General features: G+C 42.8%; 1 protein-coding gene across 2 annotated transcripts; it reads right to left on the reverse strand.

The window, feature by feature from the left end:
- Positions 1–21,963: 21,963 nt before the first annotated feature.
- Positions 21,964–50,276, reverse strand: LOC133062290 (T-cell-specific guanine nucleotide triphosphate-binding protein 2-like). 2 transcript variants are annotated; one of them, XM_061151122.1, is made up of 3 exons: positions 50,092–50,274; positions 36,694–36,944; positions 21,964–23,552 (listed from the first exon to the last, which is right to left on the reverse strand). In XM_061151122.1, the coding sequence occupies exon 3, from the start codon at positions 23,532–23,534 to the stop codon at positions 22,290–22,292; it is 1,245 nt and encodes a 414-aa protein (XP_061007105.1). In that variant the 5' UTR covers positions 23,535–23,552; positions 36,694–36,944; positions 50,092–50,274; the 3' UTR covers positions 21,964–22,289. The 2 variants fall into 2 exon arrangements, with proteins under 2 accessions (XP_061007105.1, XP_061007106.1); XM_061151123.1 differs by lacking the exon at positions 36,694–36,944 and having other exon boundaries at positions 50,092–50,276.
- Between the last annotated feature and the right edge of the window lie 21,813 nt (positions 50,277–72,089).

Consider the following 72,089-nt stretch of genomic DNA (forward strand, 5'->3'; position numbering starts at 1 on the left):
TTGTGGCTCAATCCTGTGCAGACATCCAATGAAAGCTCCAAAAGCTGGAAGGCTTTGCTGGGATGAATGCAACATGGCTCCTCAAGGTAGTAAATAAAGTCTTTGTGAACCGAGACCATGAAGCTCAACAAGAAGCGGATAGAAATGAAACAGAGAGCAGCCCTGCTAGTAGCGGCATTGAGGAGCTCAGATCCAGTGAAACAGATTGTTCCCTCATGGAAAAAGGAAACTGAGAAGAGACCACCACTATGCTGTGACCAGTGAGCCTATTGCAAAGAGGCCAGACACTGGAAGAATGAGTGCCCCCATCGCAGAGGGACATCTGAAGGGTCAAAGAAGTTCAGTCAACCCAACAAAGGAAGGTATCAGCCTGAGCCGGCCATCTAAAACCTTATTGGGAAAAAGAAAAAAAACCTTATTGGCCTGGTTGGAGCAGAATCAGACTAGCGAGGACTGGGCTCCCTGATCCTGGGCCCCCGGGAGCCCATGGTCACGATGAAAGTAGGGGGCCAAGAATCAATCACTTTTATGGTGGATACCAGAGCTGAACACTCCATGGTAACCACAGAGTGGTTACCTGTGGCTCCCTTCACAGGCTGAACAGCAGCTATTGTTGGGGCCACAGGGGATATGGCAGCCCGCTCATTTTGCAAGGCCCATTTGTGTCAGCTAGGGGGCCATCTGGTGACTCATAAATTTTTGTACTTACTGGCATGCCCCATTTCCCTGCTGGATAGAGATTTACTGACAAAGCTGGGGGCGCAGATCACCTTTGCCCCCAGAAAGCCTGTGAGCCTCACCCTGTGGAGCCAATCGGCTCTGATGATGGCTGTGCCTGTGCCCAGAGAAGATGAACGGCGCCTCTATTCCTCAGGGAAGGAACAAATAAATCCCCCCAGCCTGCTAAAAGAATTCCTTGCTGTCTGGGTAGAGAAGGGGCCCTCAGGTTTGGCCAAAAACCATGCCCCCTTCGTAATGGACCTGAGGCGAGGAGCCACTCCTGTCAGACAGAGACAATACCTGGTACCATGGGAGGCACGCCTGGGAATTTGGGACCACATCCAACACCTTCGAGATGCTGAGATCCCAAATGAGTGTCAGTCTCCCTGGAACTCTGCTCTTACCAGTCAAGAAGTCTGGAGGGAACGACTACCGCCCCATCCAGGACCTCTGTGCTGTCAACAGTGCAGTGATCACCATCCTTCCAGTGGTCCCAAATCCCTACACTCTCCTGAGTCTCTTACCTGCTCAGGCAAGCTGGTTCACCTGCTTCAATATAAAGGACGCATTATTCTGTCTCCAGCTGTCATCTGCCAGCCAGCCCTTGTTTGTCTTTGAATGGGAAGACCCACATATGGGGAGAAAGACACAGCTGACTTGGACTGACTGCCACAAGGCTTCAAAATCTCACCTACCCTGTTTGGTGAAGCCCTGGCTGCGGACCTGGCTGCCTTTCACAGAGAAACTTTGAGCTGCACCCTACTCCAGTACGTGGATGATCTGTTGCTAGCCTGTCCCACCCAAGGGGACTGCTGGAGAGGCGCTAAAGCCCCGTTGGCTCTACTCTCCATCACAGGTTACAAGGCATCATGGAAAAAGGCTCAGATCTGCAGACAGGAGGCCAAGTACCTCGGGTTTGTCATCTTGAAAGGGCATCGGGCGCTCCGACATCAGAGGAAGCAAGCCATCTGTTCAATACCTCAGCCAAACACCAAGAAAGAAGTCCACAAGTTCCTCGGGGCTGCCAGATTCTGACAGATCTGGATACTGGGTTTCTCTGAACCTGCCAAGCCTTTGTATAAAGCCACAGCAGGGTCTGGTAAGGACCCCCCTGGAGTGGGGACCTGAACAGGAAAAGGCCTTCAAGGAGATAAAGAGACTCTTGACCAGTGCTCCAGCATTAGAGCTGCCAGATGTGACTCGGGACTTGAACCTGTTTGTGCATGGGAACAATCACATGCACTGGGGGTCCTCACACAGAGAGCTGGGCCATGGTAGCACCTGGTTGCATACCTGTGCAAACAACTAGATCCAGTGGCTGCAGGATGGCCACCCTGTCTCTGGGCATTAGCTGCCACCGTGGTCCTGGTCAGAGAAGCAGAGAAGTTCACTCTAAGACAAAACAGAAATGTAAGGTTTCCCCATGCTGTTACTGCCCTAATGAACAGCCAGGGGCATAAATGGCTGACCAATTCCAGGATGACTGACTATCAAGGACTGCTTTGTGAAAACCCATGGGTCTGACTAGAGACTGTGTGGGCACTGAACCCTGCCACCTTCTTACCTACGCGAGCAGGAACCCTGGATCATAACTGTTAGGAGGTCATAGATGAAATTTACTCGAGCAGGCCAGACCTGATGGACATTCCCCTGCAGAACCCAGAACTGGGGCTGTTCACTGATGGAAGAAGTTTCATTCAGGACCGACAGCACAAAGCAGGCTATGCCATAGCAACAACTGACAAGATAGTGAAGGCTGAGGCCTTGTCACGAGGGTGGTCAGCACAATGCGCTGAGATATGGGCACTTGTCCACAGTGATGGGAAAGGAGTCAACATCTATACTGACTCAAGGTATGCCTTTGCTACTTTACATGTTCATCCGCGCCATTTATAAAGAAAGGGGACTATTGACAGCAGGGGGAAAGGAGATCAAAAACAGAAATCCTTCAGCTATTAGAGGCAGTTTGGAAGACGTCCCAAGTGGCAGTCATCCATTGTAAAGGCCATTAGCGACAAACTGATCCAGTCAGCAAAGGAAATCGGTTGGCTGACCAGGCAGCCAAGGAGGCGGTGACCCAACTGAGCCCCACAGTGGGCCCTGGGTCAAGCTTTTTAAGGTCTTTTTGGCGCCAGAATTGCCTCTGTCCCCGAGACATACCAAGGGAGAAGATCAATGGGCTCTAAATGAGGGAGGAATAAAAAGAAAAGGAGGGCTGGTGGAAGCTCCCTGACCAAAGACTCTTTGTCCCCAGCAATATAGCAGTCCAGCTGGTAAACCAGCATCATGAGACAACTCATTTAGGAAAAACTGCGCTGGAGAGTTTACTGAGGCACTGCTATTTCTCTCCTAAGCTCCCAACCCTGTGTGCCCAGATCAGCGCTAGATGTGACTTGTGTGTGGAACAACACCAGCCAAGGACCAAGACCCAACCCAGGGGTGCAGACTGCTGGGACACAGTCCTTTGAAGATCTAGAAGTGGACTTTACCAAAGTCAAGCCCTATATGGGCTGTAAGTATGTACTGTGGTAGTCTGCATCTACTCTCGATGGGCTAAAGCCTACCCCCCACACACTGAAAGGGCATGAGAAGTGGCCAAGGCCCTACTAAAGACATAGTCCCGAGATATGGGCTGCCTCTCTCCATAGGGCCTGACAACAGGCCAGCCTTGGTGTCTGAGATAATCCAAACTTTATCCAGGACACTGGGGATCAAATGGAAGCTTCACACTGCTTACAGGCCACAGAGCTCAGGGAAAGTTGAGCGCATGAGTTGGACCCTCAAGACTACATTAGTTAAGCTCTGTCAGGAGAGCCATTTATCTTGAGTCAACATGTTACCCCTAGCCTTGCTCTGAGCCCAATTCACCCGATGTCCTCAGGCTATTCTCCCTTGGAGATCTTATATGGGAGAACACCCCCAGTGATAGACCCCCAACAATTAGCTGACCTGGAAATGTCCTGACACTCCAGGCCCTGGGAAAACTCTTTCACCATATTGCCTGAGAAACCTTAGAAAGGACACCCATTTCTTTGGGCAATTGGGTTCATCCCTATCAGCCAGGAGATGAGGTATGGGTTAAAGAATGGAAAAAGGAGCCACTTTAGCAAGTTTGTACAGGCCCTCACACAGTCGTCCTGGAAACCCCTACTGCTGTTAAAGTTACAGGTGTCATCCCTTGAATCCACCACACCAGAGTCAAGAAGGCAGTGGCTTCCTGTGATGAGGACATCTGGAAAGCAGTTTAGGACCCCAGAAACCTCCTCAGGGACCGGTTCCAAAGACAATGGCCTTCACCCAAGAAGGATGCTGAGCTCTGCTCTCATCACCTTGAAAGCTGACTAGTCAATGCACAGCAGAAGCTTGAGGATTCTTCAGCCTTGCTCCAGCCACACTCTGGCAGCTGTCTGGTCGAGGAACAGTGGAAGCTTGAGGATCTGGCTATCGAAATATCGATGGATTTTCATTGTCAACCCTGGCCTCTATCCCTAATCAGTATTATTGCTATGTTCTTCCCTACAGGACTAGCTTCAGCCACACTCCTGGACTGGAATTTGGGTCAGAAGCTGCTGTTAGCTGCCTGTTAATCTCTCTGTAGTGGGAAGCCTCATTCTTTTTTTTCTTTTTTAAATATTTATTTATTTTATTTATTTATTTGGCTGTTCCCAGCCTTAGCTGCAGCATGTGGGATCAAGTTCCCTGACCAGGGATCGAACCCTGGCCCCCTGCATTGGGAGCACAGAGTCTTAGCCGCTAGACCACCAGGGAAGTCCCGGAAGCCTCATTCTTATCAGATGTCTCTTACGATCGATTCTCCCTGCTAACTAAACCACTCATGGTATAGCTGGCCACTCCCCCTTCACGATAGGCCCAGTTGCTATAGCCATGGCAACCCAAAGATGGGGAGAAAACTTTTGCTAGTGTTCAGTTATCTGTTGTGTGCGAGCTGCTTTGCAGCCTTTTGGTGTCCCTTGCTGCAACAGATGGTGCCGTTGCGTATCCACCATGCACCTGTCAACATCACAGTCAACCCTTGGAAAATCGCTTACTTAACCATCAGCTAGAACAATGTATAGAGAGCCAATCCTATAGGCCGATCACCTACTGCCTTCATAACCACGCAATGTATATCGAGGGGCCTGGGTGCCAAAAGTGTTTTCCAGTTATGCTCTCCGCTGCCGCTACCTCTCCCCAACCAGAGGATCTCCGGGTGATATCCCGACACCATGGCATTGCCATCATGCCCCTATGCCTCTGTCTACCCCCAAATACCACGCAGATGTTACAACCCACAACAGGTTTCTGTCTGCCAAATAAACGGAAAAACCTACTGGACAGGGACAATAATACAGACAATTGAGGTCATGGAACAACTTTGCCCTAAAAAATCAGGCTCTGCCTGTTGGCAGTATGACCCAGGTTACAGAGTTAACTTCCCCTTAGACCCTCATAGATTCTCAATGCAACTCATTGCTTTCTTAATGACACCAGTCCTCAGCTGGCCAGGGATTTCTGGCTTTGCTTATCCTTGGGAGCTCCACGGCACTTAGCTACACAAGTGCCGCTGAATAATGCAATAGCCATGGGGACTTCTATAGATTCACCTCTGCAAGGACCAGTCTTAAGGGCAGTTGAGTTAACTCAAAAGGCTCTGAAATGCTTTAGAGATAATGAGGAACTGAACCTGTAGGCAATTTAGCCAGGGACCAATGTAATCAAACTTTAAAAAGTGAGTGGCCCACTCATCCTCCTACAAACACAATATGATGCTGCCTCCATCAAGGCCTTTTCTTTGTTTGTGGGACAGATGCTTACTTATGTCTACCAATCAATGGATGGGTATCTGCACCTTACCTTTCCTCACTCCCCAGATAAATATTGCCCCTAACAACCAGGCTCTCACCATACCTCTGGCAGCACACTTGCAGTCAAGAAGAGTCATCCAGTTCATAGCCCTACTAGTTGGTCTGGGAATTATGGCTGGAATAGGTATGGAAATAGGAGGAATTGCTTCGTCAACCACCTTTTACCGTACACTGTCCAAGGACTTCACAGACGACATTGAGAAAGTAGTTAAATCTTTAGTGGTCTTACAGGACCAACTAGATTCCCTGGCTGAGGTGGTTTTACAGAATAGGAGAGAGCTAGACACTCCAGTGTTCTTGCCTGGGGAATCCCAGGGATGGGGGAGCCCAGTGGGCTGCTGTCTATGGGGTCGCACAGAGTCAGACACGACTGAAGTGACTTAGCAGCAACAGCAGCAAGTATTAAGGGAATATGTACAGGCAACACAAATTTTGGCAGAGACTGGCTGCTAGCCATGAGGAGCAGATATTACCATAATGATTTTGGTGCTTTTCTAGATATGAGGAAATACAGTGATTGTGCTCATAAAATCTCTTGGAAATTTCCTGGTCAAGAAACTAAGATCCCAGAAGATACATAGCATGGCCAAAAAAAAAAAACCACAAGAAAGAAAAATATCTTCTCCTGAACACATACAACTATTTAAAGACCTGTTCTGCCAGTTTTTCCCAGATCCCAGAGTGCCTCATTGCTGATCTCCACCCTGAACTCCTTTCAGGGTGTGCTGAAGGTCAGCAGCTGCAGTGGCTACTGACTTACTCCTTCTAGAGATGGGAAGTGCCAATATTTAGTTGCCACTCTATACTGGAAGGAGAAGATGCAAGAGTCTGGCCTTATTGAAGTCATTCCTTTGATATAAACCTTAATTATCTAGGACCAGTATCCTGTTTTTCTCCATCCTGAATTCCTCTCAAGATGCAGTTGCAGTGGCTTAAGGCCCCAACATCCTTCATTTACTGAAATGTCAGGTAACATTCTTTATCCACACTGTCATGTGAGAAAAAAAGGACATTGATCAAGAGCAGGTCTCCTGTGTTCTGTGGATCCAGTAGATTGAGGAACCCTCTGAGATGTGTGAAATGTTGAGTGTGTGCTTTTTTGGGTGGGTGGCAGTGGTGGGTGGGGGATGTTGCTTAAAGATTTAATAAAATTCTTTAAAGAGTCTCTTTGACAAAGAAAAGAAAAGTGACAACTGACTTAGAAGGGCACTCTCCCAAATCCTTTCAAAGGAAGGAGAGAAGAAAAAAGAGGACAGAAGTGGGAGAAGAAGGTGGGTAAGGACAGAGAGACAAAGACTGAGCAGAGAGATAGGGAGTTATGTGGAAGGCAGTTTCTGAGACAGAGCCCCTCTAGAAGGGCAGAGGTTAAAAACCTGCTCTTAATATCAAGCCCCTTGCGCTCTGCCTGTGTTTTCAGTCCAAACCCAAGTGGAGACCTCTGTGAACTCAGTGAATAAAAATCAGCCCCAGAGCCAAACGTCCTGGAGTGTGAAGTCAAGTGGGTCTTAGGAAGCATGACTGCAAATAAAGCTAGTAGAGGTGATGGAATTCCAGCTAAGCTATTTCAAATACTAAAAGATGATGCTGTTAAAGTGCTGCACTCAATATACCAGCAAATTTGGAAAACTCAGCAGTGGCCATAGGACTGGAAAAGATCAATGTTCATTCCAATCCCAAAGAAGGGCAGTGACAGAGAATGTTCAAACTACTGTATAATTACATTCATTTCACATGCTAGCAAGGTTATGCTCAAAATCCTTTAAGCTAGGCTTCAGCAGTACATGAACTGAGAACTTCCTGGTTCCAAGTTTGGACTTGGAAAAGACAGAGGAACTAGAGATCAAATTGCCAACATCAGTTGGATCACAGAGAAAGCAAGGGAATTCCAGGAAAACATCAACTTCTGCTTCCTTGACAAAGGCCAAAGCCTTTGACTGTGTGGATCACAACAAACTGTGGAAAATTCTTAAAGAAATGGGAATATCAGACCACCTTACCAGTCTCCTGAGAAACCTGTATGCAGGTCAAGAAGCAGCAGTTAGTACTAGACATGGAACAACTGACTGTTTCAAAATTGGGAAATGAGTACAACAAGGGTGAATATTGTCACCCTGCTTATTTAACTTATATGCAGATTCCATCATGTGAAACGCTATGCTGGGTGAATGCCAGACTGGGTGAATCCCAAGCTGGATCAAGGTTGCTGAGAGAAATACCAACAATCTTAGCTATGCAGATGATACAACTTTAATGGCAGAAAATGAAGAGGAATTAAAGAGCCTCTTGATGAGGGTGAAAGAGGAGAGTGAAAAAGCTGGCTTAAAATTCAACATTCAAACACCTAAGATCATGACATCTGGTTCCATCTCTTTATGCAAATAGAAGGGGAAAAAGTGGAAACAGTGACAGGTTTTTTTTTCCCTTGGGCCCCAAAATAACTGCGGACAGTGATGGCAGCCATGAAATTCAAAGACACTTACTCCTTGAAAGGAAGCTATGACAAAGGTAGACAGCATATTAAAAAGCAGAGACATTACTTTGCAGATAAAGGGCCATATAGTCAAAGCTGTGGTTTCCCCAGAAGTCACATATGGATGTGAGAGTTGGACCATAAAGAAGGCCGAGGATGGAAGAAATGATGCTTTCCAGTTGTGGTGCTGGAGAAGACTCTTGAGAGTCCCTTGGACTTCAAGGAGATCAAACCAGTCAATCCTAAAGGAAATCAACCCTGAATATTCAGTGAAAAGACTGATGCTGAAGCTGAAGTGCCAGTACTTTGGCCACCAGAGTTGAAGAGCCCACTCATTGGAAAAGACCCTGATACTGGGAAAGATTGAAAGTAAAAGGAGAAGAGGGTGGCAGAGGATGAGAAGGTTAGATAGCATCGCTAACTCAATGTACAGGAATTTGAACAAACTCTGAGAGATACGGACAGGGAAGTCTGGCGTGCTGCAGTCCATGAGGTCGCAAAGAGGTGGACATGACTGAGTGACTGAACAGCAACACGACCAGTTGGTGTGCCAAGTAAGTAAGCGAGAAATGAACAATCACATGTTTTGAGTCATTATACATTTTGGCTCTGATACAGTAGTCTGACACCCCAACTGTCGTAGAACTTCTTTTTCTGACATGCTCTTAGTTCTGGCATAGTTGTATTTATCCTGTAGGTGAGAAGAAAATGTCTATAATATGGGAAGTGGGATTGGAATGGAGAAGTGGTGGGCAGGTATTCACCCATACAGGGAAACATGGAGGAGCATGGATTCTCCCCAATTCATCTTGACCTCTTCACTCCCTCATTTTTTCCCTCTGACCACAGGTCTGATAACTCTTGGTTTGAGAAGGACAGTAGCGCAGTGCCAGGAACAACCTAGATAGGAGGGCTGAAGGTGGTGCTGGAGAGGGAACGGACAGTGAGCCTAGTGGCCCTAGGTGTTTGCTGACCCTGTATTACAATCCCTGGTCTTCCCCTCTTCTTCTCTTGGCCTTCCTCTCAGTCTCCAGCCCAGGCTGCAGAGAGATTTCCATAGTCCTGGTGTGTCACCTGGAAGCTATCTCTCTGTTCCTCCTCAGGGATGGCTTCCACTCATGTTCACTTCTGTAAGTGAGCCTAAGGTCTGGAGGTTTCTCTTAGGCCACATTTCAGTGTGTTCTGCATCTCAGGTCAGTGCTTTTTTATCCAGTAGCCATCCAAGTATTCATTTCTTGAGGGAAATTTGGACAAGGAATGCCACTTGCCATTTCAGTAAACAAGGAGTGTGGCAGCTACCAAGTCATCAACCTCCACAGTCAATCTGGATGATGCAGCCTTATGGGAACTAAAGATGGAGATAAACAGAATACTGGGCCTAGTTGCCTAAAGGTGCACATAAAAGAAATAATTCAGTAAGCCCAGACTCTTGCATCTTCCTATACTTAAAAAGGTGCTAAATTTATTCCTTGCAATGTCTAGTTTTCTTTAAATACCAGTAATCTTTTGATATTCATACTCAGTTTAAAAATATTTTTTTTCCCCCAAAACTCCTATATCTCCTGGCTCCTCCATTATCTCTTCAGAACAGTCCCTCAGAAGAATTTGAGAGGCTGTATCCCAGGCTGAAATCCTCAGTAATGCTCCCAATAAAACACAATTCTCAGGTTTTTGGTTCTGCATTTCTTTTAGTTGACAGAAGTAGCTAAGAGCTCAGCACTTGAAAATACATCTTTGGCACCACAGTGTATGTGTGTGTGTGTGTGTGTGTGTGTGTGTGTGTGTGTGTGTGTGTGTGTGTGTGTGGCTGTGGTCACCTGTTGTGATAAGGAACTGGATCTGGAGCCATGGAAATGGGGTTAGAGTGAGGTAGAGACTGAAGGGGCTGGAGCCCTATCCCTACTTCCATGAGGTGGAAAACGGGGGGCTTGGTTAGGAGAAACCTTTTTCAGAGATAGACACTATTTTCTGATTTTTGGCCTCTATTAAGCTGGGGCCATACACACCAGATTAAAGGTGCAGTGGGGAGTCAGAGTTGGCTACTTAAATATACTTGTGCATTTGTAAAGTGGTATAGGTCCAACATCATTCATTACAGCTTCACCATAGATGGAAATATACCCAAAGTTCATCCACAGGGACTGGCTAGGTATGTGATGGTACATTTGTATACATAAAATATTATGCAGCATGAAAGAATGAGAATGATCACTATGTATTGCTATGGAAAGATCTCAACCAAAGATTATTTAATGAAAATGAGAGTCTATTCAACTACTTCTTTCAGAGGAAGATAAGAATCCATATCATTTCCTTGTATATGCATAAGGAAACTGTAGAAAATATTTCTACAAGAATTTAAGCTTACAAAGAAGACTTCTGTAAAATAAAAATAAACAAAAACTTTAAAAGAAAACATAAAAGCCTGATGTAAAGAATACATTCACAGGTCAGAATTTCACTATTGTAACTGTTAGTTCTTCTCATTCATTGAATTCAATTCAATCTCAGTGAAAATCCCAGAAGGGAGAATGAGTGGATGGATGGATGAATTTCTTTATTTATTGTTGAAAATTTAAAAGAAGAGGTGAAATTTCATATAGCTTAGAAACTGCCATTTTAAACAACCAGTTAGCTAGCATTCAGTACACTCATATATTGTGCAATCTCTATGTAATTCCAAATATTTTCACTCCCAGTGAAAAATTTTAAAAATGTCCAAGGCATCTTCAGAACATACGAAAGAAATCCTGTTTCACCCTTGATAGTATACTTGTTTCAATGCTATTCTCTCAGAACCAGCTGGTTGGATGCATGAGACACGTGCTCAGGGCTGGTGCACTGGGAAGACCCAGAGGGATGGGATGGGGAGGGAGGTAGGAGGGGGATTGGGATGGGGAACACATGTAAATCCATGGCTGATTCATGTCAATGTATGGCAAAAATCACTACCATATTGTAAAGTAATTAGCCTCCAACTAAGAAAAATAAATGGAAAAAAAAAAAAAAAAAGAAATCCTGTACTTATTAAGAAGCATTCCTAATACCCAACCCCCTGATGCTGATAAACACCTATATTATTGTCCTATGACTGCTGTGATCAGCTTGTGACCACAACCTGGTCTACTTAAAAAAATAAGTTGATCCTACCACAGTACTAAAGGCCAGGAATCTGAATTCAGTGTGTTGGCAGAGCCATGATCCTTCCAAGGCTCTGGATGAGGATTCCTTTGTTGACAGAAATGCACAACCTAAAAGTTGAGAGTTTTATTCAGTGAACAAAAGTGAGGACTTATCATCCCCTTGATATGCCTCTCAGCTATCCGAGGCCAGTAATCCAGTAACCTGTGTTTTCTCCTCAGGATGCATCATTGGGGGTTGGCTGCAGTGTGATGGCTTGATGCTTGCCACATCCTTTGTTTAGTGATATGGCAGGCAATATTTTTTTATTGATATTTTCTTGCCCTTTCCAGATGCTGGTAAGCACAGAGATTCCTTGATTAGTGACAGCCTCACTCCCATCTCTGCATACCTTCTTCCTCACATGGTTTCCATTTCTTTGTGTCTCTTCTTTTCTTCCTAAAGACACCAGTCATTGGATTAGAGCATACCCAAATTCAGTACATCTGTAAAGACCATAGGTTTTGCAGATGGTAAAGAATCCATCTGGTAATAAAGAATCCATTTTGCTGGTTCAGATGGTAAAGAATCTGCCTGCAATGCGGGAGACCTGGGTTTGATTCTTGGGTTGAGAACCTGGAGAAGGGAATGGCTACCCACTCCAGTATTCTGGCCTGGAGCTCATGGGGTCACAAAGAGTCAGACATGACTGAGTGACTTTCACTTCACATAGGCACAGTTGATTAAGTCATTGATCATTGATGAGGAGCTTGGTAGGCTACAGTCCACGGGGTCTCAAAGAGCTGGACATGACTAAGTGACTAAGCACAGCACAGCACAGCAAAGACTGTATCTCCAAATAAGGTCATATTCATGGGTGCAGTTCAGTTCAGTTCACTTGCTCAGTTGTGTCCGACTCTTTGTGACCCCATGGACTGCAACAGGCCAGTTGTTCATCACCAACTCCTGGAGCTTACTCAAACTCATGTCCATCGAGTCAGTGATGCCATCCAACCATCTCATCCTCTGTCATCCCCTTCTCCTCCCACCTTCAATCTTTCCCAGCATCAGGGTCTTTTCCAATGAATCAGTTCTTCGCTTCAGGTGGCCAAAGTATTGGAGTTTCAGCTTCAGCATCAGTCCTTCCAATGAATATTCAGGACTGATTTCCTTTAGGATTGACTGATTGTATCTCCTTGCAGTCCAAGGGACTTTCAAGAGTCTTCTCCAACACCACAGTTAAAAAGCATTAAATTTCCAGAAAGACATCTACTTCTGCTTTATTGACTATGCCAAAGCCTTTGACTGTGTGGATCACAACAAACTATGGAAAATTCTTAAAGAGATGGGAATACCAGACCACCTGACCTGCCTCCTGAGAAATCTGTATGTAGGTCAAGAAGCAACAGTTAGAACTGGACATGGAACAACAGATTGGTTCCAAACCAGGATAGGAGTACGTCAAGGCTGTATATTGTCACCCTGCTTATTTAACATATATGCAGAGTACATCATACAAAATGCTGAGCTGGATGAAGCACAAACTGGAATAAAGATTGCTGGGAGAAATATCAATAACCTCAGATATGCAGATGACACCACCCTTATGGCAGAAAGTGAAGAAGAACTAAAGAGTGTCTTGATGAAGGTGAAAGAGGAAAGTGAAAAAGTTGGCTTAAAGCTCAGCATTCAGAAAACTAAGATCATGGCATCTGGTCCCATCACTTCATGGCAAATAGATGGGGAAATAATGGAAACAGTGAGCGACTTTATTTTTTTGGGCTCCAAAATCACTGCAGATGGTGACTGCAGCCATGAAATTAAAAGACGCTTGCTCCTTGGAAGAAAAGCTATGACCAACCTAGATGGCATACTAAAAAGCAGAGACATTACTTTGCCGACAAAAGTCCGTCTAGTCAAAAGTCTATCTAGTCTATTCATGGGTACTAGAGGTTAGAACATTAGTATATCTTTTGGGGGACATAATTCAACCCATAACGCCACCGATCTACATTCTGTCTCTATAGATTTACCTGTTCTGGATATGAGATTTGGCTTTTTAGTATAGATTGACTGATTCTAAAATTCGTATGGATGTGGAAAGAGCCCAGAATAGGCAGGACTATTCTTGGGTTTCCAAGCCTGGATTTTGTCTACCTTCTAGGAACCAAGAACCCATCCGCTATTGCCAGCTCCCTGTGAGTGAGGAAGAGGGTCTAGGAGAGAAGTGTAAAGAAGTCAAAGTCTAGAGAACATCTCCCAGGGCCAGAAGGGCTGACACTGCCTCCCTCACTGTAGGGAGTATACCTGGCAGACAGGATGGAAACAGATTATGGGAAGAACTGCAGAAATGTGGCTGAAAGCAGATTCTAGGGCTATGGAATTGGAAGATACCCAGCAGTCTGCTGTTATTTGCTGTGCTATTTGTCATCCTGGGATCCCTGTTTCCAGAACCAGGAGGACCTTATGATATGGCAAGATGATTCTGCCAGGTCTGCCTCTTCCCTCTCCCTCCTGCTCCTCCTTTGACAAAGGAATCCTCTGAATTGCTGTTGAATTGCTTCAACATCAGTTCTTCCAGTGATATTCAGGGCTGATTTCCTTCAGGATTGACTGCTTTGATCTCCTCATTGTCCAAGGGACTCTCAAGAGTCTTCAAAGAAGTAGAAGCATAAATACCTTAAACATAGTGAAAGTACTTTTAAAAAGCTCAGCTATGCATGGGCAAACACCTGTAATAGTTCCTTCATTTTCCCTTGGCATCACAATGTAAAAGTTGTGTCCTAGGCTAGTTTCCAAAGGAAACAGAGCTTAAGGCAAATGTGCTGACACTTTAACAGAGCCCTTCAAGGAGGGGTCCACGTATTTATATTCTATCAACAGACAATCAGAAACACTCCTTGAGTGTACCACCACTACAAGGGTGGTCTCAAATTTGGGCTTATATGGGAATCCCATAGAGGGCCAGAGCTTCTAAACACTGGCTGCTGGGCCTCTGCCTGCATCTTGATTCAGGAGGTCTACAGTGGGTCTAGAATCTGCCTTTCTAACAAGTCCTCAGGGGATGCTGATAATGCTGGTTTGGGACTATGCCCTGAGAGCCCCTGAAGCTCCTAGAGTTCCTGCAGAGCAGCCGTCACTGCTCTGCAAAGCTTCAGGGCCTTCCAGCTGTGAGGCCCTAGCACCGTGATAAAGTCTTATCTGTGATTCCCTCCTTCCAAGGACATGGATAAATGCAGTGTTTCCTTTCTCCTGTTAGTAATTTTACTTTAGAAACTAAGATGTGGAGAGTCCAAGTCAAAATACTATCCAGTGGTTGGGCCTGGGGGCAACTGGTCATCTCAGCACAGAGCTGTGTATGAAGAAGTGAATAGATTCCTAGTAGGTCTGATGCTTCCTAGCAGCGGAGAAGTAGAGGGGGAGTTTGACGTGGTGGCTGGGTATAACCCACACATCTCACAGCCTCTGTCTCTTCTTGTCCTGCTGATTCCCAGCCACTGAGGGACCTGGGTGAGTTGGTGATTATGGGGAAATGAGAAGTGAGCCTCCCTGAAGCCCCTTATTCTGGGTCCTGAGCTGCAGGCACCAGTGAAGCCATTGCTGGTCTGTGTGATCCTTCTTCCCTTGTCCTGTGGTCTCCATGTTCTTCATGTTCCCAACCTTCCAGTTAACCATATCAGACTTTTGCAGGGGGTTCTCATTGCTCCATAAAGGATGTTGACCATCCAAGGGTGCAGAGGCCACAGGCATCTGTGCCTGGGTGGGGACCAGAACTGTAGTTCCTGTTTCCTGGTCACATCCCTGGCCCTTTCTTTCCCTCCACAGGACCGCCTCCATTAACACCCACTACCCCACCCCCTACCCTGCCACCCCAACCCCCATGGATAGAACTAATATTCCAGAAGATTACATGTTAACCCTGGGGAAGTTCCAGTGGGGAAAGCTGTGAGTAAGAGATAAAGGAGGAATCAGGGAAGGGAAGAGCTGAGGATATGGGAATGTGAGATCAGAGGAATATCTTATAGCCCAAATCTGCCTTTGCCTTGGGAGGGGTCTAGTGTAATGGAGAGGGTGGTCAGTGGGAATGTCCCCTCTGAGAATACCAAAGCCAAGTCTCTTGGTTTCATTTCTGGTTGGCATTGCAGTTGAGAGTCCCACTGGTCACCTCACAGTGAAAGTCCTCAAAGGGCACAGTGGGGTTTTAGATGCAGCTACCACTGAACTTCACCAGAGAAACCTCCCTTTTTTCAACTTTTAAGCTGATTAAAAAAAAAATTTAATTGGAGGCTAATTACTTTACAATACTGTAGTGGTTTTTGCCACACATTGACATGAATTAGCCATGGGTGTATATGTGTTCCCCATCCTGAATGCCCCTCGCACCTCCCTCCCCATCCCATCCCTCAGGGCCATCCCAGTGCACCAGCCTGGAGTGCCCTGTCCCATGCATCAAACCTGGACTGAGGATCTGTTTCACACATGGTCATATACATGTTTCAATGCTATTCTCTCAAATCATCCCAACCTCACCTTCTCCCACAGAGTCCAAAAGTCTGTTCTTTACATCTGTGTCTCTTTTGCTGTCTTCCACATAGGGTCATCATTACCATCTTTCTAAATTCCATAGGGGCTTCCTGGTGGCTCAGATGGTAAAGCGTCTGCCCCCAGTGCAGGAGACCGGGGTTCGATCCCCAGGTTGGGGAGATCCCCTGGAGAAGGAAATGGCAACCCACTCCAGTACTCTTTCCTGGAAAATCCCATGGATGGAGGAGCCTGGTGGACTGCAGTCCATGGGGTCGCAGACAGTCAGACATGACTGAGTGACTTCACTTTCACTTCCAAATTCCATATATATGCCTTAATATACTGTATTGGTTGGACAAGGCTGTGGTCCATGTGATTAGATTGGTTAGTTTTCTGTGATTGTGGTTTTCAGACTGCCCTCTGATGGAGAAGGATAAGAGGCTTATGGAAGCTTCCTGATGGGATAGACTGGCTAAGGGGGAATCTGGGTCTTGTTCTGATGGGTGGGGCCATGCTCAGGAAATCTTTAATCCAATTTTCTGTTGATGGGTGGAGCTGTGTTCCCTCCCTGCTATTTACCTGGGGCCAAACTATAGTGGAGGTTAATGAAGGTAATGGGGACCTCCCTCAAAAGATCCCACGCATGTACTGCTACACTCAGTGCCCCCAACCCTGCAGCAGGCCACCACCAACCAGCGCCTCTGCCAGAGACTCCTGGACACCCAAAGGCAAGTCCAGGACAAACACTTGTGGGGTCACTGCTCCTTTCTCCTGTGTCCTGGCGCACAAGGTTCTGCTGTGCCTCTAAGAGTCTATTTCCCAGTCTGGTGTAAGTTCTGGCAGCTCTACAGTGGGGTTAATGGTGACCTCCTCCAAGAGGGCTTATGCCATACCCAAGTCTGATGCACCCAGAGCCCCTGTCCCTGCGGCAGACTACTGTGACCTGTGCCTCCACAGGAGATGCTCAAAACCAGTTCTGTCTCAGTCTCTGTGGGGTCCCTGGGTCCTGGTGTGCACAAGGTTTGTTTGAGCCCTCTGAGCGACTCTGGCAGGAATGGAGTTTGATTCTAAATGCAAATTCGCCCCTCCTACCATCTTGCTGGGGCTTCTCCTTTGCCCTTGGACGTGGGCTATCTCCTCACAGCTGCTCCAGCACCTACCGTTTTACTGGGGTTTCTCCGACCTTGGGCGTGGGTTATGGTTTTTCCAGGGGTCATGTATGGATGTGAGAGTCAGACTATAAAGAAAATTGAGTGCCAAAGAATTGATGCTTTTGAACTGTGGTGTTGGGGAGAAGACTCTTGAGAGTCCCTTGTACTGCAAGGGGATCCAAACAGTCCATCCTAAAGGAAATCAGTCCTGAATACCACAGTATACTTTCAGGTATAATTTCAGATACCTGAAAGTCAAGAGTAACAGGAAAATTTGGCCTTGGAGTACAGAATGAAGCAGGGCAAAAGCTAACAGAGTTTTGCCAAGAGAACACACTGGTCATAGCAAACACCCTCTTCCAACAACACAAGAGAAGACTCTACACATGGAAATCACCAGATGGCTAACACAGAAATCAGATTGATTATATTTTTTGCAGCCAAAGATGGAGAAGCTCTATAAAGTCAGCAAAAACAAGACTGGGAGCTGACTGTGGCTCAGATCATGAACTCCTTATTGCCATTCAGACTTAAATTGAAGAAAATAGGAAAAACAACTAGACCATTCAGATATGACCTAAATCAAATCCCTAACAATTATACAGAAGTGAGAAATAGATTTAAGGGACTAGATCTGATAGACAGAGTGCCTGATGAAGTATGGACAGAGGTTCATGACATTGTATAGGAGACAGGGATCAAGACCATCCCCAAGAGAAAGAAATGCAAAAAAGCAAAATGGCTGTATGAGGAGGCCTTACAAATAGCTGTGAAAAGAAGAGAAGCAAAAAGCAAAGGAGAAAAGGAAAGATATATCCATTTGAATGCAGAGTTCCAAGGAGTAGCAAGAAGAGATAAGAAAGCCTTCCTCAGCGATCAGTGCAAAGAAATAGAGGAAAACAATAGACTGGGAAAGACTAGAGGTCTCTTCAAGAAAATTAGAGATACCAAGGGAACATTTCATGCAAAGATGGGCTCAATAAAGGATAGAAATCGTAATGGACCTAACAGAAGCAGAAGATATTAAGAAGAGGTGGCAAGAATACACAGAAGAACTGTACAAAAAAGATCTTCCCAACCCAGATAATCACGATGGCATGATCACTCACCTAGAGCCAGACATCCTGGAATGGGAGGTCAAGTGGGCCTTAGGAAGCATCACTATGAACAAAGCTAGTGGAGGTGATGGAATTCCAGTTGAGCTATTTCAAATCCTAAAAGATGATGCTGTGAAAGTGCTACACTCAATATGCCAGCAAATTTGGAAAACTCAACAGTGGTCACAGGACTGGAAAAGGTCAGTTTTCATTCCAAACCCAAAGAGAGGATATGCCAAAGAATGCTCAAACTACCGCACAATTGCATTCTTCTCACACGCTAGTAAAGTAATGCTCAAAATTCTCCAAGCCAGGCTTCAACAATATGTGAACCATGAACTTCCAGATGTTCACGCTGGTTTTAGAAAAGGCAGAGGAACCAGAGATCAGATTGCCAACATCTTCTGGATCATTGAAAAAGCAAGAGAGTTCCAGAAAATCATCTATTTCTGCTTTATTGTCTATGCCAAAGCCTTGACTGTGTGGATTCAACAACAAACTGTGGAAAATTCTTCAAGAGATGGGAAAGCAGACCATCTGACCTGTCTCTTGAGAAACCTGCATGCAGGTCAGGAAGCAACAGTTAGAACAGTTAGAACATGGAGCAACAGACTGGTTCCAAATAGGAAAAGGAGTACATCAAGGCTGTATATTGTCATCATGCTTATTTAACTTATATGCAGAGTACATCACGAGAAATGCTAGGCTGATGGAGCACAAGCTGGAATCAAGATTGCCGGGAGAAATATCAATAACCTCGATATGCAGATGACACCACCCTTATGGTAGAAAGTGAAGAAGAACTAAAGAACATCTCGATGAAAGTGAAAGAGGAGTGTGAAAAAGCTGGCTTAAAGCTCAGCATTCAGAAAACTAAGATCATGGCATCTTGTCCCATCAGTTCAGTTCAGTTCAGTCACTCAGTTGTGTCTGACTCTTTGAGACCCAATGAACTGCAGCACACCAGGCCTCCCTGTCCATCACCAAGTCCTGGAGTTTACACAAGCTCATGTCCATTGAGTCGGTGATGCCATCCAACCATCTCATCCTCTGTCATCCCCTTCTCCTCCTGCCTTCAATCTTGCCCAACATCAGGGTCTTTTCAAATGAGTCAGCTCTTCGCATTAAGTGGCCAAAGTATTGGAGTTTCAGCTTCAACATCAGTCCTTCCAATGAACACCCAGGACTGATTTCCTTTAGGAAGGACTGGTTGGATCTCCTAGCGGTCCAAGGGACTCTCAAGAGTCTTCTCCAACACCACAGTTCAAAAGCATTAGTTTTTCTGTGTTCAGCTTTCTTTATAGTCCACTCTGTTGTGCTTCTTCCAGCCTGGCATTTCTCATGATGTACTCTGTATATAATTTCACAACCTGAGCATTAGCATATTTCCTCAACTGGGAACACTCTTCCAACTTATAGGTGCATGTTGTTTTTGTGCTCAAGGTCCAAGGAGCAGCATCTTTCACAAAACCTTTTTCAAAAATGCCCCAGTGGAGAGAACCATTTTGTCATCTATTTTTCAGTCACCAAGTTTGTGTCTGACTCTTCGCGACCTCATGGACTGTAGCACACCAGGCTTCCCCTTCATGGATCACTGCCTTGTTGTGGTGAAGGGGCTTGAATAACTTGATGAAGTGATCAGCCATGCCATGTAGGGCCACCCAAAATGGATGGGTCATAGTGGAGAGTTCTGGCAAAATGTGATCCACTCTAGGAGGGAATGGCAAACCACTTCAGTATACTCACCATGAGGACCCCATGAACTGTATAAAAAGGCAAAAAATATTTGTCATCTACTAGTCAGTGATTTGGGCTTCCCTGATAGCTCAGTTGGTAAAGAATCCACCCACAGTGCGGGAGACCCCGGTTCAATTCCTGGGTCAGGAAGATCCCTTGGAGAAGGGATAGGCTACCCACTCCAGTGTTCTTGGGCTTCCCTTGTGGCTCAGTGGCTCAGCTGGTAAAGAATTCATCTGCAATGCGGGAGAATTGGGTTTGATCCTTGGGTTGGAAAGATTACCCTGAAGAAGGGAAAGGCTACGCACTCCAGTATTCTGGCCTGGAGAATTCCATGGACAGTCCGTGGGGTCACAAGGAGTCAGACGTGACTGAGCCACTTTCACCTTCTTTCTTTCAGTCAGTGATTTGGGACAGAAGACAAGACGGGAACTGTTTTACCACTGACCCAGATTTTAAGATGACTGAAAGAATTTCTTAGCCAGTAACACTGAGCTGCAGGAATTAGAAGAAGAAGGCCTCTTTCCTTTCTCACTAATACCAGCCCTCTGGCTGTCATGAAAGGAGTTTTGTACTCACAGAGTAAGACGTATGGGGACCAAGGAAGTGTATGGTACACTGATGTGATATGTCGGGCTATGAGCTGAAGGCTACCAAATGAGACAGGTTCACCCAAAGCCTAAAATGTGGTCAGCTATCATATAATCTCCTGGAGGAGCTACAGAAGCCTCCTCTGACAGAGTCTGGAGGGACCTCAGATGCTGCCCTTATAAAAGCCTGATGCTTGCACATTGATAGGTGGACTCACAGGTCTCAGTTTGGAGACATCTCAAAGTTCTGTCCCCTCCCACCAGACTCTGAGACTTTCCTTCTTCTTCTCAGCCACCTCCCAAGTCCCCACTTTGCTCTACCTGTGAAATCATTCCGTCCCTTCTGAATGCCGGGTTAGGTACATGAAACTTCCCTTTCACCCTTGGCCATGTTGATTAAACCAAAGCACTGGAACTGCCTCTCTACTTTCCTCCTCCCAAGTTCTTTCTTCCCAGATGGAGAGATTCATTAACCCTGCCTGTCTTATCTGGGAAGAGGGAACTTTGAAAATAAAAATCATAGATGTAAATATTTGATAACTCTTGTTTTGTAGCAAGGGTGTTTCCACAGAGACCCACAAAAGATACATTTGATTTGTCCTTTGCAATATTGTTGGAAGGCCCCCAAAATGGAGTAAAAAGGTCCAGGGACCTTGGAAAGTCATGACTTCTGGAGGAGAAGATTGTATGAGTCCCTGTGTTGGCCACATCTGATTGACAAGATGAGGTAGAGGTAGAAGGAGGATTTCCTCAGTATCCATGCTCTTTATAAGGACAGATGAGGTCTAGGGGCAAGTTGACAAACAGACTGTATTCTGAGAGTGTAAATACTGTGCAGGGATTTACATTAAGAATTGAGGAACAAAAGAATTTTTAAAATCAATTCATCCATAACAGATGGTCACAAGCTCCTTCCCTTTTAACATTTTACATACCTATTAAATATGAGGCAGCACCCACAGTGATCTCCTTCATCCCCCACTGACTGCATCCTCTCCTGAGCAGTGGGGGAGCATGGAGGAGTAAAGTGATAGTGGGATACTCATGCCCTCTTCCACATCTCAGTGCCCTCCACCCTCTGAGAGGACCTCCAGAATATGGGAATTTGAGGGATGACTCCCACCATGTACATATCTTACTCAGTACAGGGTCTATCCTATACCAGTGATGGAAAAAGGAAGAAAAGTCACATATATGATTACAATTACTATAACATCAGGAATGAGAATCCCTAAGACTGAGACAGGTGATGTTGATGTGTGCTAGGTCGTATTTCAGAAGTTTGATATAAAATTTGGTGAGTGAAAAATGCACTCATTTTCTCTCTTCTGCCAGTTCACTTATTCTTTGCTTTCCTTCCTAATTCATTTTTACTCTTTCATATCTCTTGTCCCTCATATTGTCTTGTTAGCCCAGTGTTGAAAAAGTTCTGGAAATATAAACCCTGAGTTGGTTTCCTTCCCCCTAATCCTCAGGAATATCTGAAAATATGACATTCTATACCCTTTCTCTAATTCTCTCTCAACTATTTCTCCTATGTAGTTCTCTAAATTCTTCACTTGACCATGTTCCCAAATGTGTGTATTTTCCCTCATTTTCATGAGAAGGACAATGAGATGATAATGTCCTAATGATGATAATGATAACAGGGGATCATAATTCATAAAAATCCAATGGATAACAGTCATCCTCATTGTTGCTGAAATTTTATTATCTGAATAAATCATGCAGAAGAAAACTACCTCATAACACTGGAAGATTAATGAAAGGTACATGGTACACTTCTATCATGATTCAAGGAAAACAGCTCAGAGAGTACAGTAAACAGGCTATGGTCAAATTCCCTTGTAGAGCAGTAAAGTATCAATGTGGAGCAATGGCCTTACTCTAACAGAGAGAAAATATTTTCAGATTGGGAAGCATTGGCCTTGGTGGTATGCAGAAGATCCTGGCCCACTCAGAGAACACAGCGTGTGAGGTTCACTTGTTATTCACATTGGCAAGTCCACCCATCTCTACTTCATCTCCTCAATCTTAGCCAAGACTCTTTTAGCATCTTCCGCCACTGTATCGATGAATTTCAGATGTAGAAAGTAGACTTTGTAAAACTGGAAAACAGAAGACTGGGGGAGTCCAGTAATTGAGAAAATGATTTCAGCAAACTTCTTGACATTGGCTATTGTACTGTCATCCTCCACAAGTGAGTTGAAATCTGTGGACTTCATGAGGCTGGTGATCTCTTGCTCAGATGTGCCCAGCTCCTGGGCAATCTGACTGACCGAGTCCTCATCCAAACCAAAATGGCTTTGATAAAGTTTCAAGCACTCCTCCTGTTCAGACAAGTTAAAGACACAGCAGAGAGGCATAATGGGGAAGAAGGCCAAAATGGCTGCCTTGAAGGCTTGCAGCCAGACCTTCTCCTTGATTATATCTCTTTTCATCTTGATGAAAGACTCAGACAAATTTGGCAACAAGAGGACAGAGGTGTAGCGCTTTTCATCAGGGAGCTCCTGCAGCACTGTCTCCCGCAGTTTTAGGAAATCAAACTTCTTCGGCTCAAAGTTGGACACCAGGAAGACAGTCGGCTCAGATACAATTTTGCTGAGATTGATCAGGCAGTTGTCTCGGATTTGCTGAAGGACTGTCTCCTTTTTGAAAGATCTGGGTTTGCTTTTCTTTTCATTATATAAATCATTATCCACCTTGGTTCTAACAAAGTAGAATTTTTTTCCGTTCTCCTGAATTTCCTGGGCCAGCAAAGCATCGTTTGAGCTAAATCGTGAGGAAGAAATAATGATGAAAAAGTCATACTTATCATCTCCCACTAATTCTTGATAAGGGTTTGGAAGGGATTTGGGGGTCCCAGTTCCAGGCAGGTCCCAGAAGGTCACGTGGGGACACTTTGGATGTGGATAGGGAGTTTTCTTTGTGGTGGTTGGCACAACTCCAACAGAAGCAGATCCAGCCTCTTCATGACCAATTCCTCGCAAGACATTGATGAAACTGGACTTGCCAGAACCAGATTGCCCAATCACAGCCACATTCAGGGTAGCATTCTTGGATCTCTGAAGTGATCTCTCAATCTCATCAGTCGCCTCTTTCAGTTGCCCCTTCTCAATGCCTTTTACAATACGTTCAAGGCTTACCTGAGAGAGGATCCCCCCCAGTTTACCGACTAATGTTTTGTACCAAGACCGAAACTTTGAGGCCTGTTGCTTCATATCATTTTTCTCCATGGGATGTGAGAGGAGTGGATCCATGCCAGCTAACTGAATAATCTGTGGAAAAGAAGAGAGAATAAGGAGGTAAGGTGAATGAAATAACAGAACAGACACAGAGTTAGCTGAGAAAACACAATGGTCTTAACAGACCAGTCCCGTCTCTCGTGCAGACTCATGTCTCTACAGTTAAATTATTTTCTCTGATGGCTTATTTTATTGAAGTATAGTTGATTTATAACATTGTGTTAGTTTCTGGTGTACAGCAAAGTGATCCAGGTACATATATATGGATTTCTAGGTGGCTCAGTTGTGAAGAATCTGCCTGCCAAATCAGGAGACACAGGAGGCATGGGTTCTATCCCTGAGTCGGGAAGAACTCATAGAGGAGTAAATGGCAACCCACTCCAGTATTCTTGCCAGGAAAATCCCATTGGCAGAGGATCCTGGGGGGCTACAGTCCATGGGGTCACAAAGAGTTGAACACAACTTAGCGACTGAACAACAACAGCAATTAATAGTTTATATCAGCTAGTCGCAAATTTCTAATTTATCCCTCTCCCCTCTGCCCCCTTTGGTAAGCATAAGTTTGTTTTCTATGTCTGTGAGTTTGTTACTGTTTTGTAAATAAGTTCATTTGTATCATATTTTAGATTCCATGTGTAAGTGATATCATATGACATTCATCTTTCTCTTTCTGACCTAGTTCACTTAGTGTGGTAATATCTAGGTCCATCCATGTTGCTGCAAATTGCATTTGGTCATTCTTCTTTTATGGCTGAGTAGTATCTCTTGGTAACTTTTGTTTCCACCATTGCAGAAGACACTGCCTGTTTTCTATGCTGATAATTTATATGTCCAAAGTGTCAGGACAGTGTGAAGGACAGAATAATGGTCCCTAAGATGTCCACATTGTGAAATCCATAACTTGGGAGTGTGCTACTTTACATAGCAAAAAGCACTTTTTACTTGACATTAGTTTTTAATTTCACTGCTAGACAAAGCCTAATGTTTAACCTGTCCATGTTTGATTATTGCAGGTAAAAATATCATCTAAAAATTTGAGGACAAGAATAAAGGCTTAGTGTATTCAGCAGTTTTTGAAGGTAATTAAGTTAATGATGCTCAGATGAAAAGATTATCTTGGCTTATCCAAGTGGGCTACATATAATCACAGGAATCACAGGCAAGATGGAGGTAGGGCCATGTGCTGAAAAGAAGACAGGATAATAGAGCAGAGGTTGGAGTGAAGATCTAGGAAGATGGAGGAAAGGCAATGAGCCAAGGAATGTCAGGCAACTTCTAGAGGCTGAAGTAGACAAGAAAATGGATTATCTCCTGGAGCCTCCAAATAGAACAGGCCCTGCTGACACTTTGATTGTAGCTCCTTAAGATTCATTTTGACTGCTCACCTCCAGATCTATAATAGAATTAATTTGTTACACAGCAAGGGGAAACTAATATAGACAGTCTGTACTGTCATGACCCCTGAATAGAGAGACCAGCACCTTTCCATTCTGCAGGAAGAATCACTTAGGTCATGATGTTAGTGAGCACAGAAGGCTTCCAGAAGGACCTCATTTCCAATAACCTGCAGCAAATCAGGATGGGACCTAGCCTGTGGGAGAGGCAGGAAGCAGAGCCAAGAGTACCAGGTGGTGACCGCCAGGACATATGTTCCATAACATGTGTTATAAAACCTGTTTCCCGTACGTCTTAGAGAACAACCAAAACCACAGTCATGGTGGTATAGCTGCCCAGTGGGAGCTTGATATCTATTTACCTCACTTCATGGACCGATATGGGTAGAATATAAAATGTGTAACAAGAAGTCGTAGAGGAAGTAAATAAGAGCTCTAATTTTCCCTACCCCGTTCAACACAGTTTTGAAACATGGGTATCTGCTTAAACCGAGGTAATTTAAAGACATTATTAATATTACATCGATGGAATCTCCTATCATTTACTATGAGCAAGGATGGTTATATCAAGAAAGTGTGATTTAAGAAATATTTATACACATAAGGTTGTCTCAGGAATTACCAGTGAGCTCTGTCCATTAGGGGTGTGCTGAATGCTCTCCATCCCCACCCTACATATCAAGCAAGGACAATCTTAAAAAAATAAGGAAAATCATGATTCTCAAACATAAAATAAATACATGTTAAGGATTTTAATAACTAATGACTTATGAAGGAAGTGAGCAGATGTTACTGCTAGTTGAATGAATACTCAGGAAGAGATACAATTATAGTTCAAGAATATTGAAATGAATGTCAAAGTGAGACAAGAGTACTGTTTTCTAAGGAGAGGGTGGGAAGTCTATTGAACCTCAACAGACAGATTTTATGTACGTCTGTTGTTCTCATACTTTCACGGGTGAAATTAATGCTCAAAGTGATTGTATTAATAAATGGACCCTTGCAAGTTGCCTGGGTCATGCAGGCAGAGCCATCACGAATAGATTAGTGCCCTCATAAAGGAGATCTCCGAGATCTAGCTTAACCCTTCTGTCACATGACTTTATAGAAAAGGCACCCACCTGGGAAGTGTGCTCTCATCAGACACCTAATCTATAGTTGCCTTGATCGTGGTTTCCAATTCTCCAAAAATAAGCAAAATAGATTTTTTTCAATAGAGAACCCAGTCTGTGGTTTTGTCATAGCCTGCATGGATTAAGAACATGGCAAAGAGGGAGGTGGGAGGGGGGATCGGGACGGGGAATACATATAAATCCATGGCTGATTCATGTCAATGTATGACAAAAACCACTATAATATTGTAAAGTAATTAGGCACCAACTAATAAAAATAAAGGAAAAAAAAATAGCTCTATGATAATAAGGCTAGAATCAGAAAACTCTCAATGTGCATCAAACATTGCATAATTTACCATTGGTGAAAGCAGTAAACATTCTCTTGTTCCAAATTTTCTTACAACTTTTTCAATTTAAAAAAAGGAGAAGAAATTGGGACTTCAGCTCTCTACCAGCCACCTCTGCCCTCCGTCCTTTAAGCACAAAGCCAGAATTGGCCACTGCAGATATACAGTAAGCTTACTCACCAGCTCTAGAGAGAAAACAGATTTTCTAAGGCAGAGGGCAGGTCCAAATGTTTCCATTAAAACAGCAGATGCTGCACAGGAACACTTCCCAGAACTTAAGTTTTTACCAGGGAATGCAATCAGAGTGTGCTTCTGTGCTCACTGTAAAGAATAAGGATTAGCAAGTCTTTGTGCTCCCTGGGTAATGAGGCCCAAATGGGAGGCATCAGGAAGTCTCTAACCTAAGCGTCTCTCTCAGGAAGAATTTGAGCAAACTCTGGGAGATAGTGGAGGACAGAGGAGCCTGTCATGCTGCAGTCCATGGGGTTGCAAAGGATCAGACATGACTTCATGACTAAACAACAATAGGAAGATGTCGTTGATATTTTAGAACTCACATTTTGAGAAAAAATGGGAGGAACTTCCATACCATGTATGGTATATTTTCAGTATATTTTATACATCATGAAAATAAACAAAGCATATTTTATACTGTACTTCAGTGCCAGCATAGAGATAAACCAACTGACCCTCAGAACACAACACTGATCTTTATGTTTGCCTCAAGCATGTGTGGAATTGTGTTTAATAGGAGTCATATATGGCACATCAGTGAGAAAAGTAGGTACTGTGCAGTGATGGAGCTGGACAAATTGGTTATCCTGGTTATCCATATGGAGAATGTTACTGATTCTCTACTTCTACCACTACTGATAATCAACTCTAGAAGGAGAGTAAAGACTGAAATTTCAAATGGAAAACTCTAGAAGAAAATATAACTGATCTTAGAGTAAAAAAAATTTCTTAAACAAGATACCCAGATGATAGCTCTATAAAAAAGATTGACAAATGAGGTGCCTTAGACTACATTAAAATGAAAAGCATCTTTTCATAAAAAGACATGCTTAAGGGGGAGTAAAAATTTCTTTAGACACATGGAGAAGATATTTGCACAAACATGTTAGACTAAAAATCAATGCAAAGAAGATATTTTTTAAATGGTAAACACGAAAAAGCAAGACAATCTAGTATGGAAGTGGAAGAGAGGAATAAAAAGATCTTTCTCAGAAAAAGAAAAAAATAAACCATATGTGATCTGTAAGCACACAGAAACTTTAACAGCCTCCTTAGTAATGAGGCAGATGCAAATCTGTGCACAATGAGATGACAGTGTATATCAATTCAATTGGAAAATTTAAAAAGTTTGACAACACTGAGTGTTAGGGTCTCTGAAACTTTGAAAAACCAGTATGGATAAATTTTATAAACTGGTACATTCACGTACTTTGTGACCCAGCATCTCCGCTCCAAAGATGGTACTGAGGAGTCAGCGTGCAAAAAGTACAGGTGATATGTAAAAAGTGTTCTTGATAGCAGTCTTCATATTGACAGAGAATGGATAAATAAACTGAATTCTACAGCACTGAAAAGAATGATCCATTGTTACGCTGTTGCTGCTGCTGTTAAGTCGCTTCAGTTGCATCCGACTTTGTGCGACCCCGTAGACAGCAGCCCAGTAGGCTCCTCTGGCCCTGGGATTCTCCAGGCAAGAACACTGGAGTGGGTTGCCATTTCCTTCTCCAATGCATGAAAGTGAAAAGTGAAAGTCAAGTCACTCAGAGGTGCCTGACTCTAAGCGACCCCATGGACTGCAGCCTACCAGGCTCCTCCGTCCATGGGATTTTCCAGCAAGAGTACTGGAGTGGGTTGCCATTGCCTTCTCTGCCATTGTTGTACATAGTTTAATAAACACTATGTTTTAGTAAAACGATGTTGAGTTTAAAATATATAAACAGAAGTGAGTAAAAACAATAGGAAAAGAAAAGTGGAATCCTGTTTATATCAAAGAGTGTTCTTTCTATAGTTTCTTCAAAGAGTTTTATAGTATCTGGCAGGCTTTCTAAAGAAACATTTCTCCAAGAAATGCATACAGATGGGTAAAAAGAACATGAAAATATGCTCAGCATCACTAAATAAGAGAAATATGGATCAAAACTACAGTGAGGTATCACCTCACACCAGTCAGAATGGTCATCATCAAAAAATCCACAAACAATAAATGCTGGAGAGCATATGGAGAAAAGGGAACCCTCCTATACTGTGGGTGTGAAAGGAAACTGTTACAGCCAGCAAGACGAACGGTATGGAGGTTCCTTAAAAAACTAAAAACAGCTACCATATGATCTTGGGAAAGGAGTGCGTCAAGGCTGTATATTATCACCCTGCTTATTTAGCTTACATGCAGAGTACATCATGCAAAGTAACAGGCTAGATGAAGCACAAACTAGAATCAAGAATGCCGGAGAAATAACAGTAACCTCAGATATGCAGATAACACCACCCTTATGGCAGAAAGCGAAGAACTAAAGAGCCTCTTGATGAAAGTGAAAGAGGAGAGTGGAAAAACTGGCTGAAAACTAAACATTCAAAAAACTAAGATCATGGCATCCAGTCCCATCACTTCATGGCAAATAGATGGGGAAACAGTGGAAACAGTGAGAGACTTTATTGTCTTGGGCTCCCAAATCACTGCAGGTGGTGACTGCAGCCACGAAATTAAAAGACACTTGCTTTTTGAAAGAAAAGCTACCACCAACCTAGACAGCATATTAAAAAGCAGAGACATTACTTTGCCGACAAAGGTCCGTCTAGTCAAAGCTATGATTTTTCCTATAGTCATGTATGGATGTGAGAGTTGGACCATAAAGAAGACTGAGCACTGAAGAACTAATGCTTTTGAACTGTGTTTGTTGGAAAAGACTCTTGAGAGTCCCTTGGGCTGCAAGGAGATCCAACCAGTCCATCTTAAAGGAAATCAGTCCTGAATATTCATTGGAAGGACTGATTTTGAAACCAAAACTCCAATATTTAGGCCACCTGATGCGAAGAGCTGACTCATTTGAAAAGACCCTAATGCTGGAAAAGACTGAAGGCAGGAGAAGAAGAGGACGACAGAGGATGCGATGGTTGGATGGCATCACCGACTCGGACATGAGTTTGAGTCAGCTCCGGGAGATGGTGATAGACAGGGAAGCCTGTCGTGCTCCAGTCCACGGGGTGGCAAAGAGTCAGACATGACTGAGCAACTGAACTGAACTGATGATCTAGCAGCCCCACTCCTGGGCAAATATCTGGAGAAAACCATAAATCAAAAAGATCCATGCACCCCAATGTTTGTTGCAGCAGTATTTATAATAGCCAGGACTTGGAAGCAACCTAAATGTCCCTCAACAGAGGAATAGAAGATGTTGTACATTTAATCTAAGGACTATTACTCTGCCATCAAAGAGCAAAATAATGCTTTTGCAGTAACATGAATGCAGATAGAGATGATCATACTAAGCAAAGTCAGAAAACAAAAGACAGATACCATAGCTATCACTTATATGTGGAACCTAAAGTGTGGTGCAAATGAGCTTGTCTATGGAACAGAAACAGATTCACAAACATAGAAAACAGACTTGTGGCTGCCAAGGGGAGCGTGCAGGCGAAGGAAGTACTGGGAATTTGGGATTAGCAGATGTAAACTATTATATATAGGATGGATAAGCAACAAGGTCCTATTATATGGCACAGGGAACTATATTCAATATCCTATGATAAATCATAACAGGAAAGAATGTATAAAAAAGAATGTCTATATGTGTATAACTGTCATTTTTCTGTACAGCAGAGATTGGAGAAACATTGTAAATCAACTATATGTCAATAAAAAGCTAAATTAAAATTAGTTAACTAAAAAACTAATAAGGATCTATTGTATAGCACAGGGAATGCTCCTCAATACTCTGCAATGGTCTATATGGGAAAAAGAATCTAATAAAGAGCGGATATATGTTAAAGTCTTAACAGATGAACTTTGCTGTACACCTGAAACTAACACAGCATTGTAAATCAATAAAAAAGTTTTAAAAGGTAGAATACCCTTAAATATATTCTCAAGAAAACATAACAAAATATGGTTTAGGCAGGCATATTAAGTGATAATATAACAAATGAAACAAAGTTATCAAACACACACTTTATGACGTTGTTACCCAAGGGCTGGTGACAGGGCATGGTGTAAATAGGAGCATACACGTAGGCATAGTTATTGAAGGTGTTGTGTTTCTTGGAATGGTTGTACAGTGTGTAGGTGATAAAGGATTTTAAAAAAAGAAAATATCTCAGTTCTTTGCAAATTGGTGCTGCATATATTCTTTCATCTATAGTCATGAATCTCTCCCTCCTTCCTAGTTTGGGAATATTCTGTCTGACATATAGAGACAATCGATGTTATGATGGAAAAAGGAAAACTGAGAAATGCTTAAAGGAGGTGGAGGGGACAGGAGAGACTGGCATTCTAGGAAGAACAAACTGCAAGGCAAAGATGAAAACTGACAATGAACGTGACAACTAGCCATGGATTCAGATGAATACATAGAGACACCGAATTAAAGACCTCAGTATTAAAAAGACTGTTCAGGTTTCCGCAGGGCTGGGCTGGTCCTTATTTTGAGGGTCACTCCAAGTCTCACTTGGATAGACTTGATAGACTCTGGTATGGAGTGGCCTTTTCTCAGTGGGCTGGGGCATGATGTCCCTGAATCCACACCTCACACTCAATAGTCAGACTTTGTAGCCCTAGGTGGACTAAGATCATATAAATCTTCCTAAGGACAAGAGATGACACAACTTGTCAGGGTCACTCCTGGGCACCTACAGAGTCGAACTGTTCCTCGGACACAAGCACTACTTCTGCTTCTTCAGGAGGAACTCCTAACAGGCCCCATCGGAGGTCTGTGAACCTCTGCAAAGATGCCTTCTTCCCACACAGAGTAGGAATCCAAAGCAGAATCTAGGCAGATTCCACAAGAGACATACCAAGATTGCTTGCTGACTGCACTGTAGAGTCACATTTTGGAAAGTTTTCTATGTTTGAATTCCACTTTCAAGGCGAATCTGGCCATTAAATGCCTGAAACGGTTTGGGACTGTGTTCAGAGGAATTCACAGGGTCCAGGAAGGAAAGCAGATTCAGCTTCTTTTGCTTGTACCACCTCCTTCCATGTTCCCCCAGCTTTCGGCAAACACTTAACCCATAAGATGCTTAAATGTCATCCCTTCACAACCAGAACTGGGCAGGCTGGAGGGTGGACCATGAGGCGAAGTGCCAGGCCTCCAGTTTAGACCAGACTAGGCTCGCGGATTCAGGTAAGAAAAGCAGGGAACAGGAGCAAAGGGAAGAATGTTGTGTCAGTCTGAGTGTGGGCTGGAAAAGAGTTTCCAGACACAGAGTTGCAGGAGGAGTGAGTTTATTAAGAACAACGAGCACTGCATATATGTACCACAACGTCTTTATCCATTCATGTGTTGGTGGACATTTAGGTTGCTTCCATATCCTAGCTATTGTAGATAGTGTTGCAAGGAATGTTGGTACATGTGTCTTTTTCAGTTATGATTTTCTCAGACTATAGGCCCAGTAGTGGGATTTTTGAGTCACATGGTAGTTTATGGGGCTTCCCAGGTGGTGCTAATTGTAAAGAACCTGCCTGCCAATGCAGAGACATAAGAGATGCAGGTTCAGTCCCTGGTCAGGAAAATCCCCTGGAGGAGGGCATGGGAATCCACTCCAGAATTATTGCCTGGAGAATCCCATGAACAGAGGAGCCTGGCAGGCTACAGTCCATAGGGTTGCAAAAAGTCAAACATAACTAAAGCAACTTAACACACATGCATGGTAGTTTTATTCCTATTTGTTTGAAGGAATCTCCATACTGTTCTCCGTTGTGCTTGTATCCATTTCCATTCTCACCAACAGTGCAAGAGAGTTCCCTCTTCTCCATACCCTCTCCAGCCATTTTTATGCCTGAGCCATAACGGAGAAGGCAATGGCATCCCACACCAGTACTCTTGCCTGGAAAATCCCATGAATGGAGGAGCCTGGTAGGCTGCAGTCCATGGGGTCGCAAAGAGTCGGACATGACTGAGCAACTTCACTTTCACTTTTCACTTTTATGCATTGGAGAAGGAAATGGCCACCCACTCCAGTGTTCTTGCCCGGAGAATATCAGGGATGGGGTTGCACAGAGTCGGACACGACTGAAGTGACTTAGCAGTAGCAGTAGCAATCAGCCATAAAGAGGAACTCATCAGAAGTCAGTTCTGATGTGTGAATGAACCTAGAGCCTGTATAATGATACAGAGTGAAGTAAGTGAGAAAGAGAAAATCAACCATTGTATGTTAATGTGTGTATGTGGAATCTAGACAGAGAGTACCGATGAACCTGTTTGCAGGGCAGCAGTGGAGATGCAGACATAGAGAACAGACTTGTGGACACAACGGGGGAAGGAGAGGGTGGGACAAATGAAGGGAGTAGCATTGAAACGTATACTTTACCATAGGTGAAAAAGATAACCAGTGGGAATTTGGTGTATGATGCAGGGAGTTCAAAGCTGGTGCTCTGTGACAATCTAGAGGGTTGGGATTGGGTGGGAGGCGGGGGGGTGACTTAAGGGAGTGGGGATATATGTATACCTATGGCTGATCCATGTTGATGTATGGAAGTAATCAATATAATATTGTAAGGCAATGACCCTCCAATTAAAAATAAATAAATTAATTTAAAAAAGAAAGTTACTCTGGACACCTGCTTCCAAATGACATAGAAGTATCTTTCATTTAGCATTAAATCTTCTGATTCAGACCACAAATTCAACAACCATGGGACTACCATTTCTTGTCTGGGATTTGCAGCTGTGCATTTCAGCTATGGTCTGGCAGCAGGGGTGTTCTCTTTTATTAAAAAAAAAAGAACAAGAGAGGTAATGTGGGTGCTGTGAGCACAGCCGGCTGACCTCCTGACAGCCAAGGGAGACAATGGGACAGCATTAGAACAGCAGGCAGGCTCACTTTTTGTGGGTTAGGAGCCTATTTTTATGGCCTCAAGACAAAAAAAAAAAAAAAAATACTGCTGGAAGGATGGCATTAAGTGATTGGTTAGGGTGCTAGAGAGTGAGTCCTGGGCCGGGCATTCTGCCTAATTTGTCGTCAGGAAGTTGGCCTGTAAGGATCAGAGGGGATTTTGGCAATGGTTACACGGGGATCAGTCAGTTTTGGAGATGACCTTGATTCTGGGCTCTACTTCTGTGACATTTGTGTAAGGCTTCCTGCGGGGAGCCGGCCTGACTGCTCAGGCTCCTTCTTGGCCCTGAGAGAGATCAAGAGGTCCCTCTCTGTCCCACCACCCCTGATTTATTAAAGTACAGGTTGGCCTTTCTTACCTCCCTCAAGGAAATTGCTGTAGCGACCTTTTACCCATTTTCCTGACGAGATTGTCAGGCTCCTGTTTATGGTTTATGTCTAGGTAATCTTTAACTGATTGTAATCATACTAAGAGGCTTAGTCCCTTGCTCTGCTAGTCTTAAAGAGTTAAGATAAAATTCCTGAGCGAAGACTAATGCCTGCGATTCTGCACGTATACATGTCCTTGATCTAAATTTAGTGAGTCCTGTTAGCATATATATGTATGTTACCCCTCAATAAAGTTGTCGGTTGTCAGTTTCAGTCAAGAGCTGACTCCGTCCCTCTCAACCCCATCTTTCCGAGTCTTTATTTTCTTAGGTATTTCGGCGATTGCATCCATGACCGGTTCGTTTGCCGGCAGGCTCCGGCAGCTTCCCACCTTTGGCCTTGGGAGAGGACTCCAGAGAGGATGGGCAAAGAAAGAGTTGCTTAGAGCCCTAAGGCTTTTGTGTGGACCAGCAGTTTTCAGCCTCATTTTATTCAGAAAACCCTCTGCAAGCGGTTTAACTATAAAAGCAGTTGCTCAAGTAGGAAATGGGTGGGGTCTGTGAATTACTCTGCAAATGCTTGCAAGATTTTCAGTGGCCGTGGCAATGGTTCTGTGGTGACTGACATGGCTAGACTTCTAATAGTTTCGTCTCCTTTGGGCATAATATGTTCAGGGGGAGGCAGATATATCTGGACATCAATACGGTCTCTGAAATTCAGAGGCAAAGTACACAGCTCCTGGTTTGCAGAGGCAAAGAATGGCTCAGAAAATATCCTGTCTCTTGGTCCCAATCAGGTAGACAAAATTCCAAACAGTCTAATAAACCATCTCCAGACGGCTATGGAGTTGAAATCTCACCTGCCCTGGTTCAGTCTGTCCTCTGACTGAGGCAATTGCTTCAGGGAGAGGAGAAGAGGCAGCTTCTCCTCTCTTTCTTTCTTCCCCTGGCCCCATTATAAGAATAGGAGCTGCCTGAGAGGATGACACTAGCATCAGGGATCTTAGCCTGGAAGCAGGGCATTTCAATGTTTCAAAAATATGTGACTTTTAAGGGATACAAAGGAAGGAACTTTGAGCAATGAGAAGACATTCTGTTTCAAGGTCCAAGAAAAATAAGATGAACGACCAGTGTAGGGGAGCAACATTACCACCCCAAAAGGTTTCTCCGGTATTAGGATTAGTTTAAGTTGTTTATTTTTCAGAAACAGAACGCTCAGGAAGCTTTCTTTTTTACCTCCCTCTTAGCTGCTTGAAAGCAGTTAGATAGGGGGCTTCCTCCAAGAAAGGAGCTATCACCAGAGGTAACTGAAACCAATATGAGCTGAGCATTGTAGGCTGGGAAATTTTCCAAGGCCTGTGTGCTCACATTCTGCTCTGTGTCCCGCTGTCTCTACCACGTGGCGAGACAACTACTGTTTACCAGACTCTCACTCTTCCCGTTACTATTTGCATTGTCTTCCTCACCTTTGAAGTACTCGACCCCTAAACCCACCAACTTTGCTCAGAATGAATACATTCTGATTGCCTGACTGCCTCTGCATCTCATACAGTTCTAGAGCCACCACCCTTACCTATGTTTAGTAATTGTATTTGCTTTTTTTTTTTTCCCTCTGTTGATCTATCTCATGTCAATTTAATTCTTAGACCAGCTACAAGAACCTAGAAGGGTAGAGGAAAAATTTTGTGCCCCCATATCATTTTTTTTAAACTAAAGCAGTTTAAAAACTGTGGCTGACCAAACTTGTTTTGTTTGCACCTCCCCACCCCAAACCAAGATCTAAGATTGGGTGTGTCTATGTTGTAAGGGAACAAACTATGCTGGCCCAAATGTGCCTCCTTGGCATTAGGGTTATTTAGAATAATTAATTTTAAGAAACCAAAGACTCAAGAAGAGCTTTTACCTTCCCCTTAACTGCCTTAAAGAATTTAGATAAAGGGCCTAATCTAGGAAGAAGAGCTATCACCAGAGATACCTACAGACTATGAACTAGGTAGAGTAGACTTGGGGAAACTTAGCAAGGCCTATTTGATCAAAGCCTTCTCTGTTTCCCATTGCTTTCTGCCTGGCATGGCAAACATTTACCAAACATTTGTTTTTGTACCTCTCTAAAATGGATTTTCCCCTTTGAAGTCCTAGGCTCCTACCTTTCTCCTGAAATCCAAATGGCATATAAGCACCGATTGCCTGAATGTCTTTGTGCTATATATTATGAAGTCCCTGAACATAGATAATTACATTTGTTTTTTCCTCATATTACTCTGTCTCATGTCATTTTAGTTATAAGACCAGCCCAGTGCACTCACAAGGGTAGAGGAGAATTATTGCCTCCCCTCACACAGGCTCAGTCCTGATGGGGCTCCACATACATTCACCATTTAGGTTTTCTTACCCTGTCCCATGTTGTCCAGCACCACCTCTGTGCTGAAGGTGCTGAAGTCTTCCCTAACCTCATTCACAAATACCCCACTGTTTACACAGCATCTCCCACTGTGTGTCTAGGATGATCTTATAACTGAACAAGGCCAAGCCTAAATCAAGTCCCCATCTCTTTCCTTCCATAGTCTTCTCCCTTCCAGGTAATGTCAGTGCCACCCTTTGTTTGCACATGGGGTCACCCACATAACTGTCTTTCTCTCTTATCTCATATCTACAATCCTGTGACCTCCCCAAGTCCATCTGGAATCCAGTTACTCTGCTTATTTCCATCATCGTTGCCCTAGCCCTGGGCAGTTCTCAGCTTGTCACTCACTCTCTTGGCCACCTGAGAAGGATGACCAGGTCTTCTGCACCAACTCTCAGCTCTCCACCAGCCAGTTCTGCCCTTGAGGCCTCCAAGCAAAAGGCCAGCATCCCATCACTTCAGTGCAAGGAGCTTGCTCACTTACCAGTCAAAAGAGAAAAGATGCTTCTGGTCAGAGCTCAGATCTGAGAGTTTTCCACTAAGCGAGCAGAAAATGCAGTCTGTTGAATTTCTCCTTGCAGCCCCCGGCACAGGGACACTCCAGAGAACTGTCCTTGTCCAGGCAAATGCAGATAGAGTAGACAGCAAGGACAGGCAAACCTGTAGCCTGCCTGGGAAATGACGTCCGGGATGGGAGGCAGTAGAGAATATAAGAGCCTCTGGTTTCAACACTTCCTTTGTCGGGAAGAAAAAAAGATGATAGTTGATAACGCACATTTCTAGGAAATGAAAATGAAACCATAGCAATCATGTTTACATCTTTCTCTACAGCAGAAATATTACCTGGAAAGAAAAATACAAGTGTGAAACTCTAGGAAGCTCAGTGAGTAAGGAGAGAGCACAGGGGTACGAGGGGCGAGAAAGGGCAGGTTTCCAAGGACCCTGGGAGGTCACCTAATGAAGACACCCAGGGGAGCACAAGGGGCAGGGAGGGAGGAAGGCTGTGAGCAGCTTCTCAAAGCTTCCAGTGAGTGAGGGAGAAACGTTTCTCTAACTTTTCTCTGTCGTTATGTTTTTTCTTAATTTTAAATTTTATATTGGAGTATACCCAATTAACAATGTTGCGGTAGTTTCAGGTACACAGCAAAGGGCCTCAACCATACATATACACGTACCCATTCTCCCTCATGTCCTTCTGTTCTTTTGTCATTAGGAGCCCTATACCTGACTGCCACGTGGTCAAACCTGGATGTGGATCACTGTGGCAGGTCATGGGATTCCTAAATTCATGTGGAAGAGGAAGGAGAAAATATCAAAATTTTAAGAATACAATAAATGGGAAGGTTTGCCATACCATTTATGGCATATTTTCAGGTATATTTTATATTGTAAAAATAAACAAAGTAAACACTAGTTCCCTTAGTGTGGTAATATCTAGGTCCATCCATGTCACTGCAAATTATGTTTGTTCATTCTTTTATGACTGACTAGTATCTCTTGATGGCCTTTGTTTCCACCATTGCAGAAGACTCTGCCTGTTTTCTATGCTGATAATTTATATGTCCAAAGAGTCAGGACAGTTTGGAGGACAGAATAATGGTTCCGAAGATGTCCACATTGTGATATCCATAACTTGGGAGTGTGCTACTTTACATAGCAAAAAGCACTTTTTACTTGACATTAGTTTTTAATTCCACTGCTAGACAAGCCTAATGTTTAACCTGTCCATGTTTGATTATTGCAGGTAAAAATATCATCTAAAAATTTGAGGACAAGAATAAAGGCTTAGTGTATTCAGCAGTTTTTGAAGGTAATTAAGTTAATGATGCTCAGATGAAAAGATTATCTTGGCTTATCCAAGTGGGCTACATATAATCATAGGAATCACAGGCAAGATGGAGGCAGGGCCAAGTACTGAAAAGAAGACAGGATAATAGAGCAGAGGTTGGAGTGAAGATCTAGGAAGATGGAGGAAAGGCAATGAGCCAAGGAATGTCAGGCAACTTCTAGAGGCTGAAGTAGACAAGAAAATGGATTATCTCCAGGAGCCTCCAGATAGAACAGGCCCTGCTGACACTTTGATTGTAGCTCCTTAAGATTCATTTTGACTGCTCACCTCCAGATCCATAATAGAATTAATTTGTTACACAGCAAGGGGAAACTAATATAGACAGTCTGTACTGTCATGACCCCTGAATAGAGAGACCAGCACCTTTCTATTCTGCAGGAAGAATCACTTAGGTCATGATGTTAGTGAGCACAGAAGGCTTCCAGAAGGACCTCATTTCCAATAACCTGCAGCAAATCAGGATGGGACCTAGCCTGTGGGAGAGGCAGGAAGCAGAGACAAGTCCACCAGGCGGTGACCGCCAGGACATATGTTCCATAACATGTGTTATAAAATCTGTTTCCCGTACGTCTTGGAGAACAACCAAAACCACGGTCATGGTGGTATAGCTGCCCAGTGGGAGCTTGATATCTATTTACCTCACTTCATGGACCGATATGGGTAGAATATAAAATGTGTACCAAGAAGTCGTAGAGGAAGTAAATAAGAGCTCTAATTTTCCCTACCCCGTTCAACACAGTTTTGAAACATGGGTATCTGCTTAAACCGAGGTAATTTAAAGACATTATTAATATTACATCGATGGAATCTCCTATCATTTACTATGAGCAAGGATGGTTATATCAAGAAAGTGTGATTTAAGAAATATTTATACACATAAGGTTGTCTCAGGAATTACCAGTGGGCTCTGTCCATTAGGGGTGTGCTGAATGCTCTCCATCCCCACCCTACATATCGAGCAAGGACAATCTTAAAAAAATAAGGAAAATCATGATTCTCAAACATAAAATAAATACATGTTAAGGATTTTATTAACTAATGACTTATGAAGGAAGTGAGCATATGTTACTGCTAGTTGAATGAATACTCAGGAAGAGATACAATTATAGTTCAAGAATATTGAAATGAATGTCAAAGTGAGACAAGAGTACTGTTTTCTAAGGAGAGGGTGGGAAGTCTATTGAACCGCAACAGACAGATTTTATATATGTCTGTTGTTCTCATACTTTCAAGGGTGAAATTAATGCTCAAAGTGATTGTATTAGTAAATGGACCCTTGCAAGTTGCCTGGGTCATGCAGGCAGAGCCATCAGGAATGGATTAGTGCCCTCATAAAGGAGACCTCAGAGATCTAGCTTAACCCTTCTGTCACATGACTTTATAGAAAAGGCACCCACCTAGGAAGTGTGCTCTCATCAGACACCTAATCTATAGTTGCCTTGATCGTGGTTTCCAATTGTCCAAAAATAAGATAAATAGATTTTTTTTTTTTTAAATAGAGAACCCACTCTGTGGTATTTTGTCATGGCCTGCATGGATTAAGAAAATGGCAGAGAAAGAATTACTTTTCATTCCTCTTAATTATCAAAACTCAGAGAGATTTAAATAGCTCTATGGTAATAAGGCTAGAATCAGAAAACTCTCAATGTGCATCAAACATTACATAATTTACCATTGGTGAAAGCAGTAAACATTCTCTTGTTCCAAATTTTCTTACAACTTTTTTAATTTAAAGAAAGGAGAAGAAGAAAAGGCATGAACTTCTGGATGGAATTTTGGCTCTCTACCAGCCACCCCCACCCTCAGTCCTTCAAACACAAAGCCAGAATTGGCCACTGCAGATATACAGTAAGCTTACTCACCAGCTCTAGAGAGAAAACAGATTTCCTAAGACAGAGGGCAGGTCCAAATGTTTCTATTAAAACAGCAGATGCTGCACAGGAACACTTCCCAGAACTTAAGTTTTTACCAGGGAATGCAATCAGAGTGTGCTTCTGTGCTCACTGTAAAGAATAAGGATTAGCAAGTCTCTGTGCTCCCTGGGTAATGAGGCCCAAGTGGGAGGCATCAGGAAGTCTCTAACCTAAGCGTCTCTCTCAGGAAGAATTTGAGCAAACTCTGGGAGATAGTGGAGGACAGAGGAGCCTGTCATGCTGCAGTCCATGGGGTTGCAAAGAATCAGACACGACTTCATGACTAAACAACAATAGGAAGATGTGGTTGATATTTTAGAACTCACATTTTGAGAAAAAAATGGGAGGAACTCCCATACCATGTATGGTATATTTTCAGTATATTTTATACATCATGAAAATAAACAAAGCATATTTTATACTGTACTTCGGTGCCAGCATAGAGATAAACCAACTGACCCTCAGAACACAACACTGATCTTTATGTTTGCCTCAAGCATGTGTGGAATTGTGTTTGATAGGAGACATATATGGCACGTCAGCGAGAAAAGTAGGTACTGTGTAGTAATGGAGCTGGACAAATTGGTTATCCTGGTTATCCATATGGAGAATGTTACTGATTCTCTACTTCTATCACTACTGATAATCAACTCTAGAAGGAGAGTAAAGACTGAAATTTCAAATGGAAAACTCTAGAAGAAAATATAACTGATCTTAGGGTAAAAAAATTTCTTAAACAAGACACCCAGATGATAGCTCTATAAAAGATATTGACAAATGAGGTGCCTTAGACTACATTAAAATGAAAAGCTTCTTTTCATGAAAAGAAATGCTTAAGGGGGGTAAAAATTTCTTTAGACACATGGAGAAGATATTTGCACAATATCTTAGATATTTGATACTTGCACAATATGTTAGACTAAAAATCAATGCAAAAAAGATATTTTTAAAATGATAGAAACACGAAAAAGCAAGACAGTCTAGTATGGAAGTGGAAGAGAGGAATAAAGGGATCTTTCTCAGAAAAAGAAAAAAAAAAACCGCATGTGATGTATAAGCGCACAGAAACTTTAACAGCCTCCTTAGTAATGAGGCAGATGCAAATCTGTGCCCAATGAGATGACAGTGTATATCAATTCAGTTGGAAAATTTAAAAAGTTTGACAGCACTGAATATTAGGGTCTCTGAAACTTTGAAAAACCAGTATGGATAAATTTTATAAACTTGTACATTCATGTACTTTGTGAGCCAGCATCTCCGCTCCTAAGATGGTACTGAGGAGTCAGTGTGCAAAAAAGTACAAGTGATATGTAAAAAGTGTTCCTGATAGCAGTCCTCATATTGACAGAGAATGGATAAATAAACTGAGTTCTACAGCACTGAAAAGAATGTTCCATTGTTATGCTGCTGCTGCTGTTAAGTCGCTTCAGTTGTGTCCGACTCTGTGCGACCCCATAGTAGGCAGCCCAGTAGGCTCCTCTGGCCCTGTGATTCTCCAGGCAAGAACACTGGAGTGGGTTGCCATTTCCTTCTCCAATGCATGAAAGTGAAAAGTGAAAGTGAAATCACTCAGCGGTGCCCGACTCTTAGCGAACCCATGGACTGCAGCCTACCAGGCTCCTCCGTCCATGGGATTTTCCAGCAAGAGTACTGGAGTGGGTTGCCATTGCCTTCTTTGCCATTGTTATACATAGGTTAATAAACACTATGTGTTTGTAACACCATGTTGAGTTTAAAATATATAAACAGAAGTGAGTAAAAGCAATAGTAAAAACAAAAGGAAAAAAAAGTGGAATCCTGTTTATATCAAAGAGTGTTCTTTCTATAGTTTCTTCAAAGAGTTTTATAGTATCTGGCAGGCTTTCTAAAGAAACATTTCTCCAAGAAATGCATACAGATGGGTAAAAAGAACATGAAAATATGCTCAGCATCACTAAATAAGAGAAATATGGATCAAAACTACAGTGAGGTATCACCTCACACCAGTCAGAATGGTCATCATCAAAAAATCCACAAACAATAAATGCTGGAGAGCATATGGAGAAAAGGGAACCCTCCTATACTGTGGGTGTGAAAGGAAATTGTTACAGCCAGCAAGACGAACGGTATGGAGGTTCCTTAAAAAACTAAAAAGAGCCACCATATGATCTTGGGAAAGGAGTGCGTCAAGGCTGTATATTATCACCCTGCTTATTTAGCTTACATGCAGAGTACATCATGCAAAGTAACAGGCTAGATGAAGCACAATCTAGAATCACGAATGCCGGGAGATATAACAGTAACCTCAGATATGCAGATGGCACCACCCTTATGGCAGAAAGCAAAGAAGAACTAAAGAGTCTCTTGATGAAAAAGAGGAGAGTGGAAAAACTGGCTGAAAACTAAACATTCAAAAAACTAAGATCATGGCATCCAGTCCCATTACTTCATGGCAAATAGATGGGGAAAGAATAGAAATGGTGAGAGACGTTATTGTCTTGGGCTCCCAAATCAGTGCAGAGGGTGACTGTAGCCATTAAATTAAAAGACACTTGCTCCTTGGAAGAAAAGCTACGACCAACCTAGACAGCATATTAAAAAGCAGAGACATTACTTTGCCGACAAAGGTCCGTCTAGTCAAAGTGTGATTTTTCCTATAGTCATGTATGGATGTGAGATTTGGACCATAAAGAAGGCTGAGCACTGAAGAACTGATGCTTTTGAACTGTGTTGTTGGAAAAGACTCTTGAGAGTCCTTTGGGTTGCAAGGAGATCCAACCAGTCCATCCTAAAGGAAATCAGTCCTGAATATTCACTGGAAGGACTGATGTTGAAGCTGAAACTCCAATATTTTGGCCACCTGATGCGAAGAGCTGACTCATTTGAAAAGACCCCAGTGCTGTAAAAGATTGAAGGCAGGAGAAGAAGAGGACGACAGAGGATGAGATGGTTGGATGGCATCACCGACTCAATGGACATGAGTTTGAGTCGGCTCTGGGAGATGGTGATAGACAGGGAAGCCTGTCGTGCTCCAGTCCACGGGGTGGCAAAGAGTCAGACATGACTGAGCAACTGAACTGAACTGATGATCTAGCAGCCCCACTCCTGGGCAAATATCTGGAGAAAACCATAAATCAAAAAGATCCATGCACCCCAATGTTTGTTGCAGCAGTATTTATAATAGCCAGGACTTGGAAGCAAACTAAATGTCCCTCAACAGAGGAATAGAAGATGTTGTACATTTAATCTAAGGACTATTACTCTGCCATCAAAGAGCAAAATAATGCTTTTGCAGTAACATGAATGCAGATAGAGATGATCATACTAAGCAAAGTCAGAAAACAAAAGACAGATACCATAGCTATCACTTATATGTGGAACCTAAAGTGTGGTGCAAATGAGCTTGTCTATGGAACAGAAACAGATTCACAAACATAGGAAACAGACTTGTGGTTGCCAAGGGGAGCGAGCAGGCGAAGGAAGTACTGGGAATTTGGGATTAGCAGATGTAAACTATTATATATAGGATGGATAAGCAACAAGGTCCTATTATATGGCACAGGGAACTATATTCAATATCCTATGATAAATCATTACAGGAAAGAATATATAAAAAAGAATGTCTATATGTGTATAACTGTCATTTTTCTGTACAGCAGAGATTGGAGAAACATTGTAAATCAACTATATGTCAATAAAAAGCTAAATTAAAATTAGTTAACTAAAAAACTAATAAGGATCTATTGTATAGCACAGGGAATGCTCCTCAATACTCTGCAATGGTCTATATGGGAAAAAGAATCTAATAAAGAGCGGATATATGTTAAAGTCTTAACAGATGAACTTTGCTGTACACCTGAAACTAACACAGCATTGTAAATCAATAAAAAAGTTTTAAAAGGTAGAATACCCTTAAATATATTCTCAAGAAAACATAACAAAATATGGTTTAGGCAGGCATATTAAGTGATAATATAACAAATGAAACAAAGTTATCAAACACACACTTTATGACGTTGTTACCCAAGGGCTGGTGACAGGGCATGGCGTAAATAGGAGCATACACGTAGGCATAGTTATTGAAGGTGTTGTGTTTCTTGGAATGGTTGTACAGTGTGTAGGTGATATAGGATTTTAAAAAAGAAAATATCTCAGTTCTTTGCAAATTGGTGCTGCATATATTCTTTCATCTGTAGTCATGAATCTCTCCCTCCTTCCTAGTTTGGGAATATTCTGTCTGACATATAGAGACAATCGATGTTATGATGGAAAAAGGAAAACTGAGAAATGCTTAAAGGAGGTGGAGGGGACAGGAGAGACTGGCATTCTAGGAAGAACAAACTGCAAGGCAAAGATGAAAACTGACAATGAACGTGACAACTAGCCATGGATTCAGATGAATACATAGAGACACCGAATTAAAGACCTCAGTATTAAAAAGACTGTTCAGGTTTCCGCAGGGCTGGGCTGGTCCTTATTTTGAGGGTCACTCCAAGTCTCACTTGGATAGACTTGATAGACTCTCGTATGGAGTGGCCTTTTCTCAGTGGGCTGGGGCATGATGTCCCTTTATGCACACCTCACACTCAATAGTCAGACTTTGTAGCCCTAGGTCGACTAAGACCATATAAATCGTCCTAAGGACAAGAGATGACACAACTTGTCAGGGTCACTCCTGGGCACCTACAGAGTCGAACTGTTCCTCGGACACAAGCACTACTTCTGCTTCTTCAGGAGGAACTCCTAACAGGCCCCATCGGAGGTCTGTGAACCTCTGCAAAGATGCCTTCTTCCCACACAGAGTAGGAATCCAAAGCAGAATCTAGGCAGATTCCACAAGAGACATACCAAGATTGCTTGCTGACTGCACTGTAGAGTCACATTTTGGAAAGTTTTCTATGTTTGAATTCCACTTTCAAGGCGAATCTGGCCATTAAATGCCTGAAACGGTTTGGGACTGTGTTCAGAGGAATTCACAGGGTCCAGGAAGGAAAGCAGATTCAGCTTCTTTTGCTTGTACCACCTCCTTCCATGTTCCCCCAGCTTTCGGCAAACACTTAACCCATAAGATGCTTAAATGTCATCCCTTCACAACCAGAACTGGGCAGGCTGGAGGGTGGACCATGAGGCGAAGTGCCAGGCCTCCAGTTTAGACCAGACTAGGCTGGCGGATTCAGGTAAGAAAAGCAGGGAACAGGAGCAAAGGGAAGAATGTTGTGTCAGTCTGAGTGTGGGCTGGAAAAGAGTTTCCAGACACAGAGTTGCAGGAGGAGTGAGTTTATTAAGAACAACGAGCACTGCATATATGTACCACAACGTCTTTATCCATTCATGTGTTGGTGGACATTTAGGTTGCTTCCATATCCTAGCTATTGTAGATAGTGTTGCAAGGAATGTTGGTACATGTGTGTTTTTCAGTTATGATTTTCTCAGACTATAGGCCCAGTGGTGGGATTTTTGGGTCACATGGTAGTTTATGGGGCTTCCCAGGTGGTGCTAATTGTAAAGAACCTGCCTGCCAATGCAGAGACATAAGAGATGCAGGTTCAGTCCCTGGTCAGGAAAATCCCCTGGAGGAGGGCATGGGAATCCACTCCAGAATTATTGCCTGGAGAATCCCATGAACAGAGGAGCCTGGCAGGCTACAGTCCATAGGGTTGCAAAAAGTCAAACATAAGTAAAGCAACTTAACACACATGCATGGTAGCTTTATTCCTATTTGTTTGAAGGAATCTCCATACTGTTCTCTGTTGTGCTTGTATCCATTTCCATTCTCACCAACAGTGCAAGAGAGTTCCCTCTTCACCATACCCTCTCCAGCCATTTTTATGCCTGAGCCATAACGGAGAAGGCAATGGCACCCCACTCCAGTACTCTTGCCTGGAAAATCCCATGAATGGTGGAGCCTGGTAGGCTGCAGTCCATGGGGTCGCGAAGAGTCGGACATGACTGAGCAACTTCACTTTCACTTTTCACTTTTATGCATTGGAGAAGGAAATGGCCACCCACTCCAGTGTTCTTGCCCGGAGAATATCAGGGATGGGGTTGCACAGAGTCGGACACGACTGAAGTGACTTAGCAGTAGCAGTAGCAATCAGCCATAAAGAGGAACTCATCAGAAGTCAGTTCTGATGTGTGAATGAACCTAGAGCCTGTATAATGATACAGAGTAAAGTAAGTGAGAAAGAGAAAATCAACCATTGTATGTTAATGTGTGTATGTGGAATCTAGACAGAGAGTACCGATGAACCTGTTTGCAGGGCAGCAGTGGAGATGCAGACATAGAGAACAGACTTGTGGACACAACGGGGGAAGGAGAGGGTGGGACAAATGAAGGGAGTAGCATTGAAACATATACTTTACCATAGGTGAAAAAGATAACCAGTGGGAATTTGGTGTATGATGCAGGGAGTTCAAAGCTGGTGCTCTGTGACAATCTAGAGGGTTGGGATTGGGTGGGAGGCGGGGGGGTGACTTAAGGGAGTGGGGATATATGTATACCTATGGCTGATCCATGTTGATGTATGGAAGTAATCAATATAATATTGTAAGGCAATGACCCTCCAATTAAAAATAAATAAATTAATTTAAAAAAGAAAGTTACTCTGGACACCTGCTTCCAAATGACATAGAAGTATCTTTCATTTAGAATTAAATCTTCTGATTCAGACCACAAATTCAGCAACCATGGGACTACCATTTCTTGTCTGGGATTTGCAGCTGTGCATTTCAGCTATGGTCTGGCAGCAGGGGTGTTCTCTTTTATTAAAAAAAAAAAAAGAACAAGAGAGGTAATGTGGGTGCTGTGAGCACAGCCGGCTGACCTCCTGACAGCCAAGGGAGACAATGGGACAGCATTAGAACAGCAGGCAGGCTCACTTTTTGTGGGTTAGGAGCCTATTTTTATGGCCTCAAGACAAAAAAAAAAAAAATACTGCTGGAAGGATGGCATTAAGTGATTGGTTAGGGTGCTAGAGAGTGAGTCCTGGGCCGGGCATTCTGCCTAATTTGTGGTCAGGAAGTTGGCCTGTAAGGATCAGAGGGGATTTTGGCAATGGTTACACGGGGATCAGTCAGTTTTGGAGATGACCTTGATTCTGGGCTCTACTTCTGTGACATTTGTGTAAGGCTTCCTGCGGGGAGCCGGCCTGACTGCTCAGGCTCCTTCTTGGCCCTGAGAGAGATCAAGAGGTCCCTCTCTGTCCCGACACCCCTGATTTATTAAAGTACAGGTTGGCCTTTCTTACCTCCCTCAAGGAAATTGCTGTAGCGACCTTTTACCCATTTTCCTGACGAGATTGTCAGGCTCCTGTTTATGGTTTATGTCTAGGTAATCTTTAACTGATTGTAATCATACTAAGAGGCTAGTCCCTTGCTCTGCTAGTCTTAAAGAGTTAAGATAAAATTCCTGAGCGAAGACTAATGCCTGCGATTCTGCACGTATACATGTCCTTGATCTAAATTTAGTGAGTCCTGTTAGCATATATATGTATGTTACCCCTCAATAAAATTGTCGGTTGTCGGTTTCAGTCAAGAGCTGACTCCGTCCCTCTCAACCCCATCTTTCCGAGTCTTTATTTTCTTAGGTATTTCGGCGATTGCATCCATGACCGGTTCGTTTGCCGGCAGGCTCCGGCAGCTTCCCACCTTTGGCCTTGGGAGAGGACTCCAGAGAGGATGGGCAAAGAAAGAGTTGCTTAGAGCCCTAAGGCTTTTGTGTGGACCAGCAGTTTTCAGCCTCATTTTATTCAGAAAACCCTCTGCAAGCGGTTTAACTATAAAAGCAGTTGCTCAAGTAGGAAATGGGTGGGGTCTGTGAATTACTCTGCAAATGCTTGCAAGATTTTCAGTGGCCGTGGCAATGGTTCTGTGGTGACTGACATGGCTAGACTTCTAATAGTTTCGTCTCCTTTGGGCATAACATTTTCAGGGGGAGGCAGATATATCTGGACATCAATACGGTCTCTGAAATTCAGAGGCAAAGTACACAGCTCCTGGTTTGCAGAGGCAAAGAATGGCTCAGAAAATATCCTGTCTCTTGGTCCCAATCAGGTAGACAAAATTCCAAACAGTCTAATCAACCATCTCCAGACGGCTATGGAGTTGAAATCTCACCTGCCCTGGTTCAGTCTGTCCTCCGACTGAGGCAATGCTTCAGGGAGAGGAAAAGAGGCAGCTTCTCCTCTCTTTCTTTCTTCCCCTGACCCCATTATAAGAATAGGAGCTGCCTGAGAGGATGACACTAGCATCAGGGATCTTAGCCTGGAAGCAGGGCATTTAAATGTTTCAAAAACATGTGACTTTTAAGGGATACAAAGGAAGGAACTTTGAGCAATGAGAAGACATTCTGTTTCAAGGTCCAAGAAAAATAAGATGAACGACCAGTGTAGGGGAGCAACATTACCACCCCAAAAGGCTTCTCAGGTATTAGGATTAGTTTAGGTTGTTTATTTTTCAGAAGCAGAACGCTCAGGAAGCTTTCTTTTTTACCTCCCTCTTAGCTGCTTGAAAGCAGTTAGATAGGGGGCTTCCTCCAAGAAAGGAGCTATCACCAGAGGTAACTGAAACCAATATGAGCTGGGCATAGTAGGCTGGGAAATTTTCCAAGGCCTGTGTGCTCACATTCTGCTCTGTGTCCCGCTGTCTCTACCACGTGGCGAGACAACTACTGTTTACCAGACTCTCACTCTTCCCGTTACTATTTGCATTGTCTTCCTCACCTTTGAAGTACTCGACCCCTAAACCCACCAACTTTGCTCAGAATGAATACATTCTGATTGCCTGACTGCCTCTGCATCTCATACAGTTCTAGAGCCACCACCCTTACCTATGTTTAGTAATTGTATTTGCTTTTTTTTTTTCCCTCTGTTGATCTATCTCATGTCAATTTAATTCTTAGACCAGCTACAAGAACCTAGAAGGGTAGAGGAAAAATTTTGTGCCCCCATATCATTTTTTTTAAACTAAAGCAGTTTAAAAACTGTGGCTGACCAAACTTGTTTTGTTTGCACCTCCCCACCCCAAACCAAGATCTAAGATTGGGTGTGTCTATGTTGTAAGGGAACAAACTATGCTGGCCCAAATGTGCCTCCTTGGCATTAGGGTTATTTAGAATAATTAATTTTAAGAAACCAAAGACTCAAGAAGAGCTTTTACCTTCCCCTTAACTGCCTTAAAGAATTTAGATAAAGGGCCTAATCTAGGAAGAAGAGCTATCACCAGAGATACCTACAGACTATGAACTAGGTAGAGTAGACTTGGGGAAACTTAGCAAGGCCTATTTGATCAAAGCCTTCTCTGTTTCCCATTGCTTTCTGCCTGGCATGGCAAACATTTACCAAACATTTGTTTTTGTACCTCTCTAAAATGGATTTTCCCCTTTGAAGTCCTAGGCTCCTACCTTTCTCCTGAAATCCAAATGGCATATAAGCACCGATTGCCTGAATGTCTTTGTGCTATATATTATGAAGTCCCTGAACATAGATAATTACATTTGTTTTTTCCTCATATTACTCTGTCTCATGTCATTTTAGTTATAAGACCAGCCCAATGCACTCACAAGGGTAGAAGAGAATTATTGCCTCCCCTCACACAGGCTCAGTCCTGATGGGGCTCCACATACATTCACCATTTAGGTTTTCTTACCCTGTCCCATGTTGTCCAGCACCACCTCTGTGCTGAAGGTGCTGAAGTCTTCCCTAACCTCATTCACAAATACCCCACTGTTTACACAGCATCTCCCACTGTGTGTCTAGGATGATCTTATAACTGAACAAGGCCAAGCCTAAATCAAGTCCCCATCTCTTTCCTTCCATAGTCTTCTCCCTTCCAGGTAATGTCAGTGCCACCCTTTGTTTGCACATGGGATCACCCACATAACTGTCTTTCTCTCTTATCTCATGTCTACAATCCTGTGACCTCCCCAAGTCCATCTGGAATCCAGTTACTCTGCTTATTTCCATCATCGTTGCCATAGCCCTGGGCAGTTCTCAGCTTGTCATTCACTCTCTTGACCACCTGAGGAGGATGACCAGGTCTTCTGCACCAACTCTCAGCTCTCCACCAGCCAGTTCTGCCCTTGAGGCCTCCAAGCAAAAGGCCAGCATCCCATCACTTCAGTGCAAGGAGCTTGCTCACTTACCAGCCAAAAGAGAAAAGATGTTTCTGGTCAGAGCTCAGATCTGAGAGCTTCCACTAAGTGAGCAGAAAATGCAGTCTGGTGAATTGTTCCTTGCAGCCCCCAGCACAGGGACACTCCAGAGAACTGTCCTTGTCCAGGCAAATGCAGACAAAGTATAGAGCAAGGACAGGCAAACCTGTAGCCTGCCTGGGAAATGACGTCCAGGATGGGAGGCAGTAGATAATATCAGAACCTCTGGCTTGAGCCCTGCCTTGGGGGGAAAACAAAAGATGATAGTTGATAACGCACATTTCTAGGAAATGAAAATGAAACCATAGCAATCATGTTTACATCTTTCTCTACAGCAGAAATATTTCCCAGAAAAGAAAAATACAAGAGTGTAACTCTAGGAAGCTCAGTGAGTAAGGAGAGCACACAGGGGTACGAGGGGCGAGAAAGGGCAGGTTTCCAAGGACCCTGGGAGGTCACCTAATGAAGACACCCAAGGGAGCACAAGGGGCAGGGAGGGAGGAAGGCTGTGAGCAGCTTCTCAAAGCTTCCAGTGAATGAGCGAGAAACATTTCTCTAACTTTTCTCTGTCGTTATGTTTTTTCTTAATTTTAAATTTTATATTGGAGTATACCCAATTAACAATGTTGCGGTAGTTTCAGGTACACAGCAAAGGGCCTCAACCATACATATACACGTACCCATTCTCCCTCATGTCCTTCTGTTCTTTTGTCATTAGGAGCCCTATACCTGACTGCCACGTGGTCAAACCTGGATGTGGATCACTCTGGCAGGTCATGGGATTCCTAAATTCATGTGGAAGAGGAAGGGGAAAATACCAAAATTTTTTAAGAAAACAGAATAAATGGGAAGGTTTGCCATACCATTTATGACATATTTTCATGTATATTTTATACATTGTAAAAACAAACAAAGTATCTATTAATGCTGTACTTGGGAAGAGCAGAAGAATGAACTAACAGTCCTATAGAACACAGTACTGAGCCTTGTATCAGACTCAGGCATGTGTGGAATTCTGATGAATGGAAGAAGTGCATGGCATTTCAGTGGGTAGAGAAAGCACTGTCTAGCAAATGGAGTTTGACAAACTAGTTATCCATATGGAAAAAGGTACTGCCCCACCTTTATATCACTTTTGATAAAGAACTCTGGAAGGTGGAAAGGCCTAAATTTCAAGTGGAAAATTCTACAAGAAAATATAGTTGATCTTAGGGTACAGATACCCTTATGGTACAGACACCCAAGTGATAGCTATATAGTAAAGACTGACAAGTGAGGTGCCTTTGACTATATTAATAAGAAAAAATTCTGTTCATGAAAAAAATGTTTAAGGACAATAAAAATTAAAGAATCTCCAAAAACCTCGAGAAGATATTTGTATACATGATGTCAAATAAGGATCAATAGAAAAAAGGTATATTTTAAATTTCAGAAACCACTAAGAGCATGAGAAACAATCTAGTGTAGAAGTGGGCAAAAGACACGAACAGACCATTCTCTGAAAAAAGAACCAAAACAAAACAAAACATGTCTGACCAATAAACACACAGATAGCTTAGCAGCCTTCTTAATAATTAGAAAAATGTAAAATGAGATGACAAATGCAAAATGAGATAACACTGTACATCAATTCAACTGGAACAGTTAGAAGTTGGATGATATAGAGTATTAATGAAAATGTGGATCAGTAGGATCTCTGAAACATAGTTGCTGAGAATATAAATCATTATAATCACTTTGATCAATTGAAAAATAATAAACTTTAAAAGATTACAATCACTTTGAAAAAAACAATATGCCTTAATTTTATAAAAGCTGTACATTCATATACCTTGGAACACAGCATTTCCACTCCTAAGATGGCACCTAAGAGTCACTATGCACAAATGTATAGGGAATGTGTAGCAGTGTGTTCCTAATATTGGACTTCATAATTGTGGGAAAAGAGGGTAGCCATTGAGAGAGAATGGAAAAATAAACAGAGCTCTGCAGACTGAAAGGATTTGAGTCATGGCTTAAACATAGATAAATAAATATTAGTAACATAATGTTGAGTTTTTAGATTTAGAACCAGTGTTTGCTATTGTTTAGTTGCTAAACAACAAAGAGTCACTGAGTCTTTGCCACCCCATGGACTATAGCCAACCAGGCTCCTCTGTCCATGGGATTTTCCAGGCAAGAATAATGAAGTGGGTTGCCATTTCCTTTTCCAAAGGATCTTCCTGTCCCCAGGGTCAAACCCAGGTTTTCTGCATTGGGACAACAGGATTCTATACCACTGAGCCACCAGGGAAGCCCCAAGAACCAATATAATGCCTTTTAAATAAAACCTCAGGAGAGCTCAACAAAGTATTGCTCAGGCATGTATATGTCCACGATAACACAACAAATGAAAGAAAGGAAACACATACTTCATGAAGCTGTCACCCAAGGGCTGGTGACAGGGCATGGAGTAAATAGAAACAGAGGTAGGTATAGTTATTGAAGATGTTCTATTTCTTGGGATGGTTGTTTGGTGTGTAGGTGGTCATTACACAAGTCTGGGCCCACTGAAATTGTTCTTTTCAAATGCATTTCAGCTATCTGAGACCAGTACTCTGCATTTTTCACATCCCCTCGAGCTCCTCAGTGCTCACCGTAGGGAGTGGCAGCAACCTGATGGCTGCATGATAGCAGGTGTTGTTCTTCCTGGGCATCTTCTGGGCTCAGAAATTCACACCTGGAGGGCTGGAATCACTGATGGTTGGGACATCCTTGTTTACTGATATTGCAGGAAATGCTCTATTTCTCAGTTGTCAGTCAGGAATCTCTCCCTCCTGCCATAGTTTAGCGATATCAGAGAAATACTGTCTGACATTCAGAGACAATCAATGCTATGATGGAAGAAAGACTGAGAAATCATTGAAGGAGGAGGTGGAGACAAGAGAGCATGGCATTCGAGGCAGAAAGAAATGCAAGGCAAAGATACAAGCTCACAATTGAACCTGACAGCTACCTGTGAATACAGATGAAAACAGTTAAACAGCCAATTAAAGACCTCAATAGTAAAATGAGAAATAGTAAAGTAAGAAAAATAAGAAAACCAAATTATACCTTTTCCTTCTCTGGGTTGAACTTTTACAGGTAGGAGGTGTAGCTCTAAATACACATCTCACAGTCTACACCTTGTATTACTACATCCTCTCTGAGCCTTCCTTAGGACAAGAGGTGACACAACATGTCACGGTCACTTCTGGGTACCTACAAAATGGAATTGCTTGTTGGACAAAAGCAGAGCTACTGCCTCTGCAGGAGAAACTGGGTTCAAACTAGCCAGATTCAAACCTTGGGTTGCAGAACCACTCTATCACCCTGTGATAGCGGAAGCTCTTGGAGACTATCCAGCAGCTACCTGGGTGCTGTTGTCTCAGAGGCATCCCCAAGCACCTGCGACTGAGGAGGAATCAATGGCACACAGTGCTTTCAATTCCATGTTGAAAGAAACATCCCTGCTCTTGGTCTGGTCTGAAACACATCTCTGGTAAGTGGTGTTTTCCACAGTTTGGGCAGAGATTGCAATGTTGAAAACAAGTTAGGAAACCTTTTCCCAGTTAAGAGATCATGAACCTGGCTTTGCCACCCTGATTCCTGCTCTGGGTCAGAAAAGAATAGCTGACAGATTGAGGAGAAGTGAGAGCAAGGATCTCTTTAGTGAGCCTTTAACAACGGAGTGTGTTTTCACGTTAAGCCAACCATAGGGCTGGACTTAGTCTTCCTGAATTGGATGGCTTCGTCCAAAAAAAAAAAAAAAAAGAAAGAAAAATTTCTTCACAATTTGTAAATACTGAAGAGGAAGTAGGATTCCACTGGGGATGTCAGTGTTAGCCCCCTGCCAGCCGGTGTGTCTCCTACGTGAGAGACATGCGCCACAGCAGAGGCCATCAACAGAACTGCAACTGTTCCACTTGACTGAGTCTTCCCTGCAGCCAGCTCCCACCTTCATTTTATGGTCAGTGGGAGACAGAAAGGGGCAGTAATGTGACTCTTTTCCTATCCCTGCTACAGCTGTCTCAGTTGGAGGAGGGACTGAGCCTGGGCAGGTGAGATTTCAATTCTATCAGAATCTGGAGATTGTTTATTAGACCAATTAGACTTTGTTTACCTTACTGGGACCAGGAGACAGATAATTTCCTGATCCTTTCCTTTCCCCTGCAAACCAGGAGGTGTGTGCTTTGCCTCTGTGCATTTCAGAGACCACATGGATGTCCAGATATACCTGCCTCATCCTGAATATGTCACATCCTAAGGAGACCAAGATATTAGAGGTGTAGTCATGTCAGTCACCACAGAACAGTACACATTGCCACGGAAAAGCTTAGTGAAACTTTGCAGGGTAATGGAAAGACAACACTCATTTTCTACTTGAGAAACTCCTCGTATAGTTAAACAAGTTGCAGAGGGTTTTCTTAATGAACTCAGACTGAAAGCTTCTGGCCCACACCCCAGGCTGAGAGCTCCAGGCAAGGCATTTTATGCCTGTACTCCTTCCCTTTTCTCCTGTTTCCTGCTTTGCTTAACATTTGAGATCAGAATAGGTTGCTGAGGCCTAGTCTGGTCTCAAATGGAGGTCTAGCACTCAGCCTCTAGGTCAACACTCCAACCCGCTTAGTGTTTGATGGTGAAGGGATGACCACGCATGCATCACATGGGTTGAGGGTTTGCCAGAAGGTGGGGAAACATGAGAGGAAGTGACACAACCAAAAACTATTGAATTTGACTGCTTTCCTGGACTTTGTGAATTCTTTTGAAGCCAGTTCCAAACCATTTCAGGCATCTGATAGACAGATTAGCCTGAAAGCAGAAACTCAAACTTAGTAAAGTTTTTCAAAGTGTGGCTCTAAAGTGCAATAAGAAATTTTTGTGTATCTCTTGTGGATTCTGTCCAGATTCTGCTTTCTTTTCCTACTCTGTGCAGGGAAAAGGCAACTTTGTAGAGGCTCACAGACCTCTGATGGGGCCAGACTTCCTACAGAGGCAGCAGTTGTGTTAGTGTCCAGTGAATAATTCCTCTTGGTAGGTGCCCATTAGTGACTATGACAGGTGTGTGTGGCCTCTTGTCCTGGGGAAGGTTCATGTGATCACAGGGCATTTAGGAGCAGAAGCTTTGATTATGGACTGTGAGATGTGTGTTCAGGGCATTAGGTCCCAGCCTTTGGACAGTTCAGACCAGAGAAGGAGAAGGCATGAACTTGGTTTTCTTATTTTACTAGGAAGGGTTTTCAGTGGGTGTCTTTGTGTGTTCATCTGCACCCACAGGCAGCTGTCATATTCATTTGTGAGTCTGTGTGCTTGCCGTGCTGTTCCTCCTGCCTGGAATGCCAGTCTCTCTTGTCTCCATCTCCTCCCTCAATGATTTCTCAGTCTTTCTTCCATCACAGCACTGGTTGTCTCTATATAACAGGTAGAGTATTTCTCTTATGTCCCCAAACTATGGAAGAAGGGAAAGACTCATGATTGAATGCATATAAGAGAATATGCACAGAATCAATACAGAAAGAACTGAGATCTTTTTAATTGGCAACCCAGTACAGTACTCTTGCCTGGAAAATTCCATGGACAGAGGAGCCTGGCAGACTATAGTTCATGGGATGGCAAAGGGTCAGACATGACTGAGCAACTAACTTTCATTTTTTTTCATACTGGTTCTTAATTTAAACTCAACATTATACTACTAATATTTATTTATCTATGTATTCTTTTCAGTTCGGCAAAGCTCTCTTTATCCCTTTATTGTCAATGGCTATCCTCTCCTTCCTCACAATTATGAAGACTGCTGTTAGGAACACTTTATATGTCCCTTGTACACTTTTTCATAGTGACTTATAGATGCCATCTTAGGAGTGAAAATGCAGGGGCCCAAGGTTTATGAATGTGCAATTTTGTACAATTAAACCATACTGTTTTCCCAAAGTGAGCATATTAATTTACAAACTCTTTGTATTTGCAGTGGTGAGATGCTGGCTTTTCGTTTGGAGGCCTGAGGGGTAGGCTTGACTGGTAGACAGCTATGGTTTGGTGCAGAAGACCTGGTGATCCTTTTCAGATGGTTAGGACAGTAAGGGAGCTGAGAACCACGCAGGGCTAGGACAATAGTGGAGGGAATGGGAGGAGTAACTAGACCCTGGATAGAGTTGGTCAGGTCACAGGACTGTGGATGAAAAGCACAAGGGAAAGAAAATTACGTGGATTACCCCATGTGCAAATGAGGGGTGGTGTTGACATTATCTGGAAGAGAGAAGACTGGGAGGACAGGAATGGGGGCTTGAGTTAGGTTTGACTCTGTTCAGTTAGTAAAGATCGTCCTAGACAGTCAAGTGGGAAATGCTGTATAGAAAATGGGATATTTATATCTGAGGTCAGGGGAGATCTCAGTACCTCCAGCACACAGATGATGCTGGAAAATGAGAAATGGAGTATTTCCTGCCTTATCAATAAACAAGGATGTCACAGTCATCAGTGATTCCAGCTCTCCAGAGCAACCAGGAAGGAGAAAAATACCAGTGATCAATTTGTTTCCAAGTCCAATCCAAGCTTGCCTTGCTTGCCGCAGGAGAGGGCAATGAATCAGAGAGATGAGGTGTTGAGGCAAGGATTATGATTTTATTCTGAAAGCCAGCTGATACAGAAGATGGCAGTCTAACGTCTCAAAATGACCATCTTGTCCGGGTCTGGATACCCGGTTCTTTTATGGATCAGACGTGGGGGAGAGATAAGGAAACCAAGTGAAAGGACTATTTAATTGTTCCAAATATCTCCTAGAATGGCAAGCCTCAAGCAGGGGGATGTGTTGATTTTCTTCTTTTTTACAGTCACTCACAGGTGAGCAGGGTCACATTATCTCTCTGGGAGATAAACGAAAAGCACTTTAGTTTAAGGATCTGGCAGAAGGGTCAGGGTTCTCTGAGACAGGCCATTATGTATGATTCTAATAACAAAAGCAGCAAAAAACAAACATTAAAGTAAAAGAAACAGATTTAGCATGGAAGAGTCAAAATTGACCCTTCCCTGTTACAGAGTCAGGATTGAGCCTGTTGTAGGGGAGAAAATAATTTTCCTCTACTCTTGTAGATGCTTATGGCTGGTCTCTGAATTGAAATGACATGAGATAGCTTATTAGGAGCAAAAATCAAATTTAATTTGTATATATGGGGCCTCCATAATATGAAGAACACAGGCATTCAGGTGATTGATGCTTATATGCAATTTGGGATTTAGTAGAAGAGGTAAGAGATGGAACTTCAAAGGGGAAAAATCAATTTACAGGATGATGGATAACCAAATGTTTGGTAAACAAATGTTTGCCATGCCAGGCAGAAACAACGGGAAACAGAGAAGACTTTGATCAAATAGGCCTTGCTAAGTTTTCCCAAGTCTATCACACCTAGCTCATATTCTTTGTCACTTAACAATAATCTTTGATGTTCAGACTGCCTGGCCCATTTGTTACAAGCTTGTATATACCCTGACTCACTCTTCTGCCTCCTTGGAGCAGTCTCTCAGGACTACTGAGATGCTGTCTTCCAGGATCAAAGTTCTTTACATTCTCATCAAATAAAATAACTCTCTGCTTTCAGGCTGTGACTAATTTTTTAGTCAACAGTTTTGGCCAGCTGATAAAGGGACCCAGAGCAGATTCCTCTCCTCTGCCTGAACTCTTCGAGAAATTGGAGCCTTGGTACCAGCAGAGGCACACTTGTCCCCACCTACTTCCTCAGGAGCTCAGAACACATTTGAGTAAATCTCTACTGGTTCTCAGATCTCCTGTACTGAAATTGAAGATCCTGAATTTTTATTTGGTGGGATATAGCAAGTATTGTCCCCTCTCAGTTGAAAGATATTGTGGGGTGGGGGGTGTTGAAAGACATTGGAACATACCCACCCCATGGACTGAGATATTGAATGGGACTTGGTTGAAAGATATTGAGGAATATCTGCCCAATTGAAAGATACTGAGGGGGGCTGGTTGAAAGGTACCAAGGAAATACCACACAGTGGAAGGCACTGGGGAGGGGGGCTCTGTTCGAAGTTACCAAGGAATACCAGCGGCTCAGTCAAAAGACACTGAGGTGCCCCATTGTAGGATGTATGGAACTCATACTTGCAAGTACCTAGTTAACTGGAGAAATTAAATCACACCCTAAATATTGAGGGGACACTTTAACATACACACAGTTAAAGATCAAAAGCCAGTGTGGTAAAATCTTAAGGGAAACTCATATTGCTCTGTGTATTTGAGATGTACATGTTCTATCTGATCTTCCTAGGCTGTTCTATTGTCTGTTTATTTGTTTGTGTTAGGCCTATAAATTGGGAAAGGCTAGAGATCTCTTCGGAGAAGGCAATGGCAACCCACTCCAGTATTCTTGCCTGGAGAATGCCAGGGATGGAGGAGCCTGGTAGGCTGCCGTCTATGGGGTCGCACAGAGTTGGGCATGACTGAAGCGATGCAGCAGCAGCAGAGATCTCTTCAAGAAAGTTGGAGATATCAAGGGAACATTTCATGCAAGGATGGGCATGATCAGGGAAACAGTAATGACCTAACAGAAGCAGAAGAGATTAAGAAAAGGTGGCAAGAATACACAGAAGAACTGTAATAAAAGATCTCAATGATCCAGATAGCCATGAAGATGTGATCACTCTCCTAGAGCCAGACATGTGCCTTAGGAAGCACTATTACAAACAAGGCTAGTAGAGGTGATGGAATTCCAGCTGAGCTATTTCAAATCCTGAAAGATGACATTGCACTCAACATGTCAGCACTCAACTGCTGACATTCAACATGTCAGCACTCAACTGCTGACATTCAACATGTCAGCAAATTTGGAAACTCAGCAATGGTCACAGGACTGGAAAAGGCCAGTTTTCATTCCAATCCCAAAGAAGGGCAATGCCAAAGAATGTTCAAACTACCATACAGTTATGTTCATTTCCCATGCTAGTAAGGATATGCTCCAAATCCTTCAAGCTAGGTTTCAGCAGTATGTCAATCAAGAACTTCCAGATGTACAAGCTGGGTTTAGAAAAGGCAGAGGAACCAGAGATCAAATTGGTAGCATTTGCTGGATCATAAAGAAAGCAAAGGAATTCCAGGAAAACATCTACTTCTGCTTCATCGACTATGCTAAACCTTTGTGTGGATCACACAACCTGTGGAGAATTCTTAAAGAGATGGGAATACCAGACCACCTTACTTGTCTCCTGAGAAACCTGTATTCAGAATTAGAAGCAACAGTTGGAACCAGAATGGAACAACATATGGATTCAAAATTGGGTGAGGAGCATGTCAAGGTTGAGTATTGTCACCCTGCTTATTTAACTTATTTGTAGAGTACAACATGAGAAATGCCAGGCTGGATGAATCACAGGCTGGAATCATGATTCCTGGGAGAAATATCAACAACCACAGCTATGCAGATGATACCACTTTAATGGCGGAAAGTGAAGAGGAACTAAAGAGCTTTTTGATGAAGGTGAAAGACAAGAGTGAAATAGTTGTCTTAAAACTCAACATTCAAAAAGATCATGGCATCTTGTTCCGTCACTCCATGGCAAATAGAAGGGGAAAAAGTCGAGACAGTAACAGAGTTTATTTTCTTGGGCTCCAAAATTACTGCAGATGGTGACTGCAGACATGAAATTAAAAGACACCTGCTCCTTGAAAGAAAAGCTATGACAAAGCAAGATAGCATATTAAAAAGCAGAGATGTCACTTTGCCAACAAAGGTCCATATAGTCAAAACTAGGTTTTTCCAGTTGTCATGTATGAATGAAGGAGTTGGAACATGAAGAAGGTTGAATCCCCCAAAATTGATGCTTTTGAACTGTGATGTTGGAGAAGACTCTTGAGAGTCCCATGGACAGCAAGGAGATCAAACCGGTCACTCTTAAAGGAAATCAACCCTGGATATTCATTGGAAGGACTGATGTTAAAGCTGAAGCTACAACATTTTTGGCCACCTGATGTGAAGAAGTAACTTATTGGAAAACATACTGATGCTGGTAAAGACTGAGAGCAAAAGGAGAAGAGGGCAGCAAAGGATTAGGTGGTTAGATAGCATTGTTGCAGGAAGGGGGACCCTTTCCAGGGCCCGAAATTGGGCTCTTGTCTAACACTCGGAAATGAATTGTCTGAGACACATGTGCTGACAAAGCAAGAGGTTTTACCTGGATAGGGCACCCGGGTGGAGAACAGGAGGGTAGGGGAACTCAGGAGAACTGCTCTGCTGCTTGGCTCACAGTCTTGGGTTTTATGGTGATGGGGTTAGTTTCCAGGTGGTCTTTGGCCAGTCATTCTAATTCAGTCTTTCCTGGTGGTGCACGCATCACTCAGCCAAGATGGATGCTAGCGAGAGGGATTCTGGGAAGTAGACAGACATGCATGTCTTCTTTCGACCTTTCCCGAACTCTTCTAGTTGGTGGTGGCTTATTAGTTCTGTATTCCTTATCAGGATCTCCTGTCATAAAACAACTCATGCAAGTGGTTACTATGGTTTAACCATTTTTAACCATTTCTCCTCAAGAGCCTCATTGAAGAAACATGAAGTTTAATGATCAAGAAAACCAACTCCTTTTTAAGATATGATAGTCATTCATTGAATGAGGGGCATCGGTTAAAGAGGTGAGCTGGATATCTCATGGGGCAAGAATAGAAAATACTAAAATTCTCATGTATGTTATTTTTCTAAGTATTATCATTTTCTCTTTTTAGTTTATGGTTATGAGACCTGTTGTATACCAATAAAATTATTCATATATGTAGTTAATAAATAATTGTGAATATATTAGTACTTAACCCATGACTTAACATTCTTTTATTAATACTAGTAGTGTACTAAGATCCTTAAAATATTAAGAATGTAAAGCATCTAAGTCAATATTACTCTGGTGCTTCTCCTGAGCCCTACATAGGAGCAGAAGTAAAAAGTAAGGGACTTCCAGTTTTATTTTGTTGGACATGATCAGATGCCTCCAAAGTCCATGGCTGTCAGAGCTACAGTGCTCTCTTTTGTTAAAAATACTCACTGTGGTTTCATATATTCCACAGACACAGAGTCTACTTAGTTGATTGTAGACTTGGATGTTATCTGCATTTGTGCAGCTGATGGAAAGGTTTTTGATCCTTTTCCTTAGTTGCTCTGCCCCTGGAGCTCAACTGTGGGTTTATCTCCACCTCCACTTGTGGATCATCCACAGGAATCTGCTCCCAAGGCTGCCTTTGAAGACTTGGGCCTGCCCCAGTGAGGACAGGGATGGAGGTGTTGTGGCTGCTTAGATCATGAGGACCCCAAATGTGACAGGTGCACAGGGAAGCTGGTGGCCATGGGTGCAATAGATGTAGCTCTATTAGGTGCCTTTCTAGCTTTGGAAGCGAGCTCTCAAAGGGCAGACCTGGCTGGGGTTCTTCTCTATTCAGCTGCTGGTGCCAGGGTGTGGGGAAAGAGAGGCAACAGTGGTGGCTAAGCCCCCTGCATGTGACTCCGTGTCCACCTGGCTTCCCACCAAAGGCATTCCCCATTGTGGACTTCTTCCCTCTTGTTCCATCAGGCCATCTCCCTGCATTCAACAGCAGTTCTCACCCCAGGATTGCTCTCCAATCCCCACACTCTCACTTCCAGCTCCCGTGTGTACTAGTGGATCCACAACCCAGTCCCAGGTACGTAAGGCTGCATCAGGGATTGTCTTTGTGGTTCTCACTCTATTCAGACTGTCATGTATCAGTTGCTTCACCCCTCCTCTGACAGCCTCAAATGCTCTGTTTCTATCTCAATAAATTTCTCTGGATGTGGGAGTCTCTCCCCTGCTTCCGTTACCCCACTCCCAGGAACAGATCCAGTCCTGTGTGCTCTTCTCCTTCCCCTTTCTTTCTATCATCTAGCTGGTATTTTGTGGAAAATGCTGCATCTGTAGATGTATTCCTGATGCAACCATAGAGAGATATGCACTCCATATCTAAGTACTCCTCTGCCATCTCGGTCCTCAATCTAATACTTTTCTATGTATAGGAAGATGCGAGGGGGCTTCCCTGGTGGCACAGATGGTAAAGACTCCACCTGCAATGCAGGAGGCCTGCGTTCAATCCCTGGGTTGAGAAGATCCCCTGGAGAAGGAAATGGCAACCCACTCCAGTATTCTTGCCTGAAGAATTCAATGGACAGAGGAGCCTGGCGGGCTACAGTCCATAGGGTCAAAAAGAGTCAGACATGACTGAATGACTATCACTTCACAGGAAGATGCAAGAGTCTGGGCTTTTTGAATTATTTCTTTCATATGCATCTTAGTCATCTAGGGCCAGTATCCTGTTTATCTCCACCCTTAGTTCCTCTCAGTGTGCACCATCCTGATTGTCTGGAGGCTGATGACTTGGTAGCTGCAGCATCCTTTGTTTACTGAAATGCCAGGTGATATTTTTTATGTAAATGTCCCTCGAGAAATAGATGTTTGGATAGCTGCTGATGAGGAAGAGCTGACCCAAGATACAGAGCACACGGAGCTCAACTGGGAGCCTCCTCACCTGTGAGGAGCCTCAAGACAAGAGACTCTCTTACAGAAGTGAACATGAGTAAAGGCCATCCCTGGGGAGGAGTCGAGATACACCTGCCTAGTGAGAGACCAGACCTGTGGGAATCTCTCTGCAGCCTGGGGTGGAGAGTGAGAGGAAGAGCAAGAGAAGAAAGGAGAAGAGGGAGCATCTGAGATTGTAGCACAGGGCCAGCAAGCACCTGGGGAGACCAGGCTCACTGTCCCTTCTGTCTCCAGAACCAATACCCACCTTCCTGTCTAGGCTGTTCTTGGCACTGCACTGTTGTCCTCCTCAAACCAGAGGTGATCAGAGCTGTGGGTGGAGGAAGAAATGATGGAAGGAATGAAGAGGTGAATATGGAACAAGGAGAAGGTGGTCATGCTTCCTCACATATGCCTGTATGGCTGGATACTGACCCCCACCACTTCTCCATTCCCATTTTGTTTCTAGTATTATAGATCTTTTTCCCATGTAAAGGATAAAAATAAATAATCTAGAACCAAGTGTAGTCAGGAGAAGAAGTTAAACCCTATGAGTGTTCATGTGTCAAACAGCTGTATCAGAGCCAAAATATGTAATGGCTTAAAATGTGCAATGTTCTTTCTTGTTCACTTACTTGTTCATTCACTTTGGCCAGCTGACTAAACCAGCATTTACATAAATGAGTAAATTAACAAACTTGAATTACAATCTCTCTTTTTCCTAAACTGTTAGGACCATTCCAACCTGAAAACTGGTGAGGTGTTTACACTTCACTAATGCAAAGCAATAGGAATAATCTGCCTAACTGATAATGTATGATCAGTTTGGTTTTCGCTTTCAGTGGACAATGTGGTTCAACTGGGGCAATAATGAATGAGTTTGCCCAGACCTTGGTCCTGGGCCTGGTTTTTATCTACTGAGGTCTACACATGGGTTGAGTTAAAAACACAAGCAGGCCGCAAAGGGCTTGATATCAAGACCAGGATTTTACCTCTGCCCATCTTGAGGGGCTCTGTCACAGAAACTGCCTTTCTCATAACTTTCTCTCTCTGCTCAGTCTTTGACTCTGTCCTTAACTGCCTTCTTCTCCTACTTCTGCCCTCTCATTTTTCTTCTCTCCTATGGCAGTGAGATCCCAAGATTGATTCACTTGAAAGGATTTAGGGGAGTGCCCTTTTAAGTCAGGTGTCACTTAGCTTTCCTTGGTCGAAGGAACTTTGAGATTTTTATTAAATCTCTAATTAATATCCACCACCACCATGTTCCCCACTGCCCCCCACCCCCATAAAAGGCCACACTCAAGAATTCACACAAAATCTTAGAGGGTTCCTAACTCTGCTTGGGCTTCCCTGGTGGCTCAGATGGTAAACCGTCTGCCTGCAATGAGGGAGACCTGTGTTCAATCCCTGGGTCAGGAAGATCCCCTGGAGAAGGAAATGGCAACTCACTCCATTACTCTTGCCTGGAAAATCCCATGGACAGAGGAGCCTGGTAGGCTACAGTCCATGGGGTTGCAAAGAGGCGGACATGACTGAGCGACTTCACTTTAACTTCAAATCTGCTTGAGCCATAGAACCCAGGAGACCTTGTGTGAGCTCATTTTCTCTTTTTCTCATATGAGGGTGTGGACAAAGAATATCCCCTGTCATTTCAGTAAACAAAAGATGTTGGGATCTTAAAGCCATCAGCCAGGGCAGCTGCATCCTGACTGAAATTCAGTATGGAAAAAAACAGGATACTGGCCCTAGATGGTTAAGATGCATATCAGAGGAATGATTTCAATAAGCTCAGACTCTTGCATCTGCCCTTACATATAAAATAACTAAAACTATTAACTTGATATATTTTAGTTTTTTGTGTGGTTAGTGGTAATTTTTAATGTTCAACTATAAGTTTCTGGTTTTTGCATTTTAGGAAAATATCCAGTATATCCTGGCTCCTCCCTTAATGCTTTGGAATTGTTCCTCAAAGTTATCCGAGAGACTGTTTCCTGGTTACTAATCCTCAGTAAGGCCACCAAATAAAACATAATTCTCAACTTTGGGACTACGCAATTTTTATCCAGTCTACAAGGCAAACATCCCAAATTGTATCCTCAAAATTTCCAGAGACAAGAATGTTTTCATTTGCAAGTAATAAACAGCATCTGAGTAAATAAGAAGCAAATACAATGTACTTTAACTACAGTGATTATTAAGAAACAGAAACTAAAAGTGGACTCGTGTTCATTCTACAGGAAGGAAATAACACAAGAATGAGTCCCTTGCATGCAGATGTACAGAGGAAAAAGGGACCGAGGGAGCCTAATTTAGATTCTTAATCTAAAACTCACTCTAAAAAGATATGTTTATGTTCATTATGGAAATTTAATTATGCACCAGACATTAAGCAAAGTCTTCCTTAGTGATCAATGCAAAGAAATAGAGGAAAACAATAGAATGGGGAAGACTAGAGATCGCTTCAAGAAAATTAAAGATACCAAGGAAACTTTCCATGCAAAGATGGGCACAATAGACAGAAATGGTATGGACCTAACAGAAGCAGAAGGTATTAAGAAGAGGTGGCAAGAGTACACAGAAGAGCTGTACAAAAAAGATCCTCATGACCCAGATAATCACAATGATGTGATCACTCACCTAGAGCCAGACATCCTGGAATGCGAAGTTAAGTGGGCCTTAGGAAGCATCACTACAAACAAAGTTAGTGGAGGTGATGGAATCCCAGTTGAGCTATTTCAAATTCTAAAAGATGCTGCTGTTAAAGTGCTGCACTCAATCTGCCAGAATACTTGGAAAACTCAGCGGTGGCCACAAGACTGGAAAAGGTCAGTTTTCATTCCAATCCCAAAGAAAGGCAATGCCAAAGAATGCCCAACCTACTGCACAATAGCACTCATCTCCCGTACTAGCAAAGTAATGCTCAAAATTCTCCAAGCCAGGTTTCAACAGTACTTGAACTGTGAACTTCCAGATGTTCAAGCTGGATTTAGAAAAGGCAGAGGAACCAGAGATCAAATTACCAATACCCATTGGATCATTGAAAAAGCAAGAGAGTTCTAGAGAAAAATCTACTTCAGCTTTATTAACTATGCCAAAGCCTTTGGCGGTGTGGATCACAACAAACTGTGGAAATTCTTCAAGAGATGGGAATACCAGACCACCTGACCTGCCTTTTGTGAAATGTGTATGCAGGTCAAGAAGCAAGTTAGAACTGGTCATGAAACAACAGACTGGTTCCAAACCAGGAAACGAATACGTCAAGGCTGTATATTTTCACTCTGCTTGTTTAACTTATATGCAAAGTACATCATGAGAAACATTGGGCTGGATGAAGCACAAGCTGGAATCAAGATTGCCAGGAAAAATATCAATAACCTCAGATATGCAGATGGTACCACAGTTATGGCAGAAAGCGAAGAAAAACTAAAGAACCTCTTGATGAAAGTGAAAGAGGAGAGGGAAAAAATTGGCTTAAAGCTCAACATTCAGAAAACTAAGATCATGGCAGCTTGTCCCATCACTTCATGGCAAATAGATGGGGAAACAATGGAAACAGTGACAGGGTTTTGTTTTTGGGGGCTCCAAAAATCACTACAGATGGTGACTGCTGCCATGAAATTCAGAGACACTTGCTCCTTGGAAGAAAAGCTATGACCAACCTAGACAGCATATTAAAAGCCAGAGACATTACTTTGCCAACAAAGGCCCATTTAATCAAAGCTATAGTTTTTCCAGTGGTCATGTGTGGATGTGAGAGCTGGACTATAAAGAAAACTGAGCACCAAAGAATTGATGCTTTTGAGCTGTGGTATTGGAGAAGACACTTGAGAGTCCCTTGGACAGCAAGGAGATCCAACCAGTCCATCTTAAAGGAAATAGGTCCTGAATATTCATTGGAAGGACTGTTGCTGAAGCTGAAACTCCAATACTTTGGCCACTTGATGCAAAGAACTGATTCATTGAAAATGACCCTCATGCTGGGAAAGGTTGAAGGTGGGAGGAGAAGGGGATGACAGAGGATGAGATGGTTGGATGGTATCAGCAACTCAATGGATATCAGTTTGAGTAAATTCTGGGAGTTGGTGATGGACAGGGAGGCCTGGTATGCTGCAGTCCATGGGGTCACAAAGAGTTGGACACGACTGAGTGACTGAATTGAACTGAACTGAACTGAACACTTAGAAATCACTTGCTTACATTTTGCCACATTCCCTGCACCAGCTGATACCCCTGTTGCACCTATAGCTCAAAGCAGAAACTAATGGTCTGCAGAGTTTTAGCAACACAGACAAGAGGTTGCTGCATTTTCTGCCTTGGCCTCATTTACACCACCATCTGGAAGACATTACTGAGGTCCAGGAAGGCCCAGTGGAAAAAAGGGTTCTTGCATGGACCAGAGAATTGCTGCCCCTCCTGCATTTTGGCTCCAGGCTCCTGGGCATCAGGACCCTGGGACACACCAACTATTCCCAAGGACTTGGCATAAGTCTCACCCATGAGCAAAGCTGGTACAAACAAACATATGTCTATATGGCTGCAGAACTAGCAGAGCCAGAGAAACTACCTAGACTTCTCAGTTTGCTATTAGGCAAAAAGTGAGGTTAATGCTAAGCCATGTAGGTATTCATCCATGGAAGAATATGCAGAAGAATGGCATTCCTGAAAGGAGAATCCAGTTACATCATTGGAGGGAAATAATAAGAAAAATGCAAGCCATGTTGCAGTAGAGTTGGTCACAGCAATATTTCTTCTGCTTGCCTCCCTAAGAAAATACTGTATGGGACTGATTTATCTGGTGGAGGTGACCACGCCTGTGTGGGAAAAGAAAAGTGGTGAGTGAGTGCCCAGCAACTTCATCTGGGCCATCAGATTTGGAGATTCAGCAGGGGACGTAGGTGTGCCTATGGTTGAGTCATGTTAATGTTTAACAGAAACCAACACAGTACTGTAAAGCAATTGACTTCAATTAAAAATAAATAAATTTAATAACTTTTTAAATGCAAAAAATAAAATAAAATAAAAACTAGGACTAAAACTACCATGTGACCCAACAATTCCACATACCCTGTGGAAACCATAATCTAAAAAGACACATGGTCATTGCAGTACTATTTACAATAGCTAGGACACAGAAGCCATCTAGATGTCCATTGACAGATGAAAGGAGAAAGAAGTTGTGGTACACATACACAATGGAATATTACTCAGCCATAAAAAGGAACATATTTGAGTCAGTTCTAACGAGGTGGATGAACCTAGAGCCTATTATACAGAGTGAAGTCAGAAAGAGAAAGACAAACATCATATAATAACATATATATATGGAATCTAGAAAGATGGTACTGATGAACTTATCTGCAGGGCAGCAATGGAGATGCAGCCTAAGAAAACAGACTTGTGGACACAGAGGGGGAAGGAGAGGGTGGGATGAATTGAGAGAGTAGCATTGAAACATATACATTACCATATGCAAAATTAGATACTTGGCAGATATTTGCTATATGATATAGAGAATTCAAATCTGGTGCTCAATTCAACCTAGGAGGGTGAAATGGGATGGAAGATGGGAGGGAAGTTCAGGTGGGAGGGGACATGCATGTACCCATGGCTGATTCATATTGATCAACACAATATTGTAAAGCAATTACCCTTCGATTAAAATTAAAAAAATACTGCACAGAAATTTAAAGATAAAATTGAATTCAACAATTTGTATCAAAAGAAACAGATGCATCTTGTGGAAGAGGAGTAAAATGAGGGAATGGGACAGGAATGGAACTTGATTCACTAGTGAGCCAATATTAAAAGCAAAAAGTGTGCTGTGCACAACACAAACACAGTAATTTGCCATGATCTGGACTGCAGGCCCAAAAAAATTGATTGAGTTTGTTATCAGAGTTACTGCAGACCCTTGATGAAAACCCACCAACACTACTCTTGAGCAAGAAGCAACATATATCTTTACATTATAGAGTCTGGACACAGACAAAGAAGTCATAGGAAGAAATAGAAACAAACAAACAAACAAAAAACAGATAGAACCAGCTCTGAATCCAAGATGGTGACAGATCTGACCTTCAACAGTCCCTGTCTCATAATACACTGATTTTACTGCATTAGCATACTAAATGGCACAACTTCCTACAGTCATGACCAGAAGTCACTTACTAAAAAAAAAAAAAAACAAAACAAACAAACAAAAAAGGATAGCAACCCAGTTCCAGAAAAGCCATATTTTTTTCCAAAAAAATAAATGCCAATGTCTTCCCATCATAACCTCACCTGTTATTGTCCTTATCTCTTAAAAGCAAATCCCACTTGGCACTAAGGCAAGAAGTTGGTTTGTGAACTAAGCTCCCGATTCTCCATTCTCTGGTCATTGAATAAAGCTTGCAATGCTACAATCCAAAGTTTGGTTTCATTTTTGTCTGTGGGAACTCGCATGGAAAGAATAAGCTCTCGGCTAAGACAGGAGGCTTTGGCCAATCTATGATCCAAGTAGGGGGACCATATGTTTAATTTGGTAACAGTTTTAAAAGAAAGGAAAAAATCAGCTTAAAAGTTAAAAGAGAGAGAAGGTTCTCTGGGGCTGTGATGCCCAGTGGTGGCTGCATCCAAATACCTGCTATGAGCTGGTAGGACTTCAATGTGAGATTCCCAATTGTCATGCCAACCAGACATGAAACCAAGAACCTGGGCAAAAGCTTCAGCATTCTCAGAGGGGACATTCCTGCTAATCTTTTAAATTTCTAATTAATTTGTTTTAATTGGAGGCTAATTGCTTTGCAATATTGTAGTGGGTTTTTTTTTTTTTTTTTTTTTTTTGCCATATATTGACATGAACTAGCCATGGGTGTACATGTGTTCCCCATCCTAAATCCCCGTCCTATTCCCTCCCCATCCCATCCTTCAGGGCCGTCCCAGTAACCCACCCTGAGCATCCTGTCTCATGCATCGAACCTGAACTGGTGATCTGTTTCACATATGGTAATACACATGTTTCAATGCTATTCTCTCAAATCATCCCACCCTTGCACTCTCCCACAGGGCCCAAAAGTCTGTTCTTTACACCTGTGTCTGTTTGCTGTCTCGCATATAGGGTCATTATTACCATCTTTCTAAATTCCATATATATGCGTTAATATACTGTATTAGTGTTTTTCTTTCTGACTTACTTCACTCTGTATAATAGGCTCCAGTTTCAACCATCTCATTAGAACTGATTCAAATGTGTTCTTTTTAATAGCTGAGTAATATTCCATTGTGTATATGTACCACAGCTTTCTTATTCATTTGTCTGCCAATGGACATCTACATTGCTTCCATATCCTAGATATTGTAAACAGTGCTGCAATGAACATCAGGGTACATGAGTCTCTTTCAATTCTGATTTCCTCGGAGTGTATGCCCAGCAGTGGGATTGCTGGGTTGTATGGCAGTTCTATTTCCAGTTTTTTTTTTTTTTTTAATTTATTTTTATTAGTTGGAGGCTAATTACTTTACAATATTGTAGTGGGTTTTGTCATACATTGACATGAATCAGCCATGGATTTACATGTATTCCCCATCCTAATCCCCCCTCCCACCTCCCTCTCTACCCAATCCCTCTGGGTCTTCCCAGTGCACCAGGTCCGAGCACTTGTCTCATGCATTCAACCTGGGCTGGTTTCACCATAGATAATATACATGTTTTGATGCTGTTCTCTCGAAATCCCACCCTCGCCTTCTCCCACAGAGTCCAAAAGTCTGTTCTGTACATCTGTGTCTCTTTTTCTGTTTTGCATATAGGGTTATCATTATCATCTTTCTAAATTCCATATATATGTGTTAGTATGCTGTAATGTTCTTTATCTTTCTGGCTTACTTCACTCTGTATAAGGGGCTCCAGTTTCATCGATCTCATTAGAACTGATTCAAATGAATTCTTTTTAATGGCTGAGTAATATTCCATGGTGTATATGTACCACAGCTTCCTTATCCATTCATCTGCTGATGGGCATCTAGGTTGCTTCCATGTCCTGGCTATTATAAACAGTGCTGCAATGAACACTGGGGTGCACGTGTCTCTTTCAGATCTGGTTTCCTCAGTGTGTATGCCCAGAAGTGGTATTGCTGGGTCATATGGCCGTTCTATTTTTTTTTAAGGAATCCCCGCACTGTTCTCCATAGTGGCTGTACTAGTTTGCATTCCCACCAACAGTGTAAGAGGGTTCGCTTTTCTCCAAACCCTCTTCAGCATTTATTGTTTGTAGACTTTTTGATAGCAACCATTCTGACCAGCGTGAGATGGTACCTCATTGTGGTTTTGATTTACATTGCTCTGATAATGAGTGATGTTGAGCATATTTTCATGTGTTTGTTAGCCATCTGTATGTCTTCTTTGGAGAAATGTCTGTTTAGTTCTTTGGCCCATTTTTTGATTGGGTCGTTTATCCTTCTGGAATTGAGCTGCATGAGCAGCTTGTATATTTTTGAGATTAATTCTTTGTCAGTTATTTTGTTTGCTATTGTTTTCTCCCATTCTGAAAGCTGTCTTTTCACCTTGATTATGATTTCCTTCGTTGTGCAAAAGTTTTTGAGTTTAATTAGGTCCCATTTGTTTATTTTTACTTTTATTTTCATTACTCTGGGAGGTGGCTCATAGAGGATTCTGCTGCAATTTATGTCAGAGAGTGTTTTGCCTATGTTCTCCTCTAAGAGGTTTATAGTTTCTGGTCTTACATTTAGATCTTTAACCCATTTTGAGTTTATTTTTGTGTATGGTGTTAGAAAGTGTTCTAGTTTCATTCTTTACAAGTGGTTGACCAGTTTTCCCAGCACCACTTGTTAAAGAGATTGCCTTTTCTCCATTGTATATTCTTGCCTCCTTTGTCAAAAATAAGGTACCGATAGGTGCATGGATTTATCTCTGGCTCTCTATTTTGTTCCATTGATCTTTATTTCTGTCTTTGTGCCAGTACCATACTCTCTTGATGACTGTAGCTTTGTAGTATAGTCTGAAGTCAGGCAGGTTGATTCCTCCAGTTCCATTCTTCTTTCTCAAGATTGCTTTGGCTATTCGAGTTTTTTTTTTTTTGTATTTCCATACAAATTGTGAAATTATTTGTTCTAGTTCTCTGAAAAATACCGTTGGTAGCTTGATAGGGATTGCATTAAATCTATAGATTGCTTTGCATAGTATACTCATTTTCACTATATTGATTCTTCCAATCCATGAGCATGCTATATTTCTCCATCGATTTGTGTCATCTTTGATTTCTTTCATCAGTGTTTTATAGTTTTATATATATAGGTCTTTTGTTTCTTTAGGTATATTTATTTCTAAGTATTTTATTCTTTTTGTCACAATGGTGAATGGAATTGTTTCTTTAATTTCTCTTTCTGTTTTCTCATTGTTAGTATATAAGAATGCAAGGGATTTCTGTGTGTTAATTTTATATCCTGCAACT

This window comes from Dama dama, chromosome 9 (assembly GCF_033118175.1).
Source record: "Dama dama isolate Ldn47 chromosome 9, ASM3311817v1, whole genome shotgun sequence".
Lineage (NCBI taxonomy): Eukaryota > Metazoa > Chordata > Mammalia > Artiodactyla > Cervidae > Dama > Dama dama.

Excerpts from the sequence above, each read along its gene's own strand:
- LOC133062290 (XM_061151123.1), bottom strand. The coding sequence starts at position 23,534 with ATGGATCCACTCCTCTCACATCCCATGGAGAAAAATGATATGAAGCAA.